General features: G+C 42.1%; 2 protein-coding genes and 1 long non-coding RNA gene across 10 annotated transcripts in view; 2 read left to right on the forward strand and 1 right to left on the reverse strand.

Annotated features, from left to right (window-relative positions):
• LOC121232909 overlaps positions 1–5,088 on the forward strand; it is a 7,956-nt gene extending 2,868 nt beyond the window's left edge. Inside the window, exon 3 of the long non-coding RNA XR_005931757.1 lies at positions 4,957–5,088. This is a non-coding gene — a long non-coding RNA (uncharacterized LOC121232909). The remainder of the gene's footprint in view (positions 1–4,956) is intronic.
• Positions 5,089–7,331: 2,243 nt separating this feature from the next.
• Positions 7,332–51,085, reverse strand: LOC121232391 (vasculin-like). Of its 8 annotated transcripts, XM_041121404.1 has the most exons (15): positions 50,834–51,085; positions 48,963–50,012; positions 48,115–48,178; positions 40,876–40,975; positions 38,573–38,692; positions 23,834–23,957; positions 23,121–23,344; positions 22,404–22,470; positions 19,350–19,534; positions 18,404–18,544; positions 17,738–17,902; positions 14,662–14,736; positions 14,029–14,213; positions 9,961–10,063; positions 7,332–8,824 (listed from the first exon to the last, which is right to left on the reverse strand). In XM_041121404.1, the coding sequence occupies exons 5-15, from the start codon at positions 38,633–38,635 to the stop codon at positions 8,666–8,668; spliced, it is 1,491 nt and encodes a 496-aa protein (XP_040977338.1). In that variant the 5' UTR covers positions 38,636–38,692; positions 40,876–40,975; positions 48,115–48,178; positions 48,963–50,012; positions 50,834–51,085; the 3' UTR covers positions 7,332–8,665. The 8 variants fall into 8 exon arrangements, with proteins under 8 accessions (XP_040977338.1, XP_040977340.1, XP_040977335.1 ...); XM_041121406.1 differs by lacking the exon at positions 40,876–40,975 and having other exon boundaries at positions 18,437–18,544; XM_041121401.1 differs by lacking the exon at positions 40,876–40,975 and having other exon boundaries at positions 50,834–51,084.
• Positions 51,086–71,837: 20,752 nt separating this feature from the next.
• Positions 71,838–72,089, forward strand: part of LOC121232904 (endogenous retrovirus group V member 1 Env polyprotein-like) — a 1,036-nt gene continuing 784 nt past the window's right edge. Inside the window, exon 1 of the mRNA XM_041121415.1 lies at positions 71,838–72,089. This exon is cut by the window's right edge and continues 248 nt beyond it. Within this exon, the coding sequence (XP_040977349.1) occupies positions 71,925–72,089 (165 nt within the window). The 5' untranslated portion in view covers positions 71,838–71,924.

Raw genomic sequence — 72,089 nt, forward strand, 5'->3', positions numbered from 1 at the left:
TGAAGGTCTCTGGTGGTCCTCAGGAGTCCTCTGGTGGTCTTTCATAGTCTTCCTCAATCGTCCGCTTCTTGACCTCTCAGGTGTCTCCAAGCAGCAAACTGGTGTCCATAACGGTTTCCTTAGTTTTCAAAACAAACACTACAAGACTACCAATCTTTGTCAAAACTTCTGTGGTTAAATGATTTTGAACAATACTTATGGTTACACATTATACATTTTCTAAGCTCCTAAGTTCCTAAGTCTACATTTCAAACTTAACACTCCCATACTTATGCTTCACAATTTTCTACTTTTTAGTCAAACCAAACTCTTTTATAATCAGATTTTAATTTCTTTATCTTGTTATCTAAGTTCTAAATGTTCCTACTAGATGATTTTAGCCAATTTCTCCGGTCTTGGTACAGGGCTATACAGGGGATTTCACAGCAGACACTGGTTGGTGGTTAAATGTATAAAATACATCATACATATGATTTTGCTAAAATATTAAAATTAAATATGATTAATTCTAACTAATAATAAATCAATGACAAATCAGTAACAGGTACATCTAGTCATAAGAGCCAAGAACTGCCAAACTTATGAGTAACTACCTCTACTAGTTAATTGCTTGGCTATACTTTTGTCTACTGTTTCAATCATAGTGTTAGTATAAGATTTCTAATAATTATTTACCAAATCTCACTTTTACAGTCATCTAGCAGCAAACCAGTTTCCACGGCTGGTACAAAATATTAAAACCATCAAAATATTTAGACATACCATACAGAATGTATGGAAATATGCTATCAAAAGATGGTTCTACTTCAGCAGTCTTGCAACAGGAAGCAATGTGAGACGGAAGATGCAAACATTAGGATAGCACAGAGCTCCCAGACACCAAGCTATCACACAGAAGAAGGAATAAGAATCAAAAGGAAGCCACTGTACCAAAGCCACCATACTAGAATTAGCAGGATCAAGGCTGCACATCATTTCCCACTATTGGCTATACTAACAAATTGGAGGAAAAAGCTACATCACCTCCCTTGACCCAACTGTAAGCATACAGGTCAGGATCTGTCTTTTGGTACCTGATGCAGAGGCCTGTTTCAGAATCTGTAGACTTAGATGATAATTCAGGACAGCACACAGCCAGCCTGGTAGCCTACTAAAATGCAATAGCTCAGGCCACCCAGCTTCTCCAAGTTAATCTTTCAAGCATTTGGAATTTGTTGCATCAGTTCTCAAGTCTGGCTGCTTCCTGGTAGAGCAGGAGTTTGCACTCCTTTGCTTCCCAAGGTGAAACCTCTGTAGTGCCTTGCTTAGTACCACCTGAACCAGGTATGTCCCAAGGGGAACTCAAGTTCTCTCATATTGACCAAAGCTCCATCAGCCTGATGTGGAGATGCTTCTCTGGAAATCAACAATCATACCAGTTGCCGAAAATATTCTGTTCCACTTCAAGGCTGTATCTTTGACCTGGATAGGATAGGAAAGTAAATGAGCATTTGCCCTGCAAGTATAGAATGTCATTCCTCTATAGGAATCATGCTATTGCCAGGGGAATAAATAGCTACATACTAAGAGGACGTTCAAGGAAGATGTATGCAGAACGAAGCCTAAATAGCAAGCATACTCTCACGTATCTTTGTAGGGATTTAAGAAATGCATGCCACTATAGACCCTGTAAGATCTCGCATCTCCATCAGATGATCAGATTTGCACAAGAGAACGCAATGGAAGCAGGCTTTGGTAGGCACTAAATTTAGTAACAGAGCAGTATGCTCTATTGACCAACTGGTCAAAGGTATGAATTTTTCTTTAGTCTGAAGGTCTTTCCTAGATGGCAACACACAGAAATAGACCCTAGAAGTTGCTTTCAAATCTCTGAGGAAGCACAAACCTCCTGAGACAGAAGAAAGTTTCCAATACACACCTATGCTTCACACAGCCAGACTGCCTCACAAATCACTGCCAGTGCCAGTCTAGCAAATGCATTGCCAGCTACCTCTAGGGAAGGCTGAAGAGCAAGACCCAGGGAATGAAACAAACCTCATTCAATTTGCAGTAAAGGTCACTAATGACTATGAATAACAGCATGAGGAAAGCTGACCAGCTAGTCAGCACATTTATCATTCTAATGAGCCAATAATCCTTGGTACACAACAGCAATAATCCTTAATCAAACCAAAAGTTCCATAGAGTAAACTGTCTCAACCACTGCCTAGCAGCAAATAGAAAACAGGGAAAAACAAAGACATCCTTGACTAAGCTCTCCTTCCAGTTTCTAGCAGCTAGCAGTTTAAATGTATTTACTGAAGAACAGGTATTCTTTAAAGAAGAAACACTAAAGTTGAGGTCCCCATCATAAATAAAACAGATTTTATTTCCCCCCCCAACCCCGAGGCAATTGTATAGGAGAACAAAAACCAATTTCCTTCATATTTGATAACATTTCTCAAAGACTGGGATTACAAGCAGTAAAAATCTTCTTCAGAATCTTGACTGGGTCCAATATGCATCAATGGAGAACTTTACTGTAATTAACACTCTTTTCAGGAAAGATATCTAGCTTCTCTTACCAGTTGATAGAGAAAAAGGCCCTGTACAAATCAGTGAGGAAGGCCTCTAGTCATTCTAGATGAGGCAAAGAAGCCCCAGATCCTTACCATAAACAAAGGTACCCTCCATACCATCAGTATGCACAGAGGGCACATCCCTCATCACCAGTAGATCAGAAAATCAGTGATTAATCAGTCATCTTCCTTTTTAAAAAGGATGGGAAGGGGAACTAAGAAGATGTGGTTCTCTGCCAATAGAGACGGGATTAAGAAGAGAAATGGCAGCGATTACTGCAAATCATACAGCAGTGCCATGTCTGCATGCAGCAATCAGTGACTACTGTCACTAAAGTCAAGCTCTCTGGGGCCCAGCACTGACAAACTATCTCCAGCAGACACTCTTTAACATCCAAAGCTTGCTAGAACCTACTAAAGGAATGGGCAAGCTTAGTCCAACAACTTCTTAAGCCTTTAAGGTAGACTTCCTTGCTGATGTTTAATATGCTCAAGCAGAAAAACAAGAAAGGATGTATCCTGGGAATGGATCATGGTTCAGGTACGACAGAAGAGAAAGACTGATAAACCACTAACATTGCCCTGGGAAAGGAACAAAGTCAAAGATGCAAAAAGTTGCATTGTTACATACTAGAAAATCAGATTTCATTCTGCTTTAAATCCTCAGGCACTGAACAAAAGGGAGGAGGACAGCGCAAAAGAATGCTTTCATTCATTTTATGGAATTAAAATATGAAAACCAAACTTAGTTTCAAGTAACACTTCCCAGGAACATAAAAATAACCTCAACCAAAAACAGAGTTCCTCAATGAGCAACTACAGAAAGTGTTTCTTACTGAGGTGGCAGAAAAGAGGACCAATGCATTACTCAGCTTTGCCATTAAGTAACTATAACATAAAGCAATCAATTCCTCAGTGAAAACATCACGGCTTCTCCACTTCCATCTCTTACTGCAGTGAGGGGCAAACTGAAGTAACAGAGCAGGCAGATAACCATTTGTCATGGTTTCAGCCGAGCCGGTAACAAAGCACCACGCAGCCGCTCGCTCACTCCTCCCCGCCCCCAGCCACGGTGGGATGAGAAAATCTAAAGGCAGGCTCGTGGGTCGAGACAAGGACTGGGAGGGATCACTCACCACTTATGGGTACGGGCAAAAGACAGGCTCAACTTGGGGAAGAAACAAAATCAATTTAATTTACTACCAATCAAATCAAAACAAGGATAATGAGAAGTAAAACCAAACCTTGGAACACCTTCCCCCCTCCCCTCCCTCCTTCCCGCCTCAGCTCCACTCCCGGTTCTCTCTACCTCCTCTCCCCGGTGGCGCAGGGGAACAGGGGATGGGGGTTGGGGTCACCTCACCACACCTTGTCTCTGCTGCTCCTTCCTCCTCAGGGGGAGGACTCCTCACTCCTCCCCTGCTCCAGCGTGGGGTCCCTCCCACGGGAGACAGTCCTTCACGAACTTCTCCAACGTGAGTCCTTTCCGCAGGCTGCAGTTCCTCACAAACTTCCCTGGCGTGGGTCTGTTGTCCCTCAAGTGGGGTCGTTTACCCGGTGTGCGAAACACCAATATACACACAGAGCAGAGGTATTTTATTCCAATTCATGTTTGCGCAAAGATGGGGGCTAGGTGGTAATCCACAAAGCTAGCACACCTCATGCCTAAACGGGCAAGCAATTTATACAGTTCAGTTATACATATTCAATTTCCAAAGTTCTTCCCCAAAACTATTACTGGTAGTTGCTTATCTAGCAGTTTCTATTGGGTTAAAGTTTTCCTGCTTCGAATTAAAGGTACAGTGTTCTTTTATTCTACAGCGCATGCTCAAGGAGAGTGGGGGGGTAAGTCTTTTGGTCTTGAATTGAGTCGGTGGTCGTGATCTCCCCCTGCCGCCTTTACCTTTCCCTCAGTTATCAAAGATTTTTGCTGACTTCATGCCTATTAGCAATTATTCAACTTTTAGGTGCCTCCTGGGGTAGGATGTTCCCTTCTTATCAGTCTTTTAGTTCTCCTTCAGGGGCACAGTCGTTAGCAAGGCATGCATTGTTTATACAAAGGGGATCTTGTTTTGCAAGACCTTTGTGGTCTTCTTAAGTACATCACTCCTTAAGTACATCATTTCCCCCCTTTGAGACTATGAGATCTCTTCATATGAGTCTCATAAGTCTCACTACTTCGTTTTATCATCATTACATATGAGGTAGTCGTGGCTTGCAAAACCAGTCTCTTAATACAACTTAAAACAACACAAAGTACGATTGTAATAATTACAACAGTGATCAAAGTTTGAATTAGGTTTGCCAGCCATCCAGTAAGGGAGAATCCTATTCCATGTAATATTTATTTAACCACCCTATTTCCATTGTTGTTCAAAACTTTTTTCTAAGTCTAAAGTTAATATTCCCCAATTTAAAGGATTGTCTGCTGACTCAGGTGGAGGGAGACAAGCGGTTATGCTGCTAACATTCTGGATTCGCCCAAAGGACTGGATAAGCTGTAAAACCAAATTCTCTTGACCTAGTGCTAGTACCACATGGGATATTATAATAATCAGGTTCTCAAAGTTCAACGGTCTCTGATTAGCTGAAATTTGAGTTTCCCAGTCTGTATGGCTGTCCACTTTTCCTGATCTGGTTCTGGTGCTCTTTTCACTCGCGTGTAATGAATCCAGGAGTCGATTCCTTCTACTTTGACTGCAGTATAGGTTTTCAACAACACGGTGTAAGGTCCTTTCCACCTTTCCTTTAGAGGTTCATCCTTCCAGGTCCGTATGTAAATGATGCCCCCTGGTTGGAATGGATGAACTGGTGTATCCAACGGGAGAGAGACCTTCTGATTTAGATACCTGTGCAGTGAAGATAAATTCTGCGATAGAGAAATCAAATATTCTTTAACATCAGCCTGCCCTTTTATATGCATTTGGTCTCCTGTGATGTTAGAAAAATTTGTGGGATATGCTTTCCCATACACAATCTCAAAAGGGCTTACTTTCTCTTTGACCCTAGGAGTTATTTGCATTCGTAAAAGAGCTATAGGTAAAATTTCTATCCATTTAAGGTGTGTTTCTTGACACAGTTTAGCAAGTTGCCTTTTAAGAGTTTGATTCATCCTTTCTACCTTCCCACTTGATTGTGGCCTCCAAGGGGTGTGTAATTCCCACTTAATCTGTAAAAATTTAGAAACCCCTTGCACCACTTCTGCAATAACATGAGACCTTTGTGGTCTTCTTAAGTACATCACTCCTTAAGTACATCAGGTCCTTTCCGCTGGCCGGTCTTCAGTTACAAACTGCTCCAGCGCAGGCTTTCCCATGGAGTCACGGCCATCTTCGGGGCCTCCGCTCCACTGTTCACCTCCATGGGCTGCAGGGGGACAGCCTGCCGTCTCACCACGGGTTGCAGGGGCGTCAACCTCCTCAGGTACCCCTCCTCTCCTTCCTCCCTCACTGACCTCGGTATCTGCATAGGTGTTCCTCTCACATTCCAGTCCCCCTACTCACTACCGGTTCCCCTTCTTAAATCTGTTCTCCCAGAGGCGCTACCACTGTCACTGATTGGGTCGGCCTGGGCCAGAGGCGGGTCCGACTTGGAGCCAGGGGAGCTTCGAGCAGCTTCTCACAGGAGCCGGCCCTGCGGCCCCTCCCCCGCTACCAAAAAAAACCACGCCACACAAACCCATAACACCATTTAAGCTAAGGGCTATGGAGACCTTTGACGCCAGTTTCTGAACTAGCATGAAGGGTTAGAATGGACCACTGTATAGGACTAGAACTGAATTCACAAGTATCAGTTGGTTAAGGTTATGCATCTGCACATCATCAAATCACTGTATCAAACACAACAGACTTAGACTTCAGAAACGCTAACACAGTGTAGTATGAGTACAGAGTAATTATGCTGGGTGTATAGAGCCAGAATGGACAACACAGCAGATACAAGGGAAGTAGCCACAAGTCACACTCATAGAAAACAAGTTACAAAGGCTGTAAAGGTGTTTCATTCTACGAAGCAAAACCACTACTCAAGTCCTGTTACTTCCTTTGCTCACAACTCATTGTGACCTGTGCTTCTGTTACCAGTTTCAGGATCTAAACTAGAGAAACAGAAGTACCACGTATAACTATTATTTCTACTTTCTCTAAAGAAAATTTTCTCAATTACAACCTGTAAATTTCCCAAGTCTTACCCACTTAGTATAACACAATTCTATAATTATAGTATCTTCCCAAAGGGTTAGTTACAGAGGTGATACTTGTCACTAAATTGAAGACAGAGGGGAAAAAAAAATTGTCTATGTCCCGCTTTGAGAAACACCAAGGCAAAAAAAGTTTTCACTTAGTAGTAAAAATAATGTATTCACATACCACTAAGTAACTACGATAGGCAGAAGATCCTGTTGATAGGATGTGACAACCAAAAAGAGAATAAACTACACCGAGGTGTCAAAGTTAGTAAAAAAAAACTGCAGGAGAGGGGAAAGAGAAAGGTAAGGTATTACAAGTAGGAAATACTTCATTACCAATACAGCAGTTTTCTCTTTAATAAAGAAACATTTTTATCCTCTTAAATTTAGACAAGAAAATGGCATATTTCAATACATTGTGCCAAAATTAACTACACCAACACTTGCATGCCTGTTCCAAGAAAAAACAAAACAAAACAAAACTGACCTCTTGAATACAAAACTGTTTAAAAAAAAAAAACCAACCCCCCCCCCCCCCCCCCCCCCCAAACACCAACCCACTCCACCCCAACCAAAAAAAACCCACACACCACCTTTGGCCCAAAATTGTTAGATGCCACCTTATAAAAAATGACTTTTCTTAAAGAAGTTAAACATAGACAAAATCTCAGCTTTATAAATATTTTTGCTTTAGTTTTAAATTGCAAATTACCTACTATAAGAAGTAGTGCAATTCAAAAATATTTTGAAGGAGGAATGTCTATATATAAGCTATGTTATAAATGCACATGACATCACCAAGAGCAGTTGTGCTTATGAATTAACCCTACATAGTTTGTACAACCCTGTGGAAAATATTTAAAGAACTAAAATGAACCAAATAAAACTATAAATAATATATTAGTTTTTAAATGCATGATTATAAAGAAAAAGTTTGACACAAAGAAAGCAAAACGTGCTTATTGCATAGATATATTTCTGCTGCTTATAAAAGCAAGATCTGGTGATAAAAATATTTTTAACTCATTCTGAAATGCAGTCACTGCTGACAGAGTACATTTAATATAAATGCAAACAAAACTTAGTAGATTTTAAAACAATACCCTTGATGCTATGCACCGAGACAATACTCTGTAAATCAGTTTATTTTCCATGTAGTGGACAAATTCAGTCAGTGTAATTATTTTTTCTGCACGTGAATACTAAAATCGGAGTGCTTATTTTCCCCACAAGAAATGTGTTCACTGTGAGAATACTGGGTCTTGCAATACCCCCACATAAAGCTTTCAATTTAAAAGGTTAGTTCTAGAAATTTGGAACCAAACCATCAGGTTTTTTTGCTGTTAATAACAATGACTACACTACAAATGGCTAAAGAACAGTTATGTGTGGAAAAAGCAGAACAGTACAAACAGCTCAATTAAGGAAAAGAGTTTTAGTGCACTTTGCTCATTTTAGCCAACATGCTACATTGCCCTTTTTGTGTACAAAGTGGACTCAAGGATTTCCATTTTAAGAAAGAAATGACTTGGCAAGCAAAACACTGTGTCAAGCTGCCCTTTTTTTCCTAATAGACTTGGACATATTAAGACAGAAGCTTTGCAAGACATTACACAATTCTTTTTGGTTTTATTATTAAATGAGAAAGTCTGATTTGTTACATTGTCACATTGCTAGTCAGAAATGCTGCAGTGATGAAGAAAGTCAATGCTGAGTCAACCCAAGTCCTCATTCTACAACATTTGTTTGCAAAGAAATTATAGTAATGTTCAACACAACATTCCTTGCTTTCTTCAGGGAGGAGTCCCATCATTCTTCCTCTAATGGGGTATGTTACTACATAATTAGAAATTTTTTTGGACAATACATCCCCAAATTTTCATGAGATCAAAACAAGCTTCTACAGATATTACAGAAATCTTCACACATCATCATCATCTGACGTATCACTGCTGCTTGTCTCAGAATCCTCATTGTCCAGAGCAGGTTTGAAAGTGCTGTTTTTCCAGGGGCTAAATTTAAAATCACAGATGAGGCCATTTTTCAAAATGCCATTTTTCCGAAGGCCATTTTTTTGTAACTGAAATGAGAAAACAAGATGTATTCAGAGAAAAAAAAAAGCTAAACACAACAATCTGTTGCATTTCAGCATTCTCTACATCACCTATGGGCTACATTAGATCCACTGCACGACCTATTTTATATATACACACAAAGGAAAATTCACCTGAGAGCCTTCACTTCTGGGCCAGCCACCTGCATCCAAGAGCCTCCAAGTGTGCTAAACTAAGCTCCTACAGTGAGCAAGAGCTTACCCTCTTCTCACCCATTTCCTCAGACACCTTGCCCCAGTGATCCCTCCCACATGGTCTCTCCTGTGATGCAGTCCCTTTTTCCACAGTCTGCTCCAAACACCTGTGCTAAGGGCAGGGTCTGCAGTGAGGAAGGGGCCCAGGAAGAGAAGCAGGGAGGAATGGGTATCCCAGTCTGTCTACCTGATGCAGTTGGAAAGTCTAAGACAGTGGAGAGAAGAAAACAACTTATTCTACAAGAAAGGAATTACTGCATGTCCAGACATAGTGCAGAAGCTGGGCGATAAGCCAGGCATTTAAGAGTTTAATATTCCAAATGCTCTAATTAGCACCTGCATGGCTAGACTTATGGAAATATCAAATGTTCAGATTTAACATTATGCAAGATTCTCCCTTCCAGCCTCTCCCTCACTGACCCCATCAGGTATATAAAACACTCCTAATTAAAAAAAAAAATAAATAATATTCAAGTCTAGATTGCCTTTTCAGACTTTGTTACTAGTGAATTAAGTGTCCCTCAATTTCAAAGAGAGAAAATTCAGGTTTTGGAAAGCCAAGGAAGCTGCATAAAAACCTCGAAAGAAAATTCCCTTTCCTCAGGCTAAGGTGAGGAGCTGGAAAGCCTGTGCAATTCTACTACTAGCAATGCTGAAACTACTCAGAACCACTCCCCTACCCTTCCCTTGATATTTTGAGAATAGGCCTTACCTACAATAAGCACTGGTCTCCTATCTTTTTAAAGTAACTATTCTTCCGAAAGCACAAGGAGGCAAGAGAGAGGAAAGAAAAAGGGTACTGAAATGGCAGCATCCCCAACCATCAAAATTACTAGAGATCCCCCTCAAAGGTAGGCATTTAGGGTAGCCACCTACAAGTTCATAATGGAACATTAACTTAGCATTACCTGTTCACTAATGACTCGGAATTCCCTCATCTCATCCTCTGTTAGTGGAGCACATGTTTCATCATTTTCACTGTCTTCCTGCCAGCCCATCTCCTTTAACAACCTTTAAAATAAAAAGGACAACATTAAGAAATTTGCTACACACACTCAGACATTTCAAGCTCTGCTTACATAGATGTGTAAAGATCTGTAATAAATGGATTAATCAATCCATAATTTTTTTTAAACAAACTCTTACATAAAAGTAGGTTAAAAGCCTTACAAAAGATATATAAAGCACAGAAGTTGACAAGTTCTCAGGTCCTTCACAGATGACCCTGTTTTACCACTACATGTTTAATTTCAAAGGTTGCAAAAATGAAACAGTAATACTTTATCTATAGAACACATTCTTAATTTCAAGCATATATGCAAACCATCACTTGCACATACCAAGTATTACATTTCCTGCCATCAGATTTCACGTACGAAATAGACCCTGCTCTCTCTGCCAATCCAGTGAACATAAAAGCAAAATTTCATCATATTATCTCACTTCAGGATCTTTATTACCAGCCTAAAAAAAACTGACAGTTTTTCATATTCTGTTTCAATTGGACAGCTGCTCTCCAGGACTGCAGCAATAAAGAAAGGAAAAACAAAAGAGAAAAGAATTTGGATCATATGCAAGTTCAGCTGTTGATGCATAAGATTTCTCTTAAAAGCATATCTGGTGTTGGGACTATGGACTTTACAGCCCATTAAGCTGCGACCTCCATCATCAATATATTTGTGTAAGAAGTTATCAAAGGCAAATGGCTTTAGTACAATCAAGTGACCCTGGCTACATTATGATATTCATCATATTCCTAAAGTTCAAGCAGGAAGAAAGTAGAATCTAAGTAACTGTACCTTCATTTTAAGACAAGAAACCTCTGTCAGGTGGAAAAGTAAGAATGTATCTCCTTTGCATAACTGCTCTGGTGGAGCAGCAGTGTAGGAATGCTAGTGATGTCCCTCCATGGGAACCATCATCAGAGATGGTTCCTCAACTCAAACACACAGTATCTTCTCCATCAAGTTTAGAGATGGAGACAATGCACATGGGAGAAGCTGCATTGATCCTCAGTGACAGAAGCACGATTCAGGATGCAATGGCCTCATATAGTTTCTTTTTTCTAGCACATGCTAATGTCAGAGCCAGGACAGGCTTCTTTGCAATTGAGTCTCACCTGACAGCAGATGCTGATATTCCAGCACAGACAGACTACAACTAGGAGTGAGTTTTGGGATGAGGTGAGAAAAAGAGAGATTCCTCTCATGACTAAGCTTGATATGTCCAAAGATGCAACAATAAAAGTGTTTTAGCTAGTGCCAAAAGTGGGACAGCAGCATCTGAGCAGGAAGAAAGTGGTTTTAGGCATGAAGACACTGTGAAAACACAGGTTATCTGAGGGTGAAGACACTGTGACATTTAACAATGGAGATAGTAAGTTCTCTTGCTGTAAAGTTTTTGCCAAAAAGATTAGCACCTTCTTCAGGCAAACCACACAGCTGTTGACCTTAAATGTTAAAGGAGATTAAAGCTATTTCACAAAAAATAAAGAGGTTTTTAAAGTATATGCCAGAACTGACACAAGAAACTGACACTTAGAGCTGAAGAACAGTGAATACACTAAAACAGGGAAGCTAGATGAACTCACAGTTGATGTCATGTACCAGGTATTCCATTTAGCCAGATGTCAGCAAGAAATGCCCTTCAACATAACACTCCCTACAAAAAATTTTAGGTCCCAATACAATGGACACCCACTGGATGTGTCACTGCAGGTGACCAATGACACCAATGACTGTTGTTAAAACCATAATAAAAGCCTGGAATTGGCGGGGGGAGAACAGCACTACTGAGATTGTTTAAAAAAGTTAACAGGACAATAACAGAAATGGAAATTACATCCTCTGTAGTGTTTGAACCAAACTGGATAATGTGACAGCCAGGAACAGTGAAATCCTCAGGAAGCAGCAGAAATAATATGCAAGTCATCCAAAACTTCTCTCTTTTAAGAGAATATGTGCATTTGTATACACATACAGAAAAAGACTTGCCATTATGCAATGCCAAAAGCAGTTCAATGATAGTTATATTTTTAGCAACAGTAATTTGAGTCAGAAAATTTTACTGCAAGCAAGCTAAGATGTTAACAGTATTATGTATGGTAAAGTGAATAGTTACATAGCTCCTGTTAACATAAATAAAATTTAGAGCAATAGCTAATTAATTTTTAAGCAATATCATCTAAAGTTAGCAGGACCACTGTCCCTTTAAAGCAACAGTAGGCTTCTAGAATGGTTAAAAGCGTGAACTACATAAAAAATATTAAGCTTCAGATTAGCAAACTTGACACCAACAGGATGAGAACATAATCACTGCATGTTGGAAACTCCCCCAGCAGAAAGGAAGGCTAAGATATATTTGGTACAAGACATGGCTATACAGTTATTAGGTACACACAAGTATCCTGTGAGTTAAGCTGGTCACTTCAAGTCCAATTTACCACAAAAAGGCTTACCATAACATCTGTCTACATACATGCAGAGGTCTCAGCCAAAGGGCTGGTACAGTACAGAGACACAGCATCTCTGGGATACCACAAGGAAAGATGCTTGCCCAGAAACCTATGAAGGCCATTCAAAGTCATTTGAATTGACAAATGAGAGTTAGTGTGGACACATAATTAGCTAACGGTTGCAAGAGCATTCCAGACGCCTTTAGAAGGCCTTGAACAGAATAAACAAGAAGACAAAAAAAGAAAGATATCAATTAGAAGAACACAGGTGCGCATTCCACGATAAAGGGAACTTGGCACAAAGAACCTCAATTTGGCAGTTTATCTTGACCAATTAGACTGAGACAAGTCTCGCATGTTTTAGTTAGTATAACCAATTATGTCTTATGTTTATGCGCGTGTACAGTGTTGATATAACCAATCATTAAGTGTAACTAGGCGCGTGGACAGCGTGTGAATAATGTGTGTAACCAATAGCAAAATAACTAAACGCATGTACGGATGTAACCAATGTATAAAATGATGTCTGATGCTCTAGTAAAGGGTCTTCAACTATGATCATATTGATCTGTCGTTGAGTCCATGATTATGCTCCCGCAAGTTAGATTTGACTCCTATCTTCTAGTAAAAAATATTCATCAGCAGCCTCTAGCAGCCAAAGGTTTCTGTCTCCATAGCCAATGGTGGAAAAAAAAGGGAACAGAGCAGGATGCATTTCACTTTTCGTACTCATGAGGGATAAGAGGTCATGAAAGTTTCCTCTACAGGTACTACAAAAGGAAAAGTTTTCTAGTCCAATGTATACGTAGAATCTATCACTAAAAGAAAAAAAAAAACCGAAACAAAAAACCCCACCAAAACCAAAACACTATCTAAATCTATCACTACATTTCTGTAGTTGTCAGAAACAGTAAGAATTTAACAGAGCTAATGACAAGCTCACCTCCAGACTGAGTTGTGATTTCCCAGCAGTATCATTCTCAATCTCTACCAGTTGCTACTGGAGTTACTATTATGAAATACTAGAATTGTTTCAATCCTTTTTTGAAGTTACTTTCTCCCTTTCCAGTGCATTGTCTTGTGATATCACTAACAGTGTCAACTAGTCAGCTACAGAAATAATTAATTTCTTTAACAACAAGGAAAAACTCACTGGAGTTTTACATAAGATGCAGCATTTAAAGTATTATTAATACAAATAGCAATTACATGCATTGTTTTTCCTAGACATGCAGACCAAAATCAGAGGGATGAAGTCACTATGTAGTTTGCTTTATTTCTTTATAATGAAATACATCAAATTTTTAGTAAAGCAAGTTTAAGATGTCAGTACACAAGTCTAGTAGAAACAAAGCATATTCCATGTTAAATTAGTACATGTCTAAAAGTTAGACTTTGACAGTACTCATTAAACATTTTATGTGTTCTCAGTTTTCAGATTCTGACTTCTGAAATAGTAAGAATTTAAGACATGCTCACTTACCATGAAGGAACACTCTTTATATTATAATAAAGTACATACCTATGCTCTGCCTCAAGCGAGCTTGAAAGAACATCTGCCCGAGGGAAAGTTGAAGATCGAATGATCTGTTGAGATGTAATTGGAGCATTGCCATTCTCTTGTGGAATTTCATTTTCAAAGTTTCGGTTTATATCTCTCTCATGATGAGGACTGTTGCTGTTGTGCAAGTTAAAGGACTCATCATCCTGTTAAAAATAATTATATATTAAAAAGTTTAAAAGTAAAGTCCATTCACAAGTAAATGTCAGCAAATGCTGCAATTCAGTGATTCTGTTTAATTTAAATTAAGTTTAAATGGAGACACTTTATATACTACTTTGGGGGTAATTCTGTTCATATTTCTAGAGTTTGCAATACCTGGATACTACAGAAATCTTAAGTTATGCCACTGATCAAGTAATGTAGAAAGCAACTCCCATGCTCAGCCTCCAACTTTTTTCTACAAAGTTTCAAACATATAGAAATAATAAGTTTGAATTTTAAGATAAGTATGAAAGGCAGCTTAAACAATTTATCTGTTGACCTTACAAACAAGGCTCTTAATTAAATATCAGAGCCATGCATGTCAGAAGTTTGAAAGCAAAAGAGTTCTCAAGTTTGCTTAGTTTAAGGGGCAGGTCACAGCCAACTTACCTCGACCAGCAAATTCATCTGCCACAAGTTCAGAAAGATTGGATACTGCTCTTTAAATTCAGACAACAGCTTCCCCTACACACATGCACACATCACAGAGCTTCTCAGGCTGTTGTTACAGCAACTGTAACTTACTAACCATGAAATAAGAACTAGGAAGAAAGTTTATTTAAAAAACAGACTGTTCAGGTTCACTCAAATATTAAAAGCTCTTTAATCCTATAAACCAGATATGTTTCTTTTAATTCTACTCATTCAACAACTTTTAATTCTTCTTTAGTAATGAGCCAAATAGCCTCAGAAGTCTTACCAACTGTAAAAACAAAGAGGAGAGTATGAACATTATCTAGCTAACACCTTTTTGACAACAAAATCCCTAAACTTGGCATATAACAACATTATCCATAGCAGGAGACAATTGCTCAATCAGCCAGTTCTGCACTCGTACAAAATCATACTTCAGAGTCCATGATCAAGACCATCCATCATCATTCCCCTCCCACTCAGTGTTGTCTGCCTCCAGAAATTTTAGAATGCTCAGTAAGAATTTCTTAAGAACAAGTACCCCAGTAAACATATATTCACCTGTTAAATCATATGCCTGAAGAATGCATCTCATAATCAAAGAAAATTCATAAAAATATTAAACAATTTTAATATATTAGGGCAAAATAGCTTCTTCCAAGCATGATTCAGCTGCTGATCATGATTTGCCTCATTATTTCAGAGGTGAAATCTGTTACTGCAGGCCTTAAAATTCCATCAACAGGATTATGTTATAAAAGTCTGTTGTGTAGTTATCTCCCTACCCACTCAGTTGCACACCATGTCTTCTACTGATGATCATTAAAATTAATGTTGGAAGTAGGACAACTATTAGTTACGTGATTTGTTTAACATCTTCTCACACCTGTTAGTGAAACAGCAAGGACAGGAAAAAGGCCACATGCACTTACCAACAAATACTCCAGGCTACGTGTTACATACACCTGTCCAAGGACATTACAATTTTCACTACTAAAAACCTCCTGTGAGAGACTGAAAGAGTTAATGTCTCAAACATTGTGGTGGGGCAAGTTCTGCTTAACAACAAATTCTGCATAGCAAGGAACCACAGGTGCATAGCTCCGTATTCTGATAATGCTGTTCTGATATGCTGAGCAGGACAGCTCACCATGCATGAGGAAAGATCATGTTTGCAGGGAAGAAGTTACTCCCCAAATGACCCCCAAGTCCCAAAGGCTCACAAACCACTCATGACACCTAATTGGCCTAATGAGTTTGAGTGCCCACCTGAAGGAGGGGAAAGGATGATAAAAGGACACAAACTGAAGCCCCATGGGCACATGCCCACTGGAACTGGATCCCTAGGCTGGCTGGACCAACACTGGACCCAGGACCGGTGAAATCTTTCTCTCTTCCTTTTTCTCTCTCTGTCTTCTTCTCTCTTTCTCTTTCCTTTTCCATAATCCCTACACCTCATCCCTTTAAGACATAAAACCGCTAACCAAGTCTGGGACTAGGAGTGGATCCAGCCGCCCCTGGGCTCTTCTCTGAGAAGGAGTCTAAAAAGCAAGGGGGTCTGCTCTGAACCTTGTGACTCAACAGGAGGGATCTCCTTCTTCTCTGAATTGATGTATATGGTTACCACGGGTTACGCGGTTTACTGAGGTAGTTCCATGCCAATTCCTGTTGTGAGAAATCCCAACACCTGCTGTTATGCCTCCCAAGTTCAGTTTGCTTCTGCCATGAATGAAATGTTTAACTGGTCGTTTGGTGTCATTTCACCTTAATTTAGCCCGAGGGAATTCCGAATTTAACAGGACTCCCTGGTCTGTCCAGCATGGGTTGTGACACCTCCCCCCAAATACACTGCTTCTGAAAATCAGGGACAACAAAATGCATTTAACGTAAGTATCATGAAGATATTAAGAACTCAAGACAATTTCAGGAACAGAAATTCCCACCAAATTCATGTTCAGAATTCTGAAGCTCAAGACAGTGTTTCCCAAGATCTTTTTAATCTTAAATCAAAATTTTGTGTATTTCTTAAACACACATTAACAGCATTACCCCCAACACCCATCTCAGGTTGCTGAGCCACAAAATGCCTAATGGAAAGATGCAGACCTTTCCCAACTGATACATACAGCTAAGTTGTACAGTCTCATTACATCAAATTTTATTTTGCCCAAAATAGGAACAGGGTCAGAAAAATCAATCTCACTTTTATGAGCAATGCATACTGGCACTGTTTCTTTTTTCATGTGTCTGAATCTGAATAACCCTCAAAACCACTCATTTTATTTGTCTGGCTGATTTGTAATTTGTGCCTTTTTTTTTGTTTACACTTTAAACCACTCATTTACAGCAAACATAGGCTTTTAATCGCCTTATCCTAAATAATACATTACTTATCTTCACTTGGACTACGTATGATAACTATGCTTATGGCTTGTTGGTGGCTGGTAGCACTGACAAAAATATTCTCAGGTGCCAGCTAAGCACTGCATAAACTGATCCAGATTGAAAGAAAACTGACACATAATATTATACACAATATAGGCCTCCAAGGTCTCAATTAGGAAGTAAAAACAGGTTCTTTGATTTATGCATATATAAACTACTGCCCCTATGACTAGTCCAAGAATAGAGAACTTCTGGCTATCCAAACGCTCGAATTAGAAAGGAAATGGTTTGAGAAGCAGAAGCAAGTTTTTTCCATTAATTGTTTTGTAGGATAACTAACAGCCAAGGTGTGAAGCACTGCCCTCCACAAAGATTAGGTTTAGTGTACTAAGCTTATATATTTTTTTTTATTGTTGCCAAGAACTCAGGCACATCTGTCTCTAACATGTATGAACAGATACTGCAGAAAGAAAAAAGAAACTACTAAGCACTGGAGAAAGAGTAGCACTTGGAGCAACTTTTTAAAATTAATGAAAAGGAAATTCCTTTCCTTCATTTAGAGATCAAGACCATGACTTAACAGCTGTTTACAGCTAAATAAAAAGTAGTTTATGTTTAGTCTGAGAACTGTTACTGCTGGATCTACAATAGGCATGAACAAAACTACCTTCTCTTGCCCAGCATGATTCTCGTCTTCACGTTCCTCTTCCACTCTATCTTGTTTCAATGCTTTCAAAAATTCACTCTTCTTATCAGTCCGTGTTCTTGTCAATTTTGTTAAACGAGGCTGACCAATTTTGTCAATAGGGGACAACGAATTTGACCGATTACACTAATGGGGGGGTGGGGGGTGTCAGAAAAAAGAAAGAATATTAGAAGTTTATTCATTTAGAAAACTTTGAATGAAAGAAAGACTCACAGGCATCTGTAGTTTCAGGTCTCATGTATATCCACAGTAAAAAGCAGAGGGAAGATATTTGTATTTCAGTATATATATAGTTCTTACATGTAACCCCAGAGATGAAGGTTTATGGAGCCCTGCTAACAAACAGTGGACCTTCTGAAGTGTATCACACTATTAGCAGTTTTGAAGTTTAAACCTACCAGGTTATACTTCCTAATGCACCATTTTTACTCCAAATCAAACTTAGAAAGCAAATATTGCAGTACTTAAAGGCCAGTGATGTACCTTCCGTATTTCTCTCTCCCACACTAACTTCTACAAAAATAAACTTATTTAATACAGTTCTGCATAAAACTTACTGATCCAGTTATCCAACCAAACAAATTTAAAATCTGATAGATTTAATAAAAACTACAGACATTGCCTTACCTCTTTCACTGAATTCTGTGATACAGTAAATGCCTTGGCAGTTGATTTGAAAGGACTGAAATTGCCAATGCCATATGCAGATTCATGAGAAAATGGATTCCCAAGTTTATTTTCTTTTGCTTGGCTTTTCCACTGTGTAGGCTAAACAAAAATTTAAACAAAAATTTAGAGAATTATTAACTACAATAGGATTATTTTCAGGAATATTTAGAAAAATGATTAAGCAAAAGCAAATCATAACTACAACCATAATTTAGATCAAATACCTGTTTTATTGTGGAAAAGAGACTGTTTATGAGCAATTCCTCCTCTCTCACAAATACCATTTACAATTTTTATATAAATTTACAAACAATTAAGACCCTCATATCTGAGGTATTAAGAATCACAACATGAGTCTTCAACAGCTGAAAGTAGTGTTTTTAATGTAGTATGTTAAGAGAGCTAAGAACAGCTCCATCAGATGCCAACAGGAGCACAGAAAAATTCCTGAAACAAAATCAGAAGATGAACATGGAAATCTGCATATGGAGAGGGACCAGAATGACACTAAGCACATCTATATCAATAACTGGGATAAATTCTGGAGGTACTTTTATGCCAACTGTAGCTCTCCACTAGGTATCTATTTTTCTGTTAAAAAAAAATATACAAAAGGTATTGCTGTTCTCTAAGTTAGAAACATCCTTTTCACTCTCCCTTGGACAGCTCTTATACTTCTCAGAAAAGGTAAATGAGAAACAGAGAGAGATCCAATTACAGTATAGTTTAAAAAGAAAAATGAGAAAAAGTGTTTCCATTCATTTTTGGGGTGTTCTGCACTTAGCAAGATTTGAAAGCATAATACTCTAGGAACAGTACTCTCAGGGGTGAAATAAGCACATTCAGAATTAAAGCATGATTTTTTTTCAGCATGTTGTTCATGCCACCAGTATCCAAGACTCACCTTTGTGGGTGGAGTAGCAGGTTTAGGGATTAATCCTTTATAAACACTTGTGCCAGTTCCATTCTTTACTGGCTGGGAATGAAGACTTCCTACTACAGGGAATCCAGATATCTGTAGTTCTTTTGTACTGCCCTTTTTAATGACCAGCATTCTTGGAGATCTAGATTTAGGATTCAAAGGGTACTCTGGGGGGGGGGGGGGGGAAAAAAAGTGTGTGTGTATATATATGCATGTGTATACATTCTTAAGTTCCTAGTTCATAGGGTACTGGATAGCCATATGGCCCAGAGCAAACAGGCATAAATCATGAACTTGGTCCAGTATTAGTTCCACAAATAACACACTGTACAAACCTGGGTAAACACAAGTTCTGTTCCATTTTCCACAAACCAGCTTTTATAAAACATTTCACTTGGCAATGCAGGAATTTTACTTTCAGAAAATAAAGATATCCTTCAGTCAAAGAAGCTAGCTACACAGTTCTTGTTTGCAAATCTAAAATCCAAATACTATTAGTTGTTAATAGTTACCTAATCTTCAAAAGATATTATTTTCATATTTCCCTTTAAAGTTACTAAAGAATAATTACTCACATATTTATTAACAACTCATTTTAGAGCCAATGTTCCACACTGAGGCTCTATAAGCATAAGAGAAGATATGCATACTACTGTAGACCATGGTAATGACTGGTTTCTCTATCTCTATGCCTCAGATGGGCATAATAGAACATCTGAAGCTTATACCATTTCCAGGTTCAAGAAAGCACTAATTGGAGACATACAGTCAGCTATCATACTCACTAAGTAACTGACATTTAACAGTTTGGAAGAACACCTATTAAAAACAGTTCTAAAGTTTTCAAAAAGTGAAAAAACCCCACTTTAATTACTTTTTTGCACATGCATTCCAGTGGTGCATTAACAACCTTTTCCAAGATTATCTCCTCTCTCTGCAAGCATTTCTACTTCACAGGCAGAGTCACCATATCCTACGTTTAAAAAACCTACCTTAAAAGCGTAAATTATTTTAGCTTTGTTTAGCAGGTAGATGTTACAAAACATTTGTGATAACTGTATACTTAGCTCTCATTAAACTTTATGAAAAGACTTTTCATAATACTCGCATGCTCCCATCCCATATAAAATGGAATCTAACAGAAGTATATGTTTTTAACAGTCATTAAAAGGGGATGGTAACATTCCTCTTGTCCTGAATATTAAGTTTCCTTTAGTAGGGAATAAGAATAGCCTTAATTTCAATTTTTCAATTATAAAACAAGGCTTGCAATAGCAGAGCTGTAATAAAGTAAGATACCAAGCTGTAAGCTGTAACAAGCCGCTGCACTGTAGCTTACAAATCTATGTAGCTAACAGAACTGTTCCTTCCTTTGCTTGTGAAGACCAATACCTAGAAAGCCTGGAAAACTTGCCGTCCTTCAGATCAAATTGAGCCACATCATGCAGCAGCCACAGCCAGAGTGCTGCAAAGGTTGTAAAACACTCAAGTTGCTATATAATTTTCCACAACTTGGTTAGGAAAAGAATTTAGCTATTGTTACTCTTATTGAAAGATAATTATATTTCCTGACTTTCATATGAAAGCTGCTAAATACACAAAAATGGAAAGCAGTCCAATTGTTTAGGCTCCTGCAAAAGTTCTTAGCAATTAGATATTTATATTGAGGGGTTGGCCTATTGTTACCTAAGAATGCAAAACATACTGGGGAAGTATGAGAAAAAGAATCCGCAAATTAAAGTACCATTTAAAATGAGCAACAAGTTTCAGACCTCAATATTAACAACAGTTTAAGTTGTAGCTTTTATGTTTAAACTTGTTTCCTCAAAGAGAAAGGTTCTTATTTCGAGTAAGTTTATTACTTTAAAACCTGCGCAGTCTAAAGCTGCCACCTTCTTAGAGTGAACAATTCACTACTTAAAGCCCACAGAACTGTAAAGTGGTAGCCAAATTTATCAGGTGGAGATGAGAAAACAAACCCAGACTAGAGTTCAGTTAAAGGCCCACTCTCAGGATTGGCGTTCTTACAAGTAATTCATAAACACAATCAACAGCTTAAGACATTTTCTTCCAGGAAGACACCTTAAATCTCGAACTGCAACTCAAATACTGTGTTCAGTTTTGGGCCCCTCACTACAGGAAAGACTTTGAGGTGCTGGAGTGCATCCAAAGAAGAGCAACAAAGCTGGTGAAGGGTCTAGAGAACAAGTCTTATGAGGAGCGGCTGAGGGAACTGGGGTTGTTTAGCCTGGAGAAAAGGAGGCTGAGGGGAGACCTTATCACTCTCTACAACTACCTGAAAGGAGGTTGTAGTGAGGTGGGTGTTGGTTTCTTTTCCCAAGTAACAAGAGATAGGATGAGAGGAAATGGCCTCAAGTTGCACAGGGGAGGTTTAGATTGGATATTAGGAAAAAATTCTTCACCAAAAGGGTTATTGAGCACTGGAACAGGCTGCCCAGGGAAGTGGTTGAGTCACCATCCCTGGAGGTATTTAAAAGACGTGTAGATGTGGTGCTTAGGGACATGGTTTAGCAGTGGACTTGGCAGTGCTAGGTTAATGGTTGGACTCAATGATCTTAAAGGTGTTTTCCAACCTAAATGATTCTATGATTCTCTGCAAACTAACCTGCTCTTCCCAGCCCTCCTAGGTTTCTCTCCAAGATCTTCCAACAGCTCTAATCAGTCAGGAGCATTCTTTTACAAAGTCTTCAGCTAGCAATCACATCACTAGTTTAGGGGACCCACCTTCATTGCATTTCCTCTTGGGAGATAAATTCTTGACATCTTTACTAAAAGACATATACTTGTTCTTGGAAAGAATCCTAGTTGTGGCTGCATCTACAGACCAACAGATTGATAACAAAATAGAAGTGTCACCTCTCTAACAAAAAGATACTTACATTGTAATAATATTGAAGTTTCCTCAATTTCAATCTATACCTTTGTAATATTCTAAAAAAAAATTCCTATGTTTCAAATAAAACAACTTCAGATCTCCGCTACATTTTTATATTTAGAAACATCAAAAATACTCACCCCACACACCTGCAGCTAAAGACTTATTCCGATTTGGTGTTCTCTCATATTCAGGATTCAAAGATGGCTGAAAGGAAAATAAGTCTTGAATTGTGGGACCAATGAAATAAAGAATCACATATTGGAAGTATGACCTCTGCTGTCAAAGATTTTTAAATGGAGACAGACTAGACACTTCCCCCTGTGACCCAAACAGATCAACGCTCACTTGTTTCCTCTTCTCCAACAAAACATCTCAAGCAGCAGTCAATACCATTATATGAACTGTCCAGAGAAAGCAAAACAGAGTGATGTATGGTTCTTCAAAGAGGAAGCTCACCCTTCCCCTTACATCCTACAATTTTAGGTTGAAGCATGGGACCTTGAACGGCTGGTGGCAGAAAGATCATTTTGTTAGTACTTTGGATTTCCAGTAAGGTACTTGTGTAGAATTAAATACATACACATGCCACAGTAAACTGTGGTAAGATATTGTGAAATAAACTTAGAACCCAATTATAGTTTTACTTAAACACTTAAGTGACAATAATAAAAACATAATGATAAAAACTGGATATAAAAAGAGAAACAAGTTAGTGGACAAATGACTAACACCAAAGGGTGATCCCTTACATGATGATCTGCAACTGGTGAAATCTCATTAAGTAGCTTGTAACGAACAAAATGGCACTTGCAGAAACAATGAAACCTTGTTTATTATAATTACAATTAACTTACAAAATCCTCAGCCTCAAACTGTTTGGGTACTTCCTTGTCTTCCTTTTTCCCAGTTTCATTATCAGATACATTGTTTTCATGCAGTCCTTGGCCTTTTCCACAGTGGAAAGTGCTGGTACGAGTGCGGGAACCTCCACCATGGTATCCCCCACGATGGGTTATATTTTCTGTACCATTTCTGCCTTGTGAACGCCAACCATTCTTCTCTTTTGTCCCAAAATGCCCTTAGATTTTTAAATTTTAAAGAAATGTAATTACTAAAAATTTTGAAAGAACATTCTACTTTTGCAAAATTGGTAGAGGAATTAAACAAGCAGCTCTATACTCTGGGATGCGATAGCATAGTAAACTTAGTTTTCATTCACATAAGCAGTAGGGAAGAATCTCACAAAACAGTGCTAAAGAAAGAGGATAGTAGTCGAATATTAAGAAGACAAACCCCTTTTCTGGCTGCTCATTTATATGTTGTTGCCTAGAGAATTAACTTGACCACCTTCTTAAGAGAAATACACCTGGAATCACACTACTTAAACCAACCCTTAGTCATCACATTGTCTCCCAGAAGATCTGTCTTTCTATTACCTCTATTCTACTACAGAATACAGCATTTGGCATAGGACAGCTATTATCATCAGACTTTTTTTTTCTAGCCAAAGTGCTAAAAAGCAACAATGTAAACATATTTAAAATGTTCCATGAAAGCTAAATTATACCTCCATTGGGCCATCCAATGTTAGGATCAAACCCATCTGAAGAGTTGTGTCTTCTGCGATTTGCTTCATAATGATTCTCTGTCCACGAAAAATTTTCAGAATGTTTCTCAAAGTTCAGTGATGACTGTAAAGGAGCACAAGTGATAGACCTGAAATATCTGATTAATAACAAAACTGAATATGTACAGAAGTGAACAGAACTATAATATGTACATTACTCATGGTATATACAATCCATTTTTAAAAGGACTGTCGTGGTTTAACCCCAGCCAGCAACTAAGCACCACGCAGCTGCTCTATCATTCCCCCTCCTCAGCCAGACGGGGGAGAGAAAATATAACAAAGGGCTCATGGGTTGAGATAAGGACAGGGAGAGATCACTCAACCAGTTACCGTCACGGGCAAAACAGACTTGAGTTGGGGAAAATTAACTTAATTTATTGCCAATCAAACCAGAGTAGGGTAATGAGAAATAAAACCAAATCTCAAAACACCTTCCCCCCACCCCTCCCTTCTTCCCAGGCACAACTCCACTCCTGGATTCTCTACCTAACCCCCCAGCAGTGCAGGGGGACGGGGAATGAGGTTACGGTCAGTTCATCACGCGTTGTCTCTGCCGCTTCATCCTCTTCAGGGGCAGGACTCATCACACTCTTCCCCTGCTCCAGCATGGGGTCCCTCCCACGGGAGACTGTCCTCCACGAACTTCGCCAACGTGGGTCCTTCCCACGGGCTGCAGTTCTTCACGAACTGCTCCAGCATGGGTCCCTTCCACAGCATGCAGTCCTTCAGGAGCACACTGCTCCAGCGTGGGTCCCCCACGGGGTCACAAGTCCTGCCAAAAAGCCTGCTCCAGCGCGGGCTTCTCTCTCCACAGATCCACAGGTCCTGCCAAGAGCCTGCTCCAGCGCGGGCTTCCCATGGGGTCACAGCCTCCTTCAGGCACCCACCTGCTCCGGCGTGGGGTCCTCCATGGGCTGCAGGTGGATATCTGCTCCACCGTGGACCTCCCTGGGCTGCAGGGGGACAGCCTGCCTCACCATGGTCTTCACCACGGGCTGCAGGGGAATCTCTGCTCTGGTGCCTGGACCACCTCCTCCCCCTCCTTCTTCACTGACCTTGGTGTCCGCAGGGTTGTTTCTCTCACATGTTCTCACTCCTCTCTCCGGCTGCAGTTTCTGTGCCCCAGCAACTTTTTTTCCCTTCTTGAATATGTTATCACAGAGGTGCTACCACTGTCACTGATTGGCTTGGCCTTGGCCAGCAGTGGGTCTGTCTTGGAGCCGGCTGGCATTGGCTCTGTCGGACATAGGGGAAGCTTCTCGCAGCTTCTCACAGAAGCCACCCCTGTAACACCCCCCTGCCACTACCAAAACCTTGGCATGGAAACCCAATACAAGGACTATGAATGGCGGACAATACAGCAGTTCTCAAGTATGCATATGTTCAGAGTTAGGTCATCATCTCCCATGCTAGCAGAAGCGGAAGCTATATCTTCCGCTCTAGGACACTGAAACAGTGCTGAGGACCATGCTTGTGACACAAAGTAAAAAACCCAAGTGTTTATTTTGGTTTGGCAGCAGAACAGAGCACAAGTGACGTGTGGCAGCAGAGGAAAAATAAAAAAAGTAACAAAGGATATGAGATCACAGTTTGGAAGGCAGGAAAGAAGTCTGGGATCTTAATTTGGGTGGTTAGAGACTACACATGTACATTGCATAGAAAGCAAAGAGTTGCTTCCACCAGAGGCAGCTGTACCCTAAAAAGGCCCAGTTTATTAGCCTTGTCATTATAACTTAATAAGGCAAATGCAACTAGTTATGAAATATAAGTAAAACCTAGAGTCAAAAGTATACAGATTCACAAATATAGTTCAAATTATCAGCTTATAAAGTAGGCATTATAGAAATTTTAAAGTAAATCTTTAATATACCAGTATGACAAACTTTATGTTGAGAACAGCACTCAAATCAAAACACATCCTGACTAGAGCTCATACCTAAGGGAATTAAACCAAAAAAGATCATGTCTTACAGCAGCTGTCTTCCCTATTACTTCTATCTGGCTTTACTACTTTAACACTATAACATTTCTTTTGCTGTTACACCTTAAAAATTCAAGAATAAATTTTCATTCTGCAAAAGTAGTGCTTAGCCTTACTGTTTGTCCTGGTTTCAGCCACATACTGTGGCAGGTACACCCGTCCCGACAGGAAACAAAACTTCCCCGGGCAGGGAGGAGAGGAAAAAAAAACCCAAACCCTAGAGGCCGCAGGTTGAAAGCCGAACTGACCAATCCAACACGCATCAGGTACACAGAAATGTTGACCTTTTGGCCAATGGGGATTAAAAAGACCACAGATCAGATTCGACAAGGGTATAAACGGGGTCCCGCTGGAGGACATGTTGGAATCAGTCCTCCTCGGAGCAGCAGGTCTGCAGTCGGGGACTCCCCCCTGGGTCGGGGCACCCGAGGTAACTCCTCAAGGGAGAGAGCCCTCATCTTTTAGGTGAGTGATATGCGCATTTTGAGTCATCACTTTTAAATCTTAAGAATTCTTAAGTCAGCTGTGTAGTACTCATTCCCCTTTCATCATTAAGCCTGTGGTTTACTAATGTTATCAGAGTTCTAACTAACTTTTTTTACCGAAGAATAAATCTGATTTTTAACGTCTGTTAGATTTGATAGTGTGAGCCTCTATAACATTAAATTGGCATAGTCAGCAAGATGGCGTTAATAGAGGAATTATTACAGAGGCACGGCTGTAGCCCTTCTCCCCCAGGTATGGAATGGGTGAAGGAGAAGTGGTCTGACCCAGCAGCGGTCATGGAGAGAACAGAACAATGCCACAGAAGTAGTCGAGATGGCAAAGGCAAAGGCAAAGGCAGCGCGTGTGCCATCCTAGGCGCCTGCTTGATTCAAGTGCAAAGCCAAAAGAGTGATTTTGATAGATTGGCAAAGGATAATTCTAAAAAGCAAGGGGAAATAGATTGTTTGAAGCTGGAATTAAGACAAGGAAAGGAGCGGACGCGTCTATTGGAATGAAGGATTGAAATTATGCTAGCATAAGCAAAAAACCCCCCCGGCATCACCCAAATCCGAAAGTTAATCACGAGTACGGACCCTGAGGATTGGGATGGGGACGTTTGGGGAGACTCTGATGAAAATAGATTTGAAGAGGTAGAGGAATTGGAGAAAAGGGACGTGCAACCCCTTATTAAAACAGAAAGGCACACGGGTCCACACGGTGGGAATCCCCAAACCACTATTCGCACGACCCCTTGGACGGGACCCGAACTCAGTGAGCTACAAGCTAAGTTTTCACGCAAGCTGGGTGAAACTGAAACTGAATATTTGTGGAGAGTTTCTTTAATGGGGGGGGGATTGGATACTGTTGAGTGATGACGAGGAGAGAGGTTTCTGGGCACTGGGAGCGTTTCTGAGTGACGGACCGGCAGGTGATCAGTTGATAACGTCCCGAGTAGCTTACTGGGCTGGGGGTGTGGACCCTAAGGAGAGAGGAGAACCTGTTACTATCCAGGTAAAGGGACTGTTGGAGTTAACGAAGGAAGTGGAAAAGGCCGCCTGTGTTCAGGCCATATATGATAGAGGGCAGCAAGGGATACCGATGGCCACACAGGTGGACCCCTGCCACCTTAGACCCCTTATTAGAGGGCTGCCGGATGCTTTAAAGGTACACGTCCAGTCCCTCGGAGAAAGAATTCAGGGGGCCCTTGAGCACAATCAGCAGAACCCCCAGAACCCACCCGCGCATGTGATGATTTGGGCGGAAGTACTACACAGTATAGTTGTTCACGGGTGCAAGATGGGACGGACGGAGCCGAGCGGTGGCACGGAGGGCAACAGGAAGGTCCGGCAAGCCAGTCGTAAACCCCACCCCTAACGGCCTCCCTCTCTAGGGGCCTGAGCCTCCTTCCCGGGGTCGGCTGGGTCGGAATTATGATCCCGGAAGGAACAATCTCTGGTGGAAAGCATTGGCACTGGGGGCACCCCGAGCCATGCTGGACCGACAGTCCACTGACGACATGAGGAAGCTTGTGGAATTGCTGGAGGAGAAAACTAGAGACCAAAGGGAAGGGCCAGCAACCCCGCCCCCTCGGGAAGAGAAACGGGACCCTTTCGCGGCACTGTGAGGGGAGCTGGAAGGGCTAAGAAACTAGAAGCTGCAGTTTGGGGTTCAGGCCGCCCAATCCGCATGGTGAATACTTGCCAATGGTCTGCTGATAAAGAGCCTTATACACACATTCCTATGGGTCCAAAACAGATAAGTTTAGAATTTTTAATTGATACAGGAGCCCAAATTAGTGTTTTAAATAAACGACAAGCTAGCGAACTGGGAATTAAACCATCAAGAAAGGCTATAAACATTAGAGGAGTGACAGGAGTGGCAGAAAAATGTCCTATAGCTCAAACTCAGCTCTGGCTACCTGGGAAAAAGAGAATGACTGGTGTGGAAGTGGCTCTGAGCCCCTATGAGGGAAATATACTCGGATTTGATGTGCTGGCAGGCAAACAATGGTACCTACCCAATGGCAGGGTGTGGAGCTTCAGGGGCAGAGGGGCAGAGGCTATTCACATGAGAACATTGCAGGTTGCTCCTGCACTACCGCAATCTAAGGTAACCCATGTCTCTCAATACCCACTGCTAGCCGCGGCCAGAGTATTTCGGAAGTAATTAACAATCTTGAGAAGAGACAGATCACAAGTCACACACATTCCCCTTATAATTCTCCTGTTTGGCCAGTCCGAAAATCAGATGGAAGGTGGCGACTAACAATTGATTATAGGAGATTGAATAGTAATACCCCACCATTAACTGTTGCTGTTCCAAGTATTACCTCAATAGTAATGGCAATACAGGCCGCGGCCCACCCGTGGATGGCTGCTTTAGATGTCAAGGATATGGTTTTTATGGTTCCCCTAAGGGAAGAGGACAAACCCCAGTTCGCCTTCACTTGGGAAGGGACACAATACACTTTTAATCGACTTCCCCAGGGATATAAGCACTCCCCCACTATTGCTCACAATGCTTTAGCCAAGCTCCTTGATGCTGTGGAAGTACCATCAGGCGTTCACATATATCAATATATAGATGATATCCTAGTTGGTGGGGACAACAAGGAACAGGTAGGGCAAGTGGCTGAGGCCATCTGGAATCTGTTAGTCAAGAATGGGCTAGACGTTCCATCTTCTAAATGTCAAGATCCTGGACAAGAAATTAAATTCCTGGGGGCATGGTGGATAGCTGAAGCAGTTGCGGTACCTGACAACACTCTATCAGCTATTGAAAAGGGACAGACTCCAGGCAATAAAACGGAATTACAACAGCTGTTAGGTACTTTGGGCTACTGGAGAAAACATATACCAGGGTTTTCAGTGATTGGCCGCCCTCTCTATGACTTGCTCCAAAAGAATAGGAAATGGGATTGGACTTTGCAACGTACAGAAGCCCTTAACACTCTGAAAGATGAGCTTAAGGCTTATCAGAGACTGGGCCCATTGCACCCACGAGATCCATTGAGGGTGAAATGGGGATTTGCTGAATATGCCTCATACTGTGGTGTGTTTCAAAAGGGGCCACAGGGACCAGCCAGGCCTTTATTATTCTCTTCCACTTCATTTAAGGAGACTGAGCAACGATATTCAGATTGGGAGAAGGGGGTCCTTTCCCTCACTAGAGCAGTTAAAGAGGCTGAAAAGCTGCGTACTTCACAGGATGTTATAGTACAGGGTCCTTTCCCTCTCTTAAATTCAATCCTCAATGGGTCACCTCCTCCGGAGGGAGTAGCCCAAAAGGCCACAGTAAGGAAATAGTATGCATACCTAGAAGGGATAAGCCAATTGCTCCCACTAAAGGAGGGTCCGACTAAGGTTTCTAAACTACAGCAACCTGTGAACCCCGATCCAACCTTGTTGGGTTTACCTTATAAACCTTCTCCGACTGAGGAGGCACCCGAATTCGTGGCAGGCTCAGATGTGCAGGGAGCGTGGCTCACGGATGCATCTGCCCATCAAGTGGGATCAAAATGGCAATATAAAGCAGTAGCATTGGAGATTGGTACTGGGAAGACAGTTGAGGAAGAGGATGAAGGTAGTGCACAAGTAGGACAACTATGGGCTTTATTACTGGCCATAGAGAATGGTGCTACCATTGTCTATACTGACTCTTATGCAACCTTTAAGGGCGCTACAGAGTGGATATGTCAGTGGGAATCTAGTAAGTGGGAAGTAGGTCATGTGAAAGTGTGGAGGATAGAGGACTGGCAATAGGGAGGTCTTGGCCTTTAAAGATGGGATGGGTGAAGGGACATGCTCAGGATGGAACCCCAGCTGCGAAATGGAATCAACAGGTAGACCACCTGGCCCAAACCAGGATGGTCACCAGTGAGAAGGAAGATTGGGATAGACTAGCTGAATGGTTGCATATCAAACGAGGCCACTCAGGGAAAGCAGATCTCTATTATGAATGCCGATCTCGGGGTTGGCCAGTGTCTATGAAAACCTGTGAAGCAATTCTCACAGCTTGCCCCGCAATGCCAAATAAGGCTTAAGGCTAATCACCCAAATCAAGCCCCCGCCCAGCACATCAGACAAGGCAAGGCTGTTTGGAGCACGTGGCAGGTTGATTACATTGGCCCTCTGAAACCATCCCAGGGGAGGAAATATATTTTGGCTGGAGTGGAGGTACTATCAGGATCATCTATGGCAACGGTCGTTGGCACAGCTACTGGAGACCAGACAGTCCAGGATTTGCGAGAATGGTTTGGTATTCTACCTATTCCTGAATGCATTCAAAGTGATAATGGATCACATTTCACAGCCACAGTGGTACAAGACTGGATGCGAGGGGAAGGCATCAAATGGGTGTTTCACACCCCATATTACCCCCAAGCTAATGGTATAGTTGAGCAAACCAATGGCTTGATCAAAAGACATGCTGATGTCTGTTATGGGTTTGTGTGGCGTGGGTTTTTTTTGGTAGTGGGGGAGGGGGCCACAGGGATAGCTCCTGTGAGAAGCTGCCAGAAGCTCCCCCAGCTGCAAGTCAGACCCACCTCTGGCCCAGGCCGACCCCCAATTAATGAGAGTAGTAGTGTCTCTGGGATAACATATTTAAGAAGGGGAACCTGCAGTGAGGAGTGGGACTGGAATGTGAGAGGAACACCTATGCAGATACCAAGGTCAGTGAGGAAGGAGGGAGAGGAGGGGCACCTGAGGAGGTGATGTCCCTGCAGCCCATGGTGAGATGGCAGGCTGTCCCCCTGTAGCTCATGGAGGTGAACAGTGGAACAGATGCCCCCAAACATGGCCGTGACTCCATGGGAAAGCCCACACTGGAGCAGTTTGTGACTGAAGATTGGCCCGCGGAAAAGACCCACGCCAGGGAAGTTTGTGAGGAACTGCAGCCCGCGGAAAGGACTCACGTTGGAGAAGTTCGTGAAGGACTGTCTCCTGTGGGAGGAACCCCACACTGGAGCAGGGGAGGAGTGAGGAGTCCTCCCCCTGAGGAGGAAGGAGCAGCAGAGACAAGGTGTGATGAACTGACCCCAACCCCCATCCCCTGTTCCCCTGCGCCACCGGGGAGAGGAGGTAGAGAGAACCGGGAGTGGAGCTGAGGCGGGAAGGAGGGAGGGGAGGGGGGAAGGTGTTCCAAGGTTTGGTTTTACTTCTCATTATCCTTGTTTTGATTTGATTGGTAGTAAATTAAATTGATTTTGTTTCTTCCCCAAGTTGAGCCTGTCTTTTGCCCGTGACCATAAGTGGTGAGTGATCCCTCCCAGTCCTTGTCTCGACCCACGAGCCTGCCTTTAGATTTTCTCCTCATCCCACCGTGGCTGGGGGCGGGGAGGAGTGAGCGAGCGGCTCTGTTATGCTTTGTTACCGGCTGGGCTTAAGCCACGACAATGCCCAATGGGTCATGTCCTTGTCACAGCCTGGTGAAATCTGGAACTTGTGCTACTGCATTACTTATGTGAGGCTGAGTCCAAGGTTAGGCAAAAATGCCTTTCCCAAAGTCTTGAGCTGTGGTCACCTGGATTTTACTGGCTGGGCTTAAACCACGACAATGTCTCGTGCCATAACTGGCACATGTGATTACCACAGACAGTTTTTACTATTAATAACCAATGGGGAAATTATGGAAGTCCAAAAATTCGAGCATTTTGTCCTATAGGACCATTAATGGGCGATGACTCTATACCAGAGGATCAGAGATGCCAGTTCCCACTGAGGACATATGTGGGCCAACCTGTCATGGTGAAACTGCCCTCCATTGGCATTGTTCCTATGACCTTAGTAAAACCCAGAGGCTTATATGCCTGGGAAGCCTTAGATGGGAACAGAAAGACTCACCGCATCAGTGCCCAGTGGATAATCCCAGACTTCTAACCCCATGACCCAGTTTTAGGACCGAGGCCTAGTTTTGTGCTTTCTTACAGGACCATGAAGAAATGAGCCATTCCAGTACTTCTATTGGTAGTGATGATGGTGGCAAGCATGGATGGTGAAGATCTGGATGACAATGTCGTGGCAAAAATGATGGTGGGATTCACCCAAATGATGAACCTGACCTCTGTAACGGTTTGCTTGCCTACCCCCAAATCAGCTGAAGATCCCCTACCGATATTTGTGCAGGACATCAACATATCACGAGCTCTTGAGCTCACATGGGAGCAATGTAACAATTATTAGCTGGAGGTTCAGAGAGGACAGGGGAGGAGATTATATTTATGTTGTCTATAGTTGGTCACCATGTGCGGTAAATGCTAGCTTGGTATGGAACACCAGATGTAACTATATCCTCCAACCAACCCATGAGACCACGGGGTGGAGCTGGAATGGTACCACACCATGCCCCGAAATTCCATGGGGGGGTGACCGCATACAGTACTCAATGGAACACCAATGACCGTTCCCTACAATAAACAAAGCCATTAAATGCCTCATGGTGCATTAAACACCCCAAAAGGGATAACAATGAATGTCCCGGTAAATGTAACCAGAATTCATTTGATTGTCCTCTCAATTGTATGTGGGCTAGACATACCTATGGACCTAGCTGGTATGGAGAAAAGGACAAAATACCCCTGGCAGGAAGATCTCCACTCTGGAACTGTCAGGTGGAAATTGGGTGCAAAGACATAGATGAAATGCCATTACTATGGCTATATCCTCCTGCCCGAGAAGCTCTTACACAGGGCTGTCTATGTAGCAATACTAGCTACTTACGACCCTCTGTCCTGGATTGTAGCAAGAAAAGCTACTGTTGTTGCCTTACTACCATACCAGGTTCATGTCAAACAGCCACTGTCCCTGCACCCCCTAACTTGCTGTGGGTATGTTCTGATGGCCATTTGTATTCCCGACTATATCCAACTGTCCTGGGACTAGCCTGTATGTTAGCTGTGCTTTCTCTCTGTCCCATTTACCGGGAAGGGCCCGTACCATACAAGTGGTGGGATCGTAGGCCAAGGAGTGTACAGAAGGGGTGGCAGGAAGCCTCAACACAAGTTGGGTGGTGGATGGAATCAATATTTGGGTTAGGAGTTGCTCCAGTGCAAAACCGACAGAGCATTCTAGAACTGAGTTTACAACTATCAGCCTTAGCCAATGTTACATCTGACAGTTTGGGACTCTTGAACAATCAGTTACAACATACCAGTAAAATGACCATCCAAAATCAAGCCATACTGGACTTGATGCTACTGAAAGAGAAGGGTGTATGTGGAGTTTTGAACCTGTCGATGGACGACTGCTGTGTCCACATTCCAAATGAGTCAATGCTGCTTCAAGATCAAATCAACAAAATAAAGAAAGTGGCAAGAGACTCAGAGGCAATTGCTTCTGCACTAGGGACTAATTGGCTGGGAAAGTTTTTTGATATGTTCAGATTTTCTTTGATGGGATGGATGACCAGCCTCCTCCAATCTTTAATAATGATTGTAGTTGTGATTATTGTCATCTGTATTGCAATAAGTTGTATCAAACGCTTGGTAGTGAAGTCTGTACTAACAGTTAAGTATACTCCCTTAAAAACTGTTCGTGCACTGGATATTCCTACATCAGATATTCCACACTAATTCTAGACCAGAATGAAATGATGACCCACAATGAGCGTCAAAATCACCAGACTGCACTCCCTTTTAACTTTGGAGGCAAGAGGTGACTGTACCACCACTCCAAGGAAACCAGTTGAATCGTGACTGTGGTCACGGGGTGGATTGTGTGGCAGGTACACCCGCCTCGACAGGAAACAAAACTTCTCTGGGCAGGGAGGAGAGGAAAAAAAAAAAAACCAAACCCTAGAGGCCACAGGTTGAAAGCCAAACTGGCCAATCAAGACATGCGTCAGGTACACGGAAGTGTTGACCTTTTGGCCAATGGGGATTAAAGAGACCACAGATCAAATTTGACAAGGGTATAAATGGGGCCCTGCCAGAGGATATTTTGAATCAGTCCTCCTCAGAGCAGCGGGTCTGTAGTCGAGGACTCTCCCCTTGGGTCAGAACGCTGCCCTAGGTAACTCCTCGAGGTTGAGAGCCCTCATCTTTTAGGTGAGTGATATGCACATTTTGAGTCATCACTTTTAAATCTTAAGAATTCTTAAGTCAGCTGTGTAGTACTCATTCCTCTTACATCATTGAGCCTGTGGTTTACTAAGGTTATCAGTTTTAACTAACTTTTTTTTCTGAAGAATAAATCTGATTTTTAACATCTGTTGGATTTGATTGTGTGATCCTCCGTAACACATACCACACATATCCCAGTGAGTGATAGCAGAGCTGTGTTACCCAGCACCTCCCTGCCACACAGCCAACCTTTGATGCAGATGAAGCAAAGCCCCCTTCCCTCCAGCACATACTGTGCACGTATATGTCCATTGTATTGCACATGTACAAGAGATCCAACACTTCCCAGGGCCATAATAGCTACAAATGCATAAATGCACATAAATGTGGAAATGTACTATGTGAGCAAAGTAAGCTTAGTGATTCCAGGGAGTATCAACTTTACTGCACCAAAAGCATCAACTTTGCTGCCTGAAGCTTGCTCCCTCTCCAGACTAAGTAACATTCAGGGAAGGAAAAAAAAAAAAAAAAAAAAAAAAATTATAGCAGTAACGGTGCACATTTGAAAATGAAAGCCCCAAGTTTATTTCAACAGTTATTATCCGTTAACGTCTAAACAAGCCATATTAATATTTTAAGTACTCCACTGGTCAAAGTGAGTAGAAAAAAAAAAAAAAAAGAAGGAAATCACATTAATAGGTTTAACTACTTCTGAAAATATGTTGAAGAAAATTATTTCCTCCTTCCCCACCACCACAAGACAATCACACAAAAATGACACCTAAGTTCTACTGACAATGCCCCAGCAGAGCTCAAGGTACTGTTCAAAATCCACTGCTTAAAATTCAAACTCAAATAAGCAATAGATATGTATTTCCAAAGTGTATAGAAGTCAAATGAAAAGGGATTTCCCTCTCAGTTTGAGACCTGGGAAGTGAATTATTTCCTTGACAAACTTGGAGAGAGAGAAAAAACAGAAAACCACAGGAAATTATCAAAAGATCTAAGTAGTTAACAAATTATCATAATGAATCTCAATATTTAAGTAAAAAATAATTCCTCATAAACAAACTTTGAATAAGCTGCCAAAAATTTCCAAAAGCTCCAGATCTGTTGATCATAGATGAAATTTTAGAAGATAGCTTCATGTGTTCATTTACATACGACAACCTTCTAATATTGCCTTTGGAGTTTAACTTCCTTTTTTTTTTTTTTTTTTTTGTATGAACTTTGAAGAACAATCACATTTTCACAAACTATAACTGACAGCACTTTATATAGTGTTTGAGTTGTACTTGATATAATGCATCTAAAGTCTCTAAATTGTGTGCAAAGATCATGCAGTTTGCATTTTCCCCACATGATGGAGGTATCAGTCTATCAAGCCTCTTGTGGCAAAGATGACAGTAAACTTTGTAATCGACAGGAAATCTACTGGCGATTTCTGGAAGTTGAGGAATTATCTGACTTGATTTAACCAAACAAGAAAGAAAGCAACGCAGATTTTTGAAGTATAAGAAGTCTTATTGCTTAACATGAAGTAACAGTAAGCTTGCAAAAACTACTGAGTTTACCAGTCTATCTGCAATCTCCCCATACACATTTTACAGCAATCCTTTCTGAAAAGTTTTGTCCATATCCCAAGATGGCTTCACTATTCACAATGCTTTCCCATTTCCACCTGCTCAACTGCAATACTGCACTAATGCAATTTATCAGTTTCAGACCTGAACTAAAGCTACTGAGCAATGGATACGCAGCTATCTCAGTAGACTTTGCTATATAAGTGGCAGGGAGATGATATAAAAGCTTATCCTTAAGAGGAAATCATCAGCAATAGGCGAGATGGATTTCAGTCAAGCAGTAATCTATATCAGTCACATTAAGAAAACTCATTCACAATCCCAGCTTCCTGGCATCAATTTTTTCTAACGGGCATGGTGGTGTTGGGTTGATGGTTGGACTCGATCTTAAAGGTCTTTTCCAACCTAAACGATTCTATGATTCTAATGCTAGCCTTTACCTACGTAAGGGAAAGCCTCGTCTACCCAGGATTGAGGGGGAAACCAAACTCGTAAAGATGCAATAGATGCAAAGTGCCTCTTTCAGGGAAATAAAAACTGACCAGGCAGAGTTCAGTTTCTCCTTCTCAAGTCTAAATGTTGTTGATACCATAGCCTCATCCCAGCTCCATTCTGCATGAAACATGAGACACCTTGCCTTCCTCACCCCATTCTTCCTCTTCATCTCCATCCCTCTTACCTGCTCTTCTCTTCAGCTGCTTTGTCGAGATATGGGAAGCAGAAATAAACATCTATTCTAGGAAATGGAGGGGACAGGGAGCAGGGGGGCACAATATTTGAGACCTGTCTTGTAGAGGAATGACAGGATAAGCCTTATTCCGTAAACTAGGAATTACTACACATTGGGTAGGACCAAAAAGACTTTAAGTGTTTAACATCCAAATGTACTCTATATCACAGAATGCTGATCATTGAGGGAGGAGGTAATGCAAGGAAATAAGCTGCATTTCAAACAATGAAGCACAAAGATTATAATGGAGAAAGCATACAACTACAGAGTTTTTGGAAGAGATGAAAGAAAGTCTATCTAAACTCCTTGAGGCAAAGATTCATGGAAGAGAACAGGATCCATAACATATGCTTGCAATGAAATTTCCCACAATTCAGGAATGAGGTGACAAATACAACACATACCCCAGATATATTCGAGTAGTACTGGGGTAGCGCTGGAACTTATTTTTATCCTGCTATATTGACACTTTAAGTATGCAGGTAAAGCTCTTCCAGCAGATTCTTGAAATATGTGGAGAAAGATTGTTTTGCAGTTGTGACACCATATTAAACTAAGCTCTGATTACTTTTCTGATTGAAAATGTATTTAAATTAGAAAAAGCAGATCAAAAGAGTTGAATATCCCAGAAATCTAGTAGAATGAAAACAAACAGATTGCAGGAACCATCCTGGAACAGATAGGCCTGATGTTCCCTGAACAGCAACTGACAGTTGCTTATAGACTATACTAAACAAAGAAGCTAGCCAGATCAATGTAGAAGAAAGATGAATAGAGCAATATAATAAATAAGGACATTCAGTGACCTGACTTAAAAAATGCATGTGTGTACGTGTGTGTGTGTAGACATATATAAGTAAGGCAATGGGAACACAACTAATAGTGACAACTGACTGTGCATTTAACAATAGTACAAGCCTATTTCCATAAGTTTATAAAGGCTAAACATTTTCCATAGACATGAAAGACAGCAAGAAACTTACATAAATACATTAAAGCAAGGCAATGCCACTCTCATAGCTGCAGATATGGATATTGCATTCAAAAGATTATAATGAAGACAACAGGTCTACAAATAGGGAAATAAAACAGACGACAGGAGTGTGAAATATCCAGTGCTGCCTCTGCTTCTGCATTCACACAAATTAAGAAAGAGTAGAAGGATAGGCCAGAAGAAAAGAAAGATTCATGAGATAGACATATTCAAGACTTCCTAGAATACTTACAAATCCTAACGATTCAGAGATTGCTATTTCTTGTTTCCAAGCTGTCCCATTGTATAAAGTGAGTAGCAGTAGTCTAGATGAAACCACCACAGCGAGAACGCACAACTATTTGAAAGTGCCACACGCTACCAGTAGTAGCAAGCATCCCACCAGCAACTGAAGAGCCATTTCAGAAGGTCTATTTCAAAAGCATTTTTTTTAATCACTTGGATGATAGGATTACACTTCTGTAAAATGTATAGGACACAGAGCAAAATCAGAAGCAAGAACATTAAGCACATGCGCCTGTCTCAGTTCTTCTAGCACAAAATACTATAATTCATTTTAAACTCCTGAAGAGGGCAATCTTAATCCAACAGCTCTGACTATGTGTCCGGGCACATACTTCTTTCCATGAACTCAGATGCTCAAGCAAAAACCCCTACCGGAGGTACGAGCTTGACAACCAAGGTCCAACTATTTAAATCATGACAGCAAGACTTGCTAGATATCATCTGTTATCACCCTTCACATATTCATAAAGAGATTTGTATTTTTACTATGACTGAGGTTGACATTTAGACTTCTCTAATAATGAGACTGCCTGTTCAAAAGAACAGCAAAGAACATACCTTTGTTGATGACGGCAGAGTAGGAAAATTAAGCCAGGCTGGAGCAAAGTCATGCTGCGCCATTTAGGTCCAGTCTCTCCAAATCAATGAAACAAGGCTTCAGCACCTCATGGCAAGTCCCTGTAATTGGAAAAAACAAGAAATAAGTACTTTTCAGATGCTTACCTTACAAGAGGATTACACTTGTGGTGTTTTGATCATTATTTCCCTTCTGTTTTCTGGTATTATTTTCTCACACAGATCTGTTTTTAGACTCTAACTACCCTCATCTCATTTATAGCATCACATCTGCACTTTTATTACCGAAGTGTCACACTAATCAAATATATCACAGGCATCATGAAAATACAACTGTAACATTCACTCCTTTATTTCCTCTTATAAATGGGATGAAGCATCTTGCGTAAGGTCTAATCAGAAAGCTGTGGCAAAATTAGGTTCTTGAAATATTTTCCAGTACTATCTAGAATGGATTGCAGGAGCTATTTCATTAGCTTCCTAGAAGAAGCTGATTTTTCAAATTAGTCCCTAAAAGTTAATCTTAGAGGCCATATTAAAGTTCCTTAATAAGACTAGATGCTCAGGACCACCACAAGACCCATATTTTCTCTAGATTTAATGGAAACAGTGTTTATGCGTCCAGAAATACTGTCAAAATCCAGTAAAATTCTCTAGTTTGAAAACGGGCAAGAGAAGGTAATGGCTTAAGATAAAACCCAAGAGTACTTTTTCTACCCCATGCTCTCTCCACAGGTGGGAAAACATCTCTCAGTAAGCAAGAGATGCAAGATAATGAAAACTATATTACTTGAAGCTGAACAATAGCATAGAAAGGAAAGAAATGGATGAAACTGCCTGAATTATAAGGGTATGCAAATCATGCTCTGCAGCTAGATACTGCAAAATTGTCAATGACTCAAAAGTATCTTAAGTATGATATACACATGTCATGGTTTAACCCCAGCCAGCAACTAAGCACCACACAGCCACTCACTCACTTCCCCCCACCCAGTGGGATGGGGGAGAAAAATGGGGAAAAAAGTAAAACTCGTGGGTTGAGATAAGAACAGTTTAATAGGACAGAAAGGAAGAAAATAATAATGATGATAATAACAATAATAGAATTGGAATATACAAAACAAGTGATGTACAATGCAATTGCTTACCACTCGCTGACCAATGCCCAGTTAGTTCCTGAGCAGCGATCCACCCACAGGCCAAGTCCCCCCAGTTTATATACTGGGCATGATGTCACATGGTATGGAATGCCCCTTTGGCCATTTTGGGTCAGCTGCCCTGGCTGTGTCCCCTCCCAACTTCTTGTGCCCCTCCAGCCTTCTTGCTGGCTAGGCATCAGAAGCTGAACAATCCTTGACTTTAGTCTAAACACTACTTAGCAACAACTGAAAACATCAGTGTTTTATCAACATTCTTCTCATACTGAATCCAAGACATAACAGTATACCAGCGACCAGAAAAAAAATTAACTCTATCCCAGCTGAAACCAGGACAACACACTATTAGAAATTCAGCTAGTGAAAACAATTAACATCCACATGCATTTTACAGGGAGACACAAATAAACACATATTCCACATCTCTGCACAACAGAGTGCAGATCTGTTAGTGAGCACAGATGTAGTTCACTTTAAAGCTGCTGTAATTTGAGAAAGTTTTAGTAAGAGCTGTGGAATCTGAACTTGATAACTGATAATTATTATTGTATTCTGGCCTGAACCAGACTACTGCAGACTTCCAGTGACAGAGGAGAATGTTCCAACTTCTAAAAGGAAATATAGCAGATTTGTAAGCATTAAACTGCACTACTACGTTGAGCTGCTGGTTCTTTTTTATGCAGTGAGCTCATGCTAAAGTTTTTAGGTACCTCTGATACCAGAGTTAAACTATAAGGTAAGATGCACAAAATCCACTATCATTAAATAGAGACAAGTTTAAAAGTATGTGTCACCCAAATAACTTGTTATAAATTACTCTACTGAAGTCATCCAACACTCTCTTCTAAATTAACTTCAAAAGAAATCCCAGAGAAATTTTCTAAAGAATCCAATTATGTCAGACTAATAAAAAAAAAAAAAAAAAAAAAAAAAAAAGGAAGTTCTAGAGTCACAGAACTGTCACAAAAATAGCTTCTCTAACAGGAACCAAGTTCACTTTTACTGATTAATCATGTTTAGCAATGGTATAGAAACAGATGCTAAATTAAGAAATAGCAAATTAAATGTGAACACACTACAGCAAGAAAAATATTTTTTTTTTCTCCTTCCCTCAGATACAGTTCTCATCTCCAAGCAAAAGAATCATGAAATTTTTAGAAAGGACTAAGACAGGTATCAATACTGGAAGATCAGCACAATAAAATCTTCAGACCAAGGCATTTACAGTCTAAAAAACAAATGGAGAGATTAGGTTTATACCGAATAAGAACATAACAAAGGATCCAAAAGGTATTACCAAGTTATTATTGGTGAATCGGCTATTAGGTATGGGACAACAAAAGCACTAACAATGTGATTTCTTAATAAATTAGCCTTACTGTTTTTAGAAATCTAGTCAAGCTTCCTAACGCTACTATTTATCCAACTGCCATGAAAAGAGTTTATTCTTAACTTACTAACATCCCTACCTTTTACCTTCGCAAATAAATCAAGGGCTGAGGTGAGACTTGGTGATCACCAAGTATCTAAGGACTGGAAAAGTGTTTTTAACCAAACTTTATCCACAGCTCATTGATACTGGGTATATATTTCTTCCCACAAAAATTATTCTAGAAGCAGATTCAAGTCTTCCCCATGTTCTCAGTTTTCCAATTAAAAGCTCTAAAAAGGTTTTTGATAGTGCTGCTGAGTCAGATGAGTCAATCCCTTTCCTCCAAAACAGTATAGTGAAGTGACAAAGAAGCCTGAGCCAAAACTAAACAATACTCAGAGTGCAAAGTCAGCAGCAGAATATCTGTAAATTTCAATAAGCCCATAAAAGAAACTCTTTTAGGCCTAATTCTTCCAGCTAATTTTGTTAAAAGAACAACAATAACAAAAGCATAAATGTATTTTTTAGAACCAATTTCATAGGTTTACAGTTAAAGACTACCAAGAAAAGCAACTACTGAAGATACTGATCTCCACACCACTGAAGTAAAGAAAACACTTTCTCTCACCTGCTTGTACATAATATCGGTCTGGCAATTAGACACAGGAAAATCGAGTATTTTCATTATTAAACCTTATTTACTCACTAACTTCTAAAAGGCACAAATACCCTATCCATTAATTTGGGAAACACACAGCAGGTCAGGAAAGGACAAATATCTTTTTTTTAAAACTACATTTTAGAGTACACAGCCTACCCAGCTTTAAGTTGACAATACCATGTTTTACTGGGCTTCATACATACTCTCATAGATGCTACCTTTCTGGTGTTGCCAACAAGTTTGTCCTAGAATGTATTTTAATATAAAAATATTTTCACTACAAGCATGAGCTCTGTTTTGATGATCTAGCAAATATCTGATGGCTCTAGGATACACTGCAGTCTTAGGAAGATATTTTTGGTAAATTGAAAACAGATCACAAAAAGCGAGAATGGGATGTCAGCAAGACCACTCTGCTGCCACAGACAGGATTTGCTATGCTTAAACCCTTCACAATCAGCTTGGTTGCCAAACATCAGTTTGATTGATTCTTCGTTGCTTTCTAACTTAAGTTAGACCAACAACTGAGACTATCACTTTCTTCTGCAACATGTCCCAGTATTGAACTACTCTTGCATCACTAGAAAGGTTTCTTCTATAAGGTCTGACATAAGTCTTATTTCCTGCTATTCAAGTCCATTACTTCTTAAGCTATCCCCAGCAGAGACATTTCTGCATTCCGTGTCCCCCAAAGCACTTGCAACCTCTATTCAGATTCATAGTATCTACAAATTTAACAAGCATACACTCCATTTCATGAATGAAGTTATTAATAAATACTGAAGAGACTTCTTTAGAAATTCACTTGATACATCCTTCCAGCTTGACATCAAACAAGAGCTGCCTTGACAAAGACTGAGGAGCCACTAAGGCAAATAGGTAACATTGATCAACAATTTAGAAAAACACTTCTGCCTTTCAGAAACATGGGACTGTTCTACTTTTAAATAAATTTAAAAAAAAAAATCATTTAAAGTATTTGAATAAGTAAATAATATGCACTTGTACTAGCATTTACAGGAATTTGCTTTAATTATACTGACAGACCACGAAGAACTCATTTGTCTGCTAGCAAGCCTTCTCTTACATGCACATACCACACAACAGATCAACTGCTGTTCATTTAAAAAAAAAAATAAAAAATAAAAAAAAATCTTTTTCCCCTGTGCTTATCAGGAGAGAAAAAAAAACCATAGGATGCTTACTCATTCTCATACCATTTGTCCTAAATTTAGGGACTCTATTAGGGACTCTTGCCACCACAACTACATAAGTTACAGATTTCACTCTGAAATTTCACCCAATAGGCAGACTGGCAATACATGGCAGTACAAGCAATTGTACCACATCCTTATTAAGTCAGGAAGACAAACCAAGCATATATGAATTTCAGAGGGGCCCAATAAGCAAGTCTGTGTGACATCTTAAAAAAGAGCAGCCATCTACAAGAAGGGAAGGGAGGCACACAATTTTCTATGAGGGAATTAAAACTGAATGTTCACTGTCAGAGATATGCCAAATACCAACTGTACTGCATTTCACAACAACAAAGCAAGCAAGCTATTTGCCAAGGTCAAATTTTTTTTTCCCTGAAGCATCAGCAGCAGCAGGCAAAGTTCACACTAAAACAGAGCAACTCTGGAATAAAAGAGCTACAGAATAAATTGACCCTTCAGTTCTCCCATCTTGGGCCAGCTTCAAATGTTTACTTCATCTATTTAGCATCAGCCACAGAACTACAAAGTTTTGCTCTGAATTAGGCAAAGAAACTATATGCTCAAATCCTAACCATCAGACTACACAGTCTCTCTTCTTCACAAACAGAAATGTTCAGGATTTTTCCTCAACCAAGCAGGCCGTTAAAATAACCTGCTCCATCAAAAGTTTTTTCCTTCTGCCACAAAAAAGCCCCCACATTTTCTTTTAAACTGAAAATTTCTTGTGATAAAATATCCTTCCCTGTTATCTCTAGTCAAGAATAGCGCTAATTTGAAGTTGGTAAGTGTAAGCTTTAAATAATACTTTTGTTTAAACCCCACACATCTCAATTTTTATTCCCCTTCAAAAACACAGCTTACTCTGTCATTCATTTAGTTTGAACAAAGCAAAACAAGCTAATTTCAAGTTGTTATTTTGCTATTCAAAATTTGTATGTTAATAAAAAAGAATATTCAAACCCTAACACAAGCTTTACGGAGTTTTTGAAAATGGAAATATTTCTACTGATCACAAACTGCTGCAAAAGCATGACAACTACTTGAACTAAAGAGTATTTATTTCCCTTATTTTCTCTCCATGTAAATGCACAGCCACAACAAAAGAATAAGCTTCAATCTTTACAACCAACCTTTTAACACTTTGAAAGGAAAATGTGTGTGTCGCCCCGCCCCCCCCCCCATTTCAGTGTAGAAGAGGGTTTACAGACATATGATAATTTACAAACAAGGTTAAGTTTGGATATGGTAATTCTCTCAAGTTATTTGGTTCTCTAAAATTTATTGTCAAAAGACTCACACCTCCAATAAAAGGAAAGGGAGTTGAACCTTTAAAGGTCTTCTCTCCCACTAGTTCAACAGACATTAAAAAGTTCCAAACAATTCAGCTGAAGCCTCTTCTTTCTCAACTGTGCTACTGCAGAGCAAGTAAAATCTCCAGTTTTAGTCTCACTGTCCCCACCATCCAATACAGAACTATTCTGATGAGTATTCTAACAGTGGACAATTAGGAAGTATAAAAGAAAATATCCATTCTTTTAATTTACCTTCTTGCCTCATCTTTAAAAAAAAAAATATATATATGAGAACTAAGGCTTCCTATAGAACACTGAGGATGGGACAAAGTCCTCTGTCAAATCTGAACACCTCAAAAAAAAATCTTATGACATGCCAGGGTATGAGAAGTGTATGGAATCAAACTGTAACAGTCAATTTTTTAACCATAAAAAGCCAACACATTCTTTAGTACCGACACAGCCCTAAAACCTAGCTTTACAGTGACTTAGCAAAAACAAACAAAAACACCTAAGAAAAACCCACCTTCATTTCTACTTAGGGCTCAAGTTCCTTATGTGAGGATGAATCAACTAAAGTGCACTCACTACCTTTGTTTTGCATAAGGATCTAGAATGTCAGAAGACTTGGTGGGACACTGGTGTTCTAAAAATCCCAACCACTGCTCCTTATCATATGGTCCCCTTTCTGTATATAGATATGGTTCACAAGCAACAGGGTTTACATCACTTCTGTGAATCAAATATTATTGTCACAAAAATCAAAACATCTTTTAGGAAATGTTTTAGAGAGAGACAAAGTTAATGAGAGAGCTTAGAATACCTTGATCATCACTTTTATCCAAAAAAGTTTTCCTTCTTGCACTGTACCAAAATGTAAATTAAAAAAAGCTATGTTGTAACACAGAAAAACTTCATATTTGAAGGTAAACTACAACCAGGTTCCTTCTGCTTGAAATCCTACACTTGCAGTACCATTTAGCAGAAAGCTGGATAAACACTAATCTCTTGTCCTCTGCAAGGTTCAAAGTCCAAAAGCTGAAGCATTAGTGCACTAACATCACCACCCAGTTCAGCATACATTATGTAACAAAATCACCGGGAATGCTTTTGCACTTTGGAGTCTTCACAAGGATCTGAAGAAAAAGCAGTTGAAAAAAGTGGCAGTTTTAAAATATCCTGAGCATATAAAGCAGAAAAATGATTCTATATAATTTCAGCTGTTTCCCAGACTATGTTTACCCAAAATATGAAAGGAGATGATTGTGGAAGAGTTGATGGTACCACATAAGCCATTATCATCAGTCACTGTGTAATACTACTGCTCAAAACCACACAGTAACAAAAAAAAAACAAAACAAAAAGCATGCCAAGTATCATTCAAGTTTGCTTATAATAAAGTCTGCAAATAGTTCTCCTTGCAGGACAGAATTTACTCCTAGTACTAAAAAATAAAGAACTAAGAGCAACTTCCCCAGAAGTTATTGATGAACTATCACTGTCAAACTGTTTTATCCATACATTTTAAACAGAAGAATCTCACTAGAATGGAGAAAAGAGCTTAACATACATTAGCTTGTGAAGTACTAACAAAGCTAAATATCTACACAATTTCCCTATATCATTTTACAGATTTAATTCCACTTAAGCTTTGCTGCAAGTTTAAACTCTGCTTACTCTTAAAAGCTTCCACCAGCAGTTTTTTCACACAGCAGAGCAGCCTACACCATTCAAGACAATTTCTCAATACAAAGGTACCCATTTTAGGATTCTACCAGAATAAATGCATCAGTAAAAGAGCCAAGCTGCTGACAGTTATTCCAGTACAAAAGCTATGTTTACATCAAGGCTTAAAGTATAAGCTCTCTGGGGCAAGGACCTTATCTTCATAGTTGTCTGCAAACCACTTAACAGATTGTCAGCATTATACAAATAAAAATCTAAAGAAGGAATTAAAGTGGACTAGCATGCTAGGCATTTTCTCCTCAGTGGTCCTCACCCAAGTATGAATTTTGCTTAGGGTACAAGGGCACAGCTGTAAAACATGCCTGAATTGGTGCCAAATACATATGCATACAAATAAGAACAAATGCACTTCCCAAGTGCAAACACAGTGAAAAGAAAAAAAAGAATTATCCTACCAGCAACCAGACAGATGTAAAGAAAGAGTTAATTTAATAAAGCTAAAAAGCAAACTCTTCAAAACATCTAGAAGAGAAAGAGTCCAGATAAAGATGTCACCCAAAATAGTAAGTGGAGGGAATGCAGTTCCTTGATTTCAGTGAGAACCTCTTATCAAGAGGTAAAAGTGTCTCATAGCACTGAAAGCTAATAGCTTGAAATCAGACAGACATCACTTTTTCTATGATTTAAGAAGCAAGTACTTGTATTACTATGTTTATGGCCATATAATAGACAAAATCTAATGAAATAGCCACTCACACCTGAATTCTTCCCATTTACCAAGTGTTTTCAAGCAAAACAGACTAACGCAACTAGAAGAACAAGGAAGATAATTCTATTCTGTTAGTTTGGTTCCTTTACATGTGGCTCAGTTCATTCAGTCAATCCCAGCCACACTGAGACTCGACATAGAAGAGCCCCAAGCCACAACCATGAGAGATTACAGAAGACTCCTATTCATGTTCCAGTTTCCATGTTTTCAAAACAGCAAAATTGAAATAGAAGTTATAACAACAAAACAGCAAAGCCATTCAAAGAAAGCAAAATACTAAAGCTAGATCAACTTTTAGATACTGACAAGACAACACACAGAACAGAACTACTTCAGTGAGCCTAAGAATTTAAAATACTTATTTAGGTGCAAGTCTTTCATTTATGGTCAAAATAACAAGTTACAGGAGAAAAAAAGAAAAAAAAAAAAAAAAAAAAACAAAAAACCAACACTGTAGTAATCTTTAGATGCAGTTTCACATGTTTAAAATTACTTTTCTACAAGGCTTTAACACAAGCCATCTTCCCAAACATCTTTGCAGTGCCATTAAAGAAAACCATTTTTTTCATTAGCTCACTATTACTAATACTTCAGTATTGCAGAATCTCTGAAAAATTTTGGAAAAGGTCACAACTAAGGTAAATGTGTGTCCTGGTTTTGGCTGGGAGAGAGTTAATTTTCTTTCTAGTAGCTGGTATAGTGTTAAGTTTTGGATTTAGTATGAGAATAATGTTGATAACACTGATGTTTTCAGTTGTTGCTAAGTAGTGTTTATACCAAGTCAAGGATTTTTCAGCTTCTCATGCCCAGCCAGCAAGAAGGCTGGAGGGGCACAAGAAGTTGGGAGGGGACACAGCCAGGGCAGCTGACCCAAAGTGGCCAACAGGGTATTCCATACCATGTGACATCATGCCTAGTATATAAACTGGGGGGAGTTGGCCTGGGGGGTGGGCGCAGATTGTTGCTCAGGAACTAACTGGGCATTGGTCGGCAAGTGGTGAGCAATTGCATTGTGCATCACTTGTTTTGTATATTCCAATCCTTTTATTATTATTATTATTGTCATTTTATTATTGTTATTATTATCATTATTAGTTTCTTACTTTCTGTCCTATTAAACTGTTCTTATCTCAACCCACGAGTTGTTTTGTGTTATTTTTTCTGATTCTCTCCCCCATCCCACTGGGTGGGGGGGAAGTGAGTGAGTGGCTGTGTGGCGCTTAGTTGCTGGCTGGGGTTAAACCACGACAATGTGTCACCTTTACCAGACACTCAGTTTACAGTCTACCCAATAATGCTTTAATTTATGAATAATCAAAGTTTTAAATAAGTGAGGTGGGGGGAGAGAACTTAGTAAAATTATCACTGACTTTTGAATTAAGTTGTTCTGTCCATCTTAATTTTGAGGCAGTAGTAATCCAGCTGAAAGCAAACCTACAAAAAATATATTGTAAATATATTAATTTCAACATTTAAACTATATCTATCTTCAGAAACATTTAACCACTATGGGGGGAAGGGGGCAGCAATACATCTAACAATAACATGTAAAATTGGTTAGTTCACCACTATATTTTGTTTTGAATCCTTCCAAAAAGGGGGGGGAGGGTGTTATGGTATACTTTCAAACCAGACTCATTCATTCCCATAATAGAATAGGAAATTACTCTGAACCCAACCTTAAAATATCAACACATTAAAAAGCCAGTTTGCATAGGCAGTAAATGAATTTTGGTAATAAATACCTGGCTTCCATAAGTGACAAACAACAGTGGAAGGAAATAAAAAAAGCAATGCTACATTATCAGTAACTTTATGCTGCAAAAATGTCTAATGCAAATGGAAAGACTGAGATGCGCAAGTCATCCAGCAGACTTGTTCAATAAGTATAACAGCTCATTGTTGAGATTACAATATTAACATAAAGGATAAGTTACCTACGGATTCAGTCTAGATACACATATTTTTTTAATCTCCCAGAAAAATCACACTCGTACTTACAAATTTCTCTTTGTAGCGATACATGTATTCTTCAAATTCTTAAACATATTCCATTAATTATTAAAAATGGCAAGTAAAAATTATATTCTGCAAGCTCATTTCAACATTCTCCAAAAAAAGCCCAACATCCTCTAGGCAGTAAATGTTACTGGTTTAACCATTCTACTAAAAATGTTTATTCAAGTGTAAATTGATTTATGAACACTACAACACTTACCTAATCCAAGAGGACTGCACAAGGTGTTAGTACTGCGTGACTTATATTTTTCCAGTTTGTTTTCCTTAAGATAATATCCAGAGTTCTTATCAATACTACATTCGTAGCTGTTTGACATAGATTTGACCTCACAGAAATCAGCTACCCATCCTTCTTGCTTACAGATTCTGCAAGGCTATTTCCAAAATTTGCCAAGTCTCTACCTTAAGGAGCTTTTTTTTTTTTTTTTCTGACAGCTGCTTCTCTTGTCTATTCCATGTACATTTCACTATAAGAAGCATCAGCTACAGGTGAAATAAATACACTTTTTACACCACAAACTGTGAAGCCAAAAATCCAAATTTCACATCTGAACAGAGGAACATTTCCTAGCTTCGGGTAACAGAGGCATTTGTAAACAACAGCTATCTGGATACCACCACATTGCTTATTGGCAACATTTTTCAACAAAAAAAAAAATATAAAAGAAAAAAATTATAAACAAATTTATATTAGACACTTCATTTAGAAAATAGGTCTCACTGCGAAATAACAGAAGGCTATATCAGAAAATCTAAAAAATAAAATAAGGGTAAAAATATCTGCCATGAAACTTTTCAGCAACATCTACACAGTAACTCAAGCTGCATTTAACCTGGAGCCAGTTAACAAAACTGGTTATGCCTATGACTCAGAACGTTGCTTGGAAGAAAAAAGTAACTAAAAGCAAAACAGCGCTTTATTTTGGCAGTTGAAGTATTCAGAACTTGATAAATTTAGCCATGTATCCATGCCACGAGGACAAAAGCATCCAAGGGTGAGGCACTCTGCACTGCTGGAAAGAAAAAGCTCACGACTTCAAACTTCCAATTCACTTCTCAGATGCCTAATGATTGTTTCAGAAGTCTTTTCAGGAGGAAGCACTTGGACAAATAATCCTAGATCAGTGTCCGATATTTCTCCCCTTTCACAAGAAGCAACTGGTGCAGGACGGTTTCCCCCTTTTTTCCTCCCTACCAGCTGAAGCAAAAGGCTCCAAGTATCCAGGACTGTATTTGTAACCCAAATTGCCTACGGGAAAAAGAAACAGAACAATCAGTTTTCCCTTTTGAAATATGAATTGGCGTTAGACAAGTACATAAATCTGAATTTTTAAAAGCAAACGCACATGTAATCAGGAAGCCAAACCCGAGTACAGAAGCCTCAGTTAAACATTCACTCACATCCTGAAGAAAGCAGCCTATCAGTGAAAACGTTTTCCTGTTTCTAATTTCCGAGAATAAAAAACAACCGGAAAGAGGCATTTCTTATTTTATTCGGAAAGATAAATGATCTGCAGGAAGCACCTGGGGAGGAAGGCGCTGACCTGGGCCAGGGACACGGAGCTTAAACACAGAACAAGCCCAGGGGAGCGGCGGGAGCCGCCTAGGGGAAGCCTCACCGCTTCGGGGTCGCCTGCCTGTGAAGTGCGCAGGCAGACCTCCAGCTCCCCGGCCCAACCGGGCCTTTTGTTGCGGCGCCGCGGCGGGCCCCAGGAAGGGCTCCACCAGCCCGCGCTGGGTGCTCGCCCTAATTTCCAGGGGTGCCGCAGCCCGCGTTCAGGCACTCACCGGCCGCGCTACCCCCACGCAGCAACAGCCACCGCCACGCCAGGAGCAGCTCCCTTTGCCCTCCCCGAGGGCGGGCCTCGCCTCGCGGCGGGGGAAGGAACGGGGCGGCCCTTCCGCGCCTCCTTCCCCAGCACCCACAGCCCACCACCACCAGGCCACCCCCCAAGAACCTTGGGAGCCCCAGACGCGAGAACGACGCGCGCGCGCACACATACCCGCGCGCGCGCACACATACCCGCGCGCGCGCACACACACACACACACACACCCGCCTCCCGCTCACCTCACTCCCAAAATGGCGCCGCTCCGAGCCGCAATCCTCTGCAAGCCCAAGCCTCGCAAGATCGGGCGCGCGACCCCGCGAGTGTCTGGGGCGGAGCTTCCAGGTCGCCACCGAGGGTGCGACCCCGCCCTGCTGCGTGAGCCCCCCTGCCGTGACGTCACGGGAACAATCCCGAACGTTCCGCGTGGGGTGGCGGGGGAATCCCCAGAGCCCGCTCCACCTGTGGAGTCCCCGGCGTCGCCGTAATTAACCATGCGGCGGCACAGCTCTAAGGCGTTACTCTTACCGGCACCAGCAACTGCTCAGGAGAGCGGCCTGAGGAGAAGGCAGGCACTCAGGAGGCAGCAGCAGCCCCGACTGGTAGTATGAGCCGCTACGGCCTGGTCTAAACGCTGTAGCGCTGAAACGGGTCACCGAAACCGAGACACAGGCCCAGGGCACGGTTGTATGAACCAGCCTGGGCGGGCGCCGTGAGGCCCTAGGTGGCCGCTGGAAGGTCCATGCGTGGTGTATGGCCAGGTGCCAGCCCACCTGTGGGCTGCCGACTGTAGCTGTGGGCAGGAACAGCCAATGAGCGCCACCCCCAGTCCCACCAGCCTCGAGACTAACCTGGTTGGTGGCAGGGAAAGCCCACTACCCCCATGAGAGAGGCGCGTAAGCTGCAGGTAGAGCAAAGACCGAAGGTCATTTGCACCTCAGCGACACTGAGCAGAGCATGCAAATGTAACAAAATTAAATCACGGCACCAGCAGGACCTGAAGTGAGTAAAAGGGTCTGTAATCACCATTTGAACGAGCAAAAAAATAAAGCATTGTGATGGGTTGACCCTGGCTGGTTGCCAGGTGCCCACCAAAGCCATTCTATCACTCCCCCTCCTCAACTGGACAGGGGAGAGAAAATATAACAAAGAGCTTGTGGGTCGAGATAAGGACAGGAGAGAGATCACTCACCACTTACCGTCACGGGCAAAACAGACTCAACTTGGGGAAAATTAACTCAATTTATTACAAATCAAGCAGAGCAGGGTAATGAGAAAGAAAACCAAATCTCAGAACACCTTCCCTCCACCCCTCCCTTCTTCCCGGACACAACTTCACTCCCGGCTTCTCTACCAACCCCCCCAGCGGCACAGGGGGACAGGGAATGGGGTTTACGGTCAGTTCATCACACATTATTTTCTGCCGCTTCATCCTCCTCAGGGGCAGGACTCATCACACTCTTCCCCTGCTCCAGCGTGGGGTCCCTCCCACGGGAGACAGTCCTCCACGAACTTCTCCAACGTGGGTCCTTCCCATGGGCTGCAGTTCTTCACGAACTGCTCCAGCATGGGTCCTTTCCACGGTGTGCAGTCCTTCAGGAGCACACTGCTCCAGCGTGGGTCCCCCACGGGGTCACAAGTCCTGCCAGAAAACCTGCTGTCCTAGTTTCAGCTGGGATAGAGTTAACTGTCTTCCTAGTAGCTGGTACAGTGCTATGTTTTGAGTTCAGTATGAGAAGAATGTTGATAACACCGATGTTTTCAGTTGCTGCTAGTAGTGTTTAGACTAATGTCAAGGATTTTTCAGCTTCTCATGCCCAGCCAGCAAGGAAGCTGGAGGGGCACAAGAAGTTGGCACAGGACACAGCCAGGGCACCTGACCCAAACTGGCCAACAGGGTATTCCATACCATGTGACGTCCCATCTAGTATAGGAACTGGGAAGTGGGGGCGGGGTATCGCCGCTCGGGGACTAGCTGGGTGCCGGTCAGCGGGTGGTGAGCAATTGCACTGCGCATCATTTGTACATTCCAATCCTTTCATTATTGCTGTTGTCATCATTATCATTATTCGTTTCTTCTTTTCTGTTCTATTAAACTGTTCTTATCTCAACCCGTGGGTTTTGCTTCTTTTCCCGATTTTCTCCCCCATCCCACTGGGTGGGGGGGGAGTGAGTGATCGGCTGCGTGGTGCTTAGCTGCTGGCTGGGGTTAAACCACGACACCTGCTCCGTGGGCTCCTCTCTCCACAGATCCACAGGTCCTGCCAGGAGCCTGCTCCAGCGCGGGCTTCCCACGGGGTCACAGCCTCCTTCAGGAACCCACCTGCTCCGGCGTGGGGTCCTCCATGGGCTGCAGGTAGATATCTGCTCCACCGTGGACCTCCATGGACTGCAGGGGGACAGCCTGCCTCACCATGGTCTTCACCACGGGCTGCAGGGGAATCTCTGCTCCGGCGCCTGGAGCATCTCCTCCCCCTCCTTCTTCACTGACCTTGGTGTCCGCAGGGTTGTTTCTCTTACATGTTCTCACTCCTCTCTCCGGCTGCAGTTTCTGTACCCCAGCAACTTTTTTCCCCTTCTTGAATATGTTATCACAGAGGTGCTACCACTGTCACTGATTGGCTCGGCCTTGGCCGGCGGCGGGTCCGTCTTAGAGCCGGCTGGTATTGGCTCTCTCTCGAACACAGGGGAAGCTTCCAGCAACTTCTTACAGAAGCCACCCCTGTAACACCCCCCCCGCTACCAAAACCTTGCCACACAAAGCCAATACAAGCATCTTCACTGAATTGATAAAAATAGCTTCAAGTTACACATTTAAGAGTGGAAATATGTTTAATGTATGTGCAGTCATTCAATGTGTGCCTTTTTGAAAGAAATATGATGGGTTTTTGCAGCCTGGGAAATAAATATCTGAATAAACATTTTGCAATTTTGAAGTCTCATTTCCATTGCAAGTCAAATTATTTTGCAGCTAATTACATGAAAAATTAAATATAGAATCATAGAATGGTTTGGGTTGGAAGGGATCTTAAAGATCATTTAGTTCCAACCCCCCTGCCATGGGCAGGGACACCTTCCACTAGACCAGGTTGCTCAAAGCCCCATCCAACCTGGCCTTGAACACTGCCAGGGAGGGGGCATCCACAACTTCTCTGGGCAACCTTTTCCAGTGCCTCACCACCCTCACAGTAAAGTTCTTCCTTACATCTAATCTAAATCTACCCTCTTTCAGTTTAAAACTGTTACCCCTCATCCTATCACTACACCCCCTGTTAAAGAGTCCCTCCCTATCTTTCCTGTAGGCCCCCTTTAAGTACTGGAAGGCTGCTAGAAGGTCTCCCTGGAGCCTTCTCTTCTCTAGGCTAAACAACCTCAACTCTTTCAGCCTATCCTCATAGGGGAGGTACTCCAGCCCCCTGATCATCTTCATGGCCCTCCTCTAGACCCACTCCAACAGGTCCATGTCTTTCTTATGTTGGGGGCCCCACAGCTGGATGCAGTACTGCAGGTGGAGTCTCATGAGAGCAGAGTAGAGGGGGACAATCACCTCCCTTGACCTGCTGGTCACACTTCTTTTGATGCAGCCCAGAATGCAATTGGCTTTCTGGGCTGCAAACGCACATTGCTGGCTCATATTCAGTTTTTCATCCACTAATACCCCCAAGTCCTTCTCCACAGGGCTGCTCTCAATCCCTTCCCTGCCCAGCCTGTATTTGTGCTTGGGATTGCCCCAACCCATGTGCAGGACCTTGCACTTGGCCTTCTTGAACTTCATGAGGTTCACACAGGCCCACCTCTCAAGCCTGTCAAGGTCCCTCTGGATGGCATCCCTTCCCTCCAGTGTGTCAACTGCACAATGCAGCTTGGTGTTGTCAGCAAACTCGCTGAGGGTGCACTCAATCCCACTGTCTGTCGTGGTCGAGATGGACAAACGACAAGTACGCATTCTTATAGTACAAGCAAAGAAGGTCTTTTTATTACTACAAGCCAGCAAATTTATACCCATTATACTTGTTACCTTGTACATATGTCTGTCCCTTATTGGTCAGAAAGTTGTCAGAAGTTGTTTTTCTCACCCCTCATTGGGTGACTTTTTCAGGTTCCTTATCACAACTGCAAACGGTCAACACACTCCTTAAACTTAGTTTCCCAGGCATGCTTCTCCTCCTTTCTTGTTCTCTCACGGGAACACTGCAATCTTGTCAAGGTCAATATCCTCCCCAGGCCCCTCGGTCCAGCCGAGGTCCTCCACAACTGTCCATGTTGCTGACAAAGATGTTAAACAGAGCCAGTCCCAATACCGACCCCTGAAGAGCGCCACTCGTCACTGGTCTCCACTCAGATATCGAGCCATTGACCGCAACTCTTTGAGTGCGATCATCCAGCCAATTCCTTATCCACCGAGTGGTCCGTCCGTCAAATCCATGTCTCTCCAAATTAGAGACAAGGATGTCATGCAGGACAGTATCAAATGCTTTGCACAAGTCCAGGTAGATGATGTCCGTTGCTCTTCCCTTATCCACAAACACTGTAAGCCTGTTGTAGAAGGCCACCAAATTTGTCAGGCACGACAAAATATACAAAATTATGTTTAAATATCATTAGAAAGGGTACTGGCAAATGTTTTTAGAGCCTGCATTTGATTCTGTATTTTCTTCCATTGGCAGTTTCCTCTATGAGATTTAAATTATTGTAGGAACTGAAATTATGTGCTGATTTTCTTACAAAAAAACTCTCAGAGTCCTGACCAATAGTAATATTTTTTAATATATTTTTTGTCATGGTTTAAGCCTGGCCGGTAACAAAGCACCACAGAGCCGCTCACTCACTCCTCCCCACCCCTGGCCATGGTGGGATGAGGAGGAGAAAATATAAAGAAACTTTCGTGCATCGAGACAAGGACAGAGAGGGATCACTCACCACTTATGGTCACAGGCAAAAGACAGGCTCAACTTGGGGAAGAAACAAAAAGCAATTTAATCTACTACAAATCAAAACAAAACAAGGATAATGAGAAGTAAAACCAAACCTTAGAACACCTTCCCCCCACCCCTCCCTCCTTCCCGCCTCAGCTCCACTCCCGGTTCTCTCTACCTCCTCCCCCCGGTGGCGCAGGGGAACAGGGGATGGGGGTTGGGGTCAGCTCCCCACACCTTGTCTCTGCTGCTCCTTCCTCCTCAGGGGGAGGACTCCTCACTCTTCCCCTGCTCCAGTGTGGGGTCCCTCCCACGGGAGACAGTTCTCCACGAACTTCTCCGGCATGGGTCCTTTCCACGGGCCGTGGACCTTCAGGAGCACAAGCTGCTCCAGCGCGGGCTTTCCCATGGAGTCACGGCCTTCTTTGGGGGCATCCAACTGCTTTGGCGTGGGGTCCTCCATGGGCTGCAGGTGGATATCTGCTCCACCGTGGACCTCCATGGGCTGGGGGGGGACAGCCTGCCATCTCACCACAGGCTGCAGGGTCATCACCTCCTCCAGCGCACCTCCTCCCCCTCCTTCTTCACTGACCTTGCTGTCTGCATAGCTGTTTCTCTTACATTCCAATCTTCTCCCCCGCTGCAGGTTTCCCCTCTTAAATATGTTCTCCCAGAGGCGCTACCACCATCGCTGATTGGGTCGGCCTTAGCCAGAGGCAGGTCCGACTTGGAGCTGGGGAAGCTTCTAGCACCTTCTCACAGGAGCCACCCCTGCAGCCCCTCCACTGCTACCAAAACCCTACCACACAAACCCAAAACAATTTTGAAGACATATATATGCTCTTAAAATAACCCATTTTCATTATTTGATACAATTATTAGAAAGCAAAAAATTAACAACTGAGAAAATTAGAAAGTAGAAAAATACTTGAGAGTTTAACCTTTAAAAAATTGATAAAACTTCAGAAAGTGCTATAGTCTCATTTGCCTTCAGCTCAATTCTGATTAGTCAACCCCAATTCCAATTTCTAAAAACAATGGTGGTTTTTTTAGGTGCCTATCACAATCTTGACTGCGTTGCAATCTCCTTTCTCTACCTCGTCCTTGAAATTGTTTAGCCTTTTATTTACTTTGACCTGTGCTGCAAAAATTAGGCTTTCCAGGTAGGGTGATGGAGCATACCCCATGCCACTCGGTTATTTTCACAGTCTGTTGCCAAGCCTGGAACCACAAACAGGAAAGGCAGGGCAGTGGTCTGCCATCTGGCCTGACTGTGAACCATGGTGCCAGCCACGGAGCCAAGTCTGATGTGCCTATGGTCACTAGGACCATAGTACCAAAACTGTCCACACTCTCAAGTTTTTTTATTAAAAACTTCTTCAAAATAGTAATTTATAACCTACACATTGATTAATTTAATTCATATCAGACATATGTTGCAGTAGTAGCTAGAAGCTAACATGTTTGTTCAACAAGGAAAAGTCACCAAAACCTTCTCAGGACTCCAGGAATCACTATGCTGAGTGCTTCAAACACATGTAATACCAAGAAAGCTCAGATCAAAGGGATCATATACAAGTCCCAAAGTGACATATACTATCCTAAAATATGATGGGTAACAATAATTAGGGAAATAAGATAGGACGTTGTGGCGGTGTGCTCCCCCCCAACCTGACCTGTATTTCCCGTAATCCTGCTCAAGTGATAACCACCAGTGGCAATCGTAATGGATGCATCTGGTCGGGATGGCTGCATCTGGCTCAAAGTAGTTTGGGGGAAGACAGATAACACAATAGCCAAGGGCTAATTTGAACAGTGCACCCACCTAACCACAGTGCTGGTGGATGTCTGACTCAAGCCAAATTTGGAAGAAACTAACACCTGTAGTCAGTATACAAATATGACTATGAGTCAATTATCTTACTCCATAAATAGTGGACAGCCCAGGGCCCATTGAGCTCTCCTGCACGGCAGCGGGCTGCACGCCAGGATCTCCCCTTGAGTAGGGACGTCAGATACTTGGTAAGTGAATTGGGAATAAGCATGCTAAAACTTTGAAATCTTAGCTAAGTGATATCAAGGATTGATTGTGCACATATAATCCTTTAGACATAAACCATTGACCAAGTCTGGGACTAAGTCTGGATCGAGCCACACCTAAACTCCCCTCTGAGGAGTTTAGAATGCAAGGGGGTCCTTTCTGAACCTTATGACTCAACAGGAGGGTCTCGCTGACAGTTTTGTCTGACCCTGTCCTCTATGCAGTAAATATCAAGTGAACCTTGCCAACAAATCTTGTTAAACCACTGTCACATTTACTATCAAATTTTGTTAAATTGCTGTTTTATATCAATAAACATATTGCTACTTCTCTCTTACGAGTGAAGTGCGTCACTCCATCCGCGACAGAGGTGAACCCAAAGCAACATGAAAACTAAGTGTATAGAGTCAATAAAGCATCTCCAGGCCACTCTGACAACACACACTTAAGGCTATATTAATGATCTGAAATGATCTTTCAATTAATTTGAGTGAGTTATGGCTAAAGCCTCCACTCTGCACAACTATTCTGAACACGTTCTGGCTTTGCAATACATTATATAGAATAGTTCTGATAGCATATTTCCATACATTCTGTATGGTATGTCTAAATATTTTGATGGTTTTAATATTTTGTACCAGCTGTGGAAACTGGTTTGCTGCTAGGTGACTGTAAAAGTGAGATTTGGTAAATAATTATTAGAAATCTTATCCTAACACTGTGATTGAAACAGTAGACAAAAGTATAGCCAAGCAATTAACTAGTAGAGGTAGTTACTCATAAGTTTGGCAGTTCTTGGCTCTTATGACTAGATGTACCTGTACGCTAGATGAGAACAATGTTGAAACTGACCACATGTGATTAAAGCTGCGTTAAGCTTCAAGATCAAAGTGTTACTGATTTGTCATTGATTTGTTATTAGTTAGAATTAATCATACTTAGTTTTAATATTTTAGCAAAATCATATGTATGATGTATTTTATATATTTAACCACCAACCAGTGTCTGCTGCAAAACCCCTGTATAGCCCCGTACCAAGGCCAGAGAAATTGGCTAAAATCATCTAGTAGGAACATTTAGAACTTAGAGAACAGGATAAAGAAATACTTGACAACGGGGTGGTGTAAGAGTCGTTCAGTACGTTACCTGACAACGGCCTGTTTGGAACACAGCGGCCGATCCCTAAGGATAGAATGTGCGGTACAAGGCTCCTGGAAGGTACCTGGCTAGAGCCGTTAGAGATAACCGCATAGCTACTGTCAAAAAGGATGGATTGCACCTGTTGCCATAACATCGATGAAGAAATCATGAACTTTAGACGAACTTTGCTTCATTATAATACCAAAACACACCTCCTGGTCAAAAGCTACCCGCCTCCAAGACTTACCACGCCTCGGAGAGACCTTCACTACGCCTGCGTAAAAGATATTCACGTATGCTAATGATTTCCCAAAAATCTAATGAATATGTATAACTTTCCTTGGAAATCTAATGAATATGTATCAATAAGTCTTAATATAAGGTGTATTGTTTTGAAGACAGGTGTGCGTGGTTCGTGAGAGGACTCGCCCGCGCACCCGGCCGTCAATAAAGAAGTGTCTGCTTATCTACACTAAATTGGTGTTGATAAGTTCTTCATTCCGAGCTTTTCGGTAACAAAAGAACAAGGACAAGAATAAAGACTTCAAGGAAAGCCAACAAGAACTTTTAATGGGTCGGTGGTCGTAAAAGTAGCCCTTCGACTCAAATGGATCCTTCATTGCGCATGGTCGGATGTAGGCAGTACTAAGATAATCAGTTATAATCATTTTTATGTATATGTATACTAATCTGATGAATATGCAATTAGTTATTCTATATAACCTGTTAGTGCTAGAGCTGTGGTATGCACGCTAGGTGGAACTATCCCCTGTGCATCCAGTGCTGCAATAAAGAATGCCTGCTTTCTAAAACTCCAAAACAAGTGTTAGAGAGTTTCTTCGACCGGCTTTTCGGTATCAGTTCAGTTGGAAGGGACCTACAATGATCATCTAGTCCAACTGCCTGACCACTTCAGGCCTGACCAAAAGTTAAAACATGTTATCATGACCCGTGCTGGACAGTCCAGGGAGGGGTCGTGGTGAGTTCAGAATTTGAAACGACACCAAACAATCAGTTAAACATTTTATTCATGGCAGAAGCAAACTGAACTTGGGAGGCATAACAGTAGGTGGTGGGGTCTCTCTCAACAGGAATTGGCATAGAACTACCTCAGTAAACCCTGTAACCCATGGTAACCATATACATCAATTCAGGGAATAAGGAGATCCCTCCCATTGAGTCACGAGGTTCAGAGTGGACCCCCTTGCCATCTAGACTCCTCCTCAGAGAAGAGCCTAGGGGTGGCTGGATCCACTCCTAGTCCCAGACTTGGTCAATGGTTTTATGTCTAAAGCAATGAGGTGTAGGGATTATGGAAAAGAGAAAGAGAGAGTGAGGCAGAGAGAGAAAAAGGAAAAGAAAAGAGAAAGATTTCACTGGTCCTGGGTCCAGCGTTTGTCCAGCCAGTCTAGAGGTCCAGTTCCGGTGGGCATGCACGCGTGGAGTTTCACTTTGTGTCCTTTTATAATCTCCTTGCCCCTCCTTCAGGCGGGCACTCAAACTCATAAGGCGAATTAGGTGTCATGCACGGTTGGTTTGTGCTTTCAGAACCTTCAGGGAAATGGGTCGGTGGGCTTGGGGGTCGTTTGGGGAGTAATTTCTCCCTCCCTGCAGGCATGACCATTGTTTGACCTCTGGCCATGCATGGTGAGCTGCCCTGCTCAGCATATCACAACACAGAGCTGTGCTGATTGGTTTCTTTTCACCTGTGGCTCCTTGCTATGCAGGGTTCTTTGTTATGCAGAACTTGGCCCACCACAATGTTTGAGACATTAACTCTTTCAGTCTCTCACACGTGTTAGTAAGGGCATTGTCCAAATGCCTCTTAAACACTGACAGGCATGGGGCATTGACCACCTCTCTAGGAAACCTGTTCCAGCATTTGACTACCCTCTTGGTAAAGAAATGTTTCCTAATGTCAAGTCTGAACCTCCCCTGATGCAGCTTTGAACCGTACCTACACATCATGTCACTGGATACCAGGGAGAAGAGCTCAGCACCTCCCTCTCCACTTCCCCTCCTCAGGAAGCTGCAGAGAGCAATGAGGTCACCCCGCAGCCTCCTTTTCTCCAAACTAGACAAACCCAGAGTCCTTAGCTGCTCCTCATAGGACATGCCTTCCAGCCCATTCACCACCTTTGTTGCCCTCCTCTGGACACATTCAAGGACCTGAACATCCTTCTTAAATTGTGGGGCCTAGAACTGCACACAGTATTCAAGGTGAGGCCCCACCAGTGCTAATACAGAGGGATAATCACCTCTTGACCAGCTGGTTATACTGTTGTCCTGGTTTCAGCTGGGATAGAGTTAATTTTCTTCTTAGTAGCTGGTTGTAGGAGATGACTAGTAACTCCCAGAAACAAAGATTGAGAGAAGTAGCCTGAGGGAAGCATGAACAATGTGGAGAGGGGAAACCTGGTAAAGATAAGGGGGGAGGGGGGAGGCCCTCTGAGCCTTTCTGAGAAATGTCTCAAACACTCACAAGTACCCTGAACTGAATAATGCAGGCCTTGTGCTCAATGGACTGATAAGGCTACCCATGGGGGAGGAATAGCAAAGGATGCGGCTGGAGGAGGAAGCCCTGTGGAGACAGGAGGGTTCTGCTCTGGTGCAACTTGTGAAGCTTGTTACGTTAATGAAGATTACGGAGATCACGCTAAACCTATGTGACTACAGCACTCCTCTCTCAACCCACATCATGCTACACGTCACCTGGGGGAAGGGGGGAGAACCTGAAACGAAACTGCAACCGTAGCAGGCAGGTGGGTCGTACTGATATGGCGAACATAAAGGGGGAAGATTGGTGCCACTGTGTGGGAATCTGCAGAAGAGCGCTCTTACGAACCAGAAACCCCCGGTTGGCTGGACCAATGCTGGAACTGATGTACTTAAGCCACCTTAAAAAGGCCACAAAGGTCTTGTGAAACAAGATCCCCTTTGTATAAACAATGCATGCCTTGCTAACGACTGTGCCCCTGAAGGAGAACTAAAAGACTGATAAGAAGGGAACATCCTACCCCAGGAGGCCAGGAAAGTTGAATAATTGCTAATAGGCATGGAGTCAGCAAAGATCTTGCGTAACTGGGGGAAAGGTAAAGGCGGCAGGGGGAGATCACCCTCCTCTTCTGAGTGGGTCATGACATTTAAATTGACGTCATGGCCAAGATCCCCTTGGTGTTGGAAGGTCCTAAGGGATACCAATTCTCCATCCAATGAACACGGACAGGGAGAACCAGGCTGTAAGCCGGGAGAGGTTTGAGCAGTAGCAATCCATGACTGCCCAGGAAATGTTGGTGCTTGACTGCTTCCCGATTCTTGAGAAATTGAAGGAGTACAAGGCGTGTGCTACTGTTATCAATTAATATGTATAATATGATTGAAAAAAACAGGGAGCTGCTAAAGTCCTGTGTACAGCCCCCATCAGTTAATATTTAAAATAGGGAAACAATAACTAGACATGATCTAGGGTCTAGGAACTAACTACTAGATAATGGGGCTTTATGTTTATGTCAGAAAAGCTAATGGATTATGGTCTGGTCAATAAACCTTGAAGAACTGCTTGGAACTGCCAAGATTAGGGAAGAAGTAGGTAAAAGGTAATTCCTACAGGGGGAGATCGCGACCACCAACTCATTGACCACCTACTCAAATGATACCACCTGCTCAAAAGAAGACAATGAAGGAAGAAGACAGAGTCTGCGCACTAATTTACATGAGGGGTGAAGAAGAAAGAACCAATCATTAAGGAAAATAACAATGAATATGTATTAGTTAAGCGTATAATTATGAGGATTTTTGAGACAAGGGTGTGCTGTCTTGAGACAGGCACCCATTCATGTGCATCAATGAAATCAGTTTGAAAATACCTCGACTCTGTGTGTTATTGGCTTGCACACAGGGTAAACAAACCCCGTTTGTGGGACAACACTACTCCACTGGGAATGGTATGGGCCCACGATAACTGGCATAATCCAGAAGTAGTGGCAAGTCATATCACTAACCTTGTGAAGGAGCAAAGGTTGCAGTCAGGTAAAGGAAAAGTTATAGTGTGTGCTGTATTAGGGGCAGCACTGACCGCAGCCCAAAAGGATAGACGCTTGACCAGGCAAGCAGAAGGGGAGACAATCAGGTCCTTGCAAGATCAGGTAAAAGTTCTCCAGGATCAATTGGCTGAGGAACGTGATGTTACCAAAACGGTCAAGTCCTTGCAAGAGCAAATTGAAATTTTGCAAAGCCAATTAGCCGCTGAGCATAACACCAGTCAGCAACTCCACATGGCTCTGTCGGATGCCCTGGACCCAGAAAAAATCTTACAATGTGAACTAGAGGAGAATAAACAAGAAATCTCTGACTAAATGGATCTTAACTCTATCCCGGATAGTGAAGCGGGATTTATAAGTCTGGCAAAACTGGCCGATAGACCCTTGTATCCGACAAAGGAGTTAGAGAGGAGCCGAGAAATTTTTTTACCCCAAAAATGAGTAGGCAAAGTTGAGGCCTCTAATTAAGACTGAGACAACTGGTAACGGTCAGGCAGGAGGAGCCCCGCAAGTTACCATCTGAACAGTACCATATTCGGCAACCGAACTATCAAAAATCCAGGAAAAATATACTAGACTAGCTCAAGAAATCAAGACTGAATATGTATGGAGGGTATCATTGACTGGCGGAGACCAGGTTTTATTGTCAGAAGATGAGGCACAGGGGTACTGGGGGCCTGGGGTATTTTTGATCACCGACGACCCGAGAGAACCGTGGTCCTTAACCCAACGAGTTGCATATTGGGCAGGGGGGTTAGATCCCATGAAATGAGGGGACCCAATGTGTATTGAGACCCTAACTATAAACCACTCTAACCAAAAGTCTGCAAAAGACTGCCTGCCTCCAGTTGATGCATGACAGGCGTTTAGTACCTCAGCAACCCTCCCCGATGCTATTAAATGCCAACCCCGACAGGATGACTCCCCTGATCTGGGGCTTGCCTGACTCTTTAAAACTATATGCAGTCCAACTCCAGGACCATTTGCGGGATGCATTAGCCCTGAGGGGAGGAAGACGGAACCAGCAGGGGGGAGCTATGACCTCGGGGGAAGTGGCACAAGAGTTGATTACCTATGGCCGAATGATGGGCCTTACGGTGGGAACGGGTAAATCTAAACCTGCTGTGCGTAGAACATAACAATGGGAGGACCCCCCCCCCACTCCCCAAAATCTAGGGGCAAAAAGAAATCTGTTGTGGGCTGAAGGAATTGAGAAGGGGGTTCCCCAGTGTCCTGGTTTCAGCTGGGATAGAGTTAATTGTCTTCCTAGTAGCTGATATAGTGCTATGTTTTTGAGTTAGATATGAGAAGAATGTTGATAACACTGATGTTTTCAGTTGTTGCTAAGTAGTGTTTAGTCTAAAGTCAAGGATTTTTCAGCTTCTCATGCCCAGCCAGCAAGAAGGCTGGAGGGGCACAAGAAGTTGGCAAAGGACACAGCCAGGGCAGCTGACCCAAAGTGGCCAACGGGGTATTCCATACCATGTGATGTCACGTCTAGTATATTAACTGGGGGGAGTGGGGGCGGGGGGAGATTGCCACTCGGAGGCTAACTGGGCGTCGGTTGGCAGGTGGTGAGCAATTGCATTGTGCATCACTTGTATATTCCAATCCTTTTATTATTATTATTGTCATTTTATTAGTGTTATCATTATCATTATTAGTTTCTTCTTTTCTGTTCTATTAAACCGTTCTTATCTCAACCCACAAGTTTTTACTTCTTTTCCCAATTTTCTCCCCCATCCCACTGGATGGGGGGGAAGCGAGTAAGTGGCTGCGTGGTGCTTAGTTGCTGGCTGGGGTTAAACCATGACACCCGGGGTGTCATGGATGGCCTGCCCACTGCAGCCCTAGAGAAGCTTATTTGAGCATGGAAAAACCAGAGGAGATTACCCCTCAGGACCAAGCAACCCTCCCGAGGGAAAGGCGGGGTGGAACCGAAATCTAACGAAATGGTGATAACTGTCCCTCAAACACCTACTGCCCCTGAAAAGGACTTGATTTATCTCGGGTCAGGAAACTGGATGTGCCGTCCCCAGTAAGTGAGCCAGGGGATGGCCAGTGGGTCCACCTAAGAAGGCTCATGGAAAATAGTAAGGGAGACATTGATTACCTTTCCCCTTGGCCCTTTTAAAACCCCAGTTACATTTTTAGTGGACACCAGTGCTCAAGTCTCAGCACTCAGAGTGGATGTTGTTGATCGCAATGGCATAATTCCCGATAAAAACCAGATTTGGGTTACAGATGTTTTTTGAAACTCTAAGCCACAGCCAACGGCTCGGGTTAAATGCTGGTTACCTGGAAATGAAAATGCAGTAGAGGCTATCATGATTTTGGGAACTTTCCCCACGAATATCTTGGGACTCAATCTATTAAAGAGAGGAGCCTGGGTGGATTTGAAAGGAAGGGAATAGAAATTTGGGCTCCCTACTGCCTCTATGAGACTTTTACAGCAAGTGCCTGCACTTCCCCCCTCCAAAGTTGTTAATGTGAAACCCTACGCCCTGCCCCTGGGAGCAAGAGAAGGGATCACCTCGGTGATAGCTGAACTACGAGAGCAAGGGATAATTGTCCCCACACACTCACCTTATAATTCCCTGGTGTGGCCAGTCCATAAACCCAATGGGAAGTGGTGATTGACAATTGAGTACCGGCATCTAAATGCCAACATGGTGTTGAGTTAAAGGGTAAAGAAGTTTGGCAGAAAATAAACCCCCTTGCATTCCAGCTTATCCTCAGATGTCAGAGGGGCTGGGGGCAGCTAGGTTTAATTTCTGAGTGATGTCTAATTCAACGCTATAAGTCCGGTTGCATTCAATATGTTGAACTATCACGACGACGGATGCACTTATAGCACACTGCACTCTCAGCTTAGCCGCATTCAACGCACAAGAATTACCAGACTTAGGGAGTTTGGTTGCGTTAACGAACTATCACGACTAGATTAATGAGCAGCGCAGTTTATTAAAGCAACAGTACAGGTTCTTTTGGATTGCCGGTGATAAATACACTGTCTGCAAAGCACGTGCAAATAATAATACTGTCGACTACAAGCACACTAAATTATGGAAAAACTTTATAGAGATTTCTAAGTTTCCCAGGGAAGCACTCAGTATGACCGAGTGTTCAAATCTCACCCAATAGGCATCCCTATGGGGGGAAGAGAGGTTCAGCCCATCGACTGATCCCAGAAGTCAGCGATGCCCTCCCGACTTGTCTATGATGGTATCTTCCCTAGCATTCCTCCTCTCTTAAGCCCTTTTATAATTTATTATTTTTTAGATGGAGCTTGAGTGACTCTAGTCATACATACCTTTAATTGGTATAAAGTTCTCTCACTTTGCTTTTAAAGGTACATGCTAGAGAAAATTCAGAGTGCATGCTCAGTGAGGGGTGGTTGCACCTTGGAGGCAGGTAGCTTTTGGGATGGAGGTGTGTTTTGGTATTATAATGAGATTATAATGAGCAAAGTTCACCCAGAGAACATGATTTAGCATGTCACTACTCCAGAACTGGGCATTTATGATATAAATCAGAAGTAAGGCAATAACATTGACAGAATCCCATTATTTCACCTCCTTGCTTCAGTGGATTCAATGCAGGGACCTTCCATTCTTGTTCCAGTAGTTCCAGTTCCCCATCCCTGCAGTGATATCACCGAGCCTGGCTGTGGTGTCTCCACTCCGCTCCACCCTCCGTGTTGTTTCTCAGAGTCAACATACCAAGCTCCCCTGGTGTTGCTAACATCTAAGGTTGCAGGTTATGTTGCTTAGGGAATTATTATGGAACAGATTTCGTGTATATCCACTGCATTCCACCCTGGAGGTTTACCTTCCCTTAAGAGGGGGACATATCAATAAGTCACCTCCAGCAATCATTCCACACACCAGCCCCTTGGCAGCTGCAGTGCCTAACATAGCTGAATTGATTGCGACCATACAGGAGCAAGCCCACCAAATTTTGGCAACCATTGACATGAAAGATATGTTTTTTATGGGCCCCTTGCAGGAAGCAGAGAGAGATCATTTTGCCTTTACATGGGAAGGCATGCAATTCACTTTTACACGTGTCCCCCAGGGATATTGCCATTTGCCAACCCTTGCTCACTACATGCTGGCACAAGAACTGGCCCAAATTACTCCCAGAGAGGGGTTTAAAGTATATCAATATATCGATGATGTACTGGTTGGTGGCCCTGATGCCACCACAGTGGGACAGACCCAGACAGAAATAATCACCCACCTAGAAAATTTAGGGTTCTGAATTCCAGCTGAAAAAGTACAACTCCCATCTTCCAAGGTAAAGTTCCTGGGTATCTGGTGAAGGGGAGGAATGGTGTGCATTCCCCCCGAAACTTTAACTACCCTTGAGCAGGTAAAAATGCCTGAAAATAAGAAGGAACTGCAACATGCTCTAGGCTTGCCAGTATTCTGCAGGAAACACATTCCTGATTTTTCTATCATAGCCCGCCCCCTCTATGATTTAACATGCAAAAGGGCTACTTGGGACTGGACCCCTGTCCACAAAGAAGCCTTAAAGTTGTTAATTTTTGAGGCTGGGGTATATCAGGCCTTAGGGCCAATACACCTGACAGATCCACTCAATATTGAGTGGGGTTTTGCAATTCACAGATTATCCATACATATGTGGCAACGTGGACCGGAGGGTCCGACTCACCCTATAGGGTTTTATTTGCGCAGTTTCAAAGATGCAGAAAAACGTTACTCAATTTGGGAGAAGGGTCTCTTTGTGGTTAGCCTAGCTCTATAGGAAGCTGAAAGAATCATATGGCAACAATCAATCATTCTATGAGGACCTTTTAAGGTCTTGAAGCCAGTACTGGCTGGAATTCCCCCCCCATGGGAGTTGAGCAGCAAGAAACAGTGAGGAAGTGGTATGCCCAATTAGATCACTATTGCCACGCAGGACAGATAGAGGAGGGAACACCCAAAGTGCTCTAAATACAAGATCTGCCCTCTGACCACCCAGACACAGAACCTCCTCCCTCATGCATAAAACCAGCTCCTCCATTCGAATCCTACCTGAAGAATGTATGGTTTACTGACGCATCCTGTAGGAGAGAGGGAAAGGTGTGGAAATACGGAGCAGCAGCCCTGCATGTTGATTCGGGGAACCAAATTGTGACGGAAAGTGAGGGAAGCACTCAGGTAGGAGAATTGGTCACTGCATGGAGCGTAATTACTAAAGAGGCTGAAGCTAAAGAACCAGTGTTTATTTACACAGATTCATACACTGTGTTTAAGGGATTGTGGCAGTACATTCCCCCCCCGCCCCCCCATCCCACCAGCAGGAAACAAAACTTCTCCAGGCAGGGAAAAGGGGAAGGAAACCCTGGAGGCTGCAGGTTGAAATTTGAACTGGCCAATCGAGATGCACCAGGTACACCGAGGTGACCCTCCTAGCCAATAGAATCAGATGACCACAGGTCAGATTCGACAAGGGTATAAACGGGGTCCCGCCGGAGGACACATTGGCAGTCCTCCTCGGAGCAGCGGGTCTGCAGTCGGGGACTCCCCCTCAGGCCGGGGCACCGCCCGAGGTAACTCCTCGAGGGAGAGAGCCCTCAGCTTTTAGGTGAGTGATACGCTCGTTTTGGAGCCATCACTTTAAATCTTGGGGATTCTTGAGTCGGCCGTGTAGTATTAATTCTCTTTACATCATTGAGCCTGTGGTTTTATAAAATGTTACCGGACTTCTAACTCACTTTTACTGAAGAATAAATCTGAGTTTTAACACCTGTTGGATTTGGTTATGCGTGCATCCGTAACAGGGATGTACCGAATGGCTCCCATTTTGGGAACAAAATCAATGGGAGGTCAATCGGGTACCGGTGTGGCAACGAGAAAAATGGGAGGAAATATTGAACATTGCCAAACGGAAATCCTTTTTAGTAGCATGGGTTGCTGTACACCAGACAGGAGACCTTTTGAATATTCAGGTGGATTCGTTGACCAACTTAGCAAGGTTGACTGTAGAGGGTGAAGAGGAAAAATGGGAACACGTATTGGAGTGGTTGCATGTAAAACAAGGCCATTCAGGGAGCAAAGATTTGTTTAAAGAGGCAGTAAGTAGGGGATGGTCTGTAACCAGGAAATTGTGCGAAACCATTATTTCAGCATGTGGTCTATGCCGTACTCGGCTAGGAGAACAGAACCCTTTTAAGGGCCAACTCCTACACCTAAGGGACAATAAGGGACTGTGGGACACCTGGCAGGTGGATTATATTGGTCCTTTCCAGGTTTCCAAGGGAAAACGCTATGTATTGGTGGGGGTTGAAATAGTATTGGGCCTAACCCAAGCAGAAGCTGTATCTTGAGCAACAGGGGAAAGTATGGTGAAGGGGTTAAAAGGATGGTTTAGCTGCTTGCCTAAACCCAAATCGATCCAATCGGACAACAGAAGCCACTTTACTGCTGGGGTGGTTCAGGAGTGGGCTCAGGAAGAAGGAATCCAGTGGGTTTTCCATACCCCATACTACCCCCAAGACCTTTTCCTATTTTATTCTGTTTCTTTTTTGTATACATTTTAGATCTAAAGAGGAGGAAAAGAAAACAACGTGGGACCTATGTTAACCTTGACTGTGTTGATAATTGTGTGTGTTATTTGTTTAATCTTATCTTTTGTCTATTTATGTTTAAATAGAGAAAGATGTTTTGGTATGTCTAATATTGACCCTTTGCCATAAGTTTAAGTTGTTTGTATTATTATAAAATGTTTTGGAAAGTTTGTGTCTCTCTCCTCTTCACCGCTCTTGGTGGGACTCGAGGAGAGGAATCCCCAAATTTAGCATGGGAACTAACTCATGGTTTTATGTATATTTGGAATCACACTGACCAAGGTATATGTATTCCAATTCCAAAAGCCATAAACCAGGATATTAAGTTTACCCTTATACCAGTAAATTTAACCATCTGGGTGAACTCCCTGCAGACTGAACAGAATGGGACGGGGTTTATGTTGAAATCCTTTTGAATATCAGCCTAACAACGATTTTGCAAGCTATGGTGGATGGAGAAGGGACAAGGCAGCCTTTTATGATGTCCCATCAAATATCACCCCCACTTATAATGATACGTGTAAGTGATTGTCCTAGTTTCAGCTGGGATAGAGTTCATTGTCTTCCTAGTAGCTGGTACAGTGCTATGTTTTGAGTTCAGTATGTGAAGAATGTTGATAACACTGATGTTTTCAGTTGTTGCTAGTAGTGTTTAGACTAATGTCAAGGATTTTTCAGCTTCTCATGCCCAGCCAGCGAGAAAGCTGGAGGGGCACAAGAAGTTGGCACAGGACACAGCCAGGGCAGCTGCCCCAAAGTGGCCAAAGGGGTATTCCATACCATGTGATGTCCCATCTAGTATAGGAACTGGGAAGTGGGGGCGGGGAATCGCCGCTCGGGGACTAGCTGGGTGTTGGTCGGCGGGTGGTGAGCAATTGCACTGCGCATCATTTGTACATTCCAATCCTTTCATTATTGCTGTTGTCATTTTATTAGTGTTATCATTATCATTATTTGTTTCTTCTTTTCTGTTCTGTTAAACTGTTCTTATCTCAACCCATGGGTTTTGCTTCTTTTTCATGATTTTTCTCCCCCATCCCACTGGGTGGGGGGGAGTGAGTGAGCGGCTGCGTGGTGCTTAGTTGCTGGCTGGGGTTAAACCACGACAGTGATGGAGATTGGAAGTCTACTTCACAAACGTACTAAAGACAACAAATCAGGCCTGCCCACAAGGGTTTGAACAGGCGTACAATGAATCAGGCCTACGGAAAACAAGATGGAGCATAACTGGTTGTCCCTCTTATCACAACATATCTTGCAGTCAAGTCCCGTTCTGGTCAGCCTCACCAGAAACAACCTCCTTTGAACTGTAATATACTGAAAAATGGACTCCTACATGGTGTATTCCATCCTGGTTTCGGTTGGGATAGAGTTAATTTTCTTCCTAGTAGCTGGTATAGTGTTATGTTTTGGATTTAGTATGAGAAGAATGTTGATAACACACTGATGTTTTCAGTTGTTGCTAAGTAATGTTTAGTCTAAAGTCCAGGATTGTTCAGCTTCTCGTGCCCAGCCAGCAAGAAGGCTGGAGGGGCACAAGAAGTTGGGAGGGGACACAGCCAGGGCAGCTGATCCAAAGTGGCCAAAGGGGTATTCCGTACCATGTGACATCACATCTAGTGTATAAACTGGGGGGAGCTGGCCTGGGAGGGATGGCTGCTCAGGAACTAACTGGGCATCGGTCGGTGAGTGGTGAGCAATTGCATTGTGCATCACTTGTTTTGTATATTCCAATCCTTTTATTATTATTATTGTCATTTTATTATTGTTATCATTATTAGTTTCTTCCTTTCTGTTCTATTAAACTGTTCTTATCTCAACCCACGAGTTTTACTTTTTTCCCCATTTTTCTCCCCCATCCCACTGGGTGGGGGGGAGTGAGTGAGCGGCTGCGTGGTGCTTAATTTCCAGCTGGGGTTAAACCATGACAGTATATTACTCCCCAATAGAAAGGGAACATATTCCTTCCTAGAGAGAAAGCCCTTAGCCTGGGGATGGTCAGTGAAACAAATGTTATTGGGCCACCTGCTCCCGTTATTAAATAAGACATTTGTAAAAAACTCTAATTGGGAAAAGTCTACGTTGTTAAATTGTACCCATATAATCAATTGCTCCACTGGAGCAGGGAATCCAATGGAAACATGGTGGATACTGGAAATCAGAACCTTGATTAGGGACATGTGTACCTGCTGGGGTTATCCTAATTATGGATATTTAAACCAGGACCCCTTGTGTAATCAGATGACCAATAATACTCAAACCTGGTTCATTTCTGTAATACCCACCAGCCACCATCTGGACTCGAGACCGGAATGGAACAGAAAAATACGGGCCACTTGAGTTCCGAGGGATGATATCAATACATGTGAGACCACACTATATGCGGCCCCTAGGGGCATGGTGTGGGGATGTTTGGATGGGAAACTATATGCTCATCTTAATGTAGTACAATATGCTGGTCTAAAATGTGGAATTGGCATTCCAACAATGTGTCCAAATAGGGTGTTTAATTTCTCAACATCTCTTCAGGGTCGAAGGCGCCAGGATGATGGCAGCCCTCAGGCATGAGCTGAGTGGGTGATACATGGAGTCCAAGTACCTGATTATTACACTTGGAGCATGACAACATCTCTGATGTTAGAAAATACATTTAATCCTTATGTAACCCTTAAAAGACACCAATTTGTATTAGAAAATATTACTTGGCAGATGCACGTCCTGAGTAATTGGATGAGATATGCTTTTGGGGAATTAAATTTACAGGTCCAACAGGCATCCAAGATG

The sequence above is a fragment of the Aquila chrysaetos genome, assembly GCF_900496995.4.
Source record: "Aquila chrysaetos chrysaetos chromosome W unlocalized genomic scaffold, bAquChr1.4 W_unloc_1, whole genome shotgun sequence".
Taxonomy (NCBI): Eukaryota; Metazoa; Chordata; class Aves; order Accipitriformes; family Accipitridae; genus Aquila; species Aquila chrysaetos.

Coding starts and splice junctions, on each gene's coding strand:
- LOC121232391 (XM_041121405.1), bottom strand. CDS start 38,635: ATGGCGCAGCATGACTTTGCTCCAGCCTGGCTTAATTTTCCTACTCTG. Junction 18,545..19,349: donor CTGCTACTCCACCCACAAAG/GTGAGTCTTGGA, acceptor ATTTTTGTTTAG/CCTACACAGTGGAAAAGCCA. Junction 14,737..17,737: donor ATCATGCTGGGCAAGAGAAG/GTAGTTTTGTTC, acceptor GCATGTGTGTAG/GGGAAGCTGTTGTCTGAATT.